At 34.4% G+C, this 64,542-nt stretch overlaps 3 pseudogenes; all 3 read right to left on the minus strand.

The window, feature by feature from the left end:
- Positions 1 to 20,816: 20,816 nt before the first annotated feature.
- On the minus strand, positions 20,817 to 21,634 carry LOC149177828 (cytochrome P450 78A4 pseudogene; annotated as a pseudogene).
- Positions 21,635 to 39,526: 17,892 nt separating this feature from the next.
- LOC149177829 (cytochrome P450 78A4 pseudogene) lies at positions 39,527 to 41,368 on the minus strand (annotated as a pseudogene).
- Positions 41,369 to 63,096: 21,728 nt separating this feature from the next.
- LOC149177830 (cytochrome P450 78A4 pseudogene) lies at positions 63,097 to 63,976 on the minus strand (annotated as a pseudogene).
- Between the last annotated feature and the right edge of the window lie 566 nt (positions 63,977 to 64,542).

The raw sequence follows: 64,542 nt of genomic DNA on the forward strand, positions 1-64,542 counted from the left end.
AATCCAGCAAAGTTTTTTTTGACTTGCAAGTTTAAGTTATGCACTCTATATAGTATTCAAAAATAAAATGTAAATAATGTTGAGATTACACATTGTGTGTGGAAATTACACATTGTGTATCTTTGTGTACACATTGTGTATCTTTGTGTGGAAATTATTCAGAAGTCGATACCATTCATCCGTTGGAATTCGAAGTGGACGCACATGCGCTTGGTTGAAACATTTATTAAGTCGATACCATTCATCCATTGGAATTCGAAGTGGACGCACATGCACTTGGTTAATGCAATTGGTTCAATTTTGGGAAGATTTTGGTGATTTGAGTTGTTAGGATGGATTTTGAAGGTCTCAGCCGTTTTCTTCTTTTTTCTATGGCCTTGACCCTATTGCTAACATTAAAAAAAACAATTCAAAAACTCACTTGCAAAATTTTGGAAAACAAAAAACATTAGATTTAGACACAAAATAATTGCCGGTATTTCTGGGGTATTAAATTTCTGGGGTATTTGAATTGCGTAGATTACAAAGTTCAAATTTATTCTTTCCGCAAATGCCAACTAGATTTCTCACAGAATGAAAAAAAAAAAACCACTGAGTGTCTACCAAGGCGGAGTTCCTCCCCGGAAGGCCAAAAGTGGTAATCTAGACAAAAAAAATTTCAAAAAATCTTGTAGAGACAATATTTGAATTTGATGGTGGAAATGAATTCAGCACCATCAAAAACTCATGGGGCACCTAAAATTTTGATCTTTAACCACTGTAAAAAAACTTGCATTTACAAAAACATTTGCCGGATTTTCTAAAAAGATGGCCTGAATTTCCATGAATTTCAGGGGCAAAAGAGCCCCCTAAAAGCAAATGTTGAAAATTAATAATTAAACAAAATTATGATTAAATAAATTTTATCATCTATATAATCTTCTTTTCATTAATAAATTATAATTACTTTGATTAATCATATATTTTCTTTTCTAATATTTAAATATTTTTATCTTTTCTACTTTTAATATGTATACATGGGTAATATATAAAAAGTTCAAAAAAAAGCAAATTTTATTGAAGTGTTAAGAAATGGGGAGTAAATTTTATTATATACAAAAGTACATTAGTGAATCAATATAGTACACTATGTACTATGTTTAGCTAATCAATATAGTACACTATATACTATGTTGCCAACTAAATTTCTGACACAATGAAAAAAACTAAACGTTGAAAAATAATAAGTAAACAAAATTATGATTAAATAAATTTTATCATGTATATATTTTTCTTTTCATTAATAAATTATAATTAATTTGATTAATCATATATTTTCTTTTCTAATCTTTAAGTATTTTTTATCTTTTCTATTTTTAGTATGTATACATGAGTAATATTAAAAATTGGAAAAAAAGAAATAGCAAATTTTATTACAACGTTAAGAAAAAAGAGTAAATTTTATTATATACACAAATACATCAGATTAAATTTTATTATACACAAAAATACATTACTGAATCAATTTAGTACACTCTATATTAAAGAATCAACATATTACACTATGTACTATGTGCAGATATTTGAGTGCACTCTTTATTTTTACGAACAAGGGGAAATGGCAGAGTAAATTTTATTAAATAAAATAATATATTATCAAATCAATGTAATAATATTTATAAATATATTAAATTGATAAATATTTCAATAAAATATTTTAATTATATAAACATTAAGTGTAAACAATATTTTAGTATTATTAAGAGAATGTTTTACTTTTAATTGTTTTCTAAATATCAATATGGATTTTATTTAGTAATAATTAATAATATTTATAAGGTGAGATATTTTTGTTTCAGAATTAAAAAAATTGAAATTTTTAATTTAATTGTTAATAATTATCTATAAAATATACTTATTAATAATTAGAGATAAAAACTAAGGCGCCATCTACCGAGGCGGAGTTTCTCCCCGAATCTAGGTAAAAAAAATTCAAAAAATTTTGTAGAGACACTATTTGAATCATGTTTTTTCAAAAAATCTTGTAGAGACAGTATTTGAATCATGTTTTTTTATCGTGGAAACTTTTGGGGCACCTAAAATTTCGAAGTTCAACCACTGTAACTTGCATTTACAAAAAAAACCTTATTTTCCCAAGATATGGCCGGAATTTCCATGACTTTCAAGGGAAAAAAAGCACTGCTAAAATAAACGCTGAAAATTAATAGTTAAACAAAATTATGATTAAATAAATTTTATCATCTATATGATTTTCTTTTCATTAATAAATTATAATTACTTTGATTAATCATATATTTTCTTTTCTAATCTTTAAATAGTTTTATCTTTCCTATTTTTAATATGTATACATGGGTAATATAGAAAATTGAAAGAAAAAAAAGAAAAGAGCAAATTTTATTAGGGTGTTAAGAAATGGGAGTAAATTTTATTATATACAGAACCGCATTAGTGAATCAATATAGTACGATATGTACTATGTTTAGTGAATCAACATAGTACACTATGTATTACGTGGTCAACTAGATTTCTGAGAGAATGAAAAAAACTAAACGTTAATAAATAATAAGTAAACAAAATTATGATTAAATAAATTTTGTCGTCTATATAATTTTCTTTTCATTAATAAAGTATAATTAATTTGATTAATCATATATTTTTCTCTCTAATTTTTAAATATTTTTATCTTTTCTATTTTTAATATGTATACATAGATAATATTAAAAATTGAAAAAAAGAAATAGCAAATTTTATTACAATGTTAAGAAAAAAAAAGAGTAAATTTTATTCTATACAAAAATACATTAGTGAATCATTTTAGTACACTATGTACTAAACAATCAACATAGTACACTATGTACTATGTTTCCTTTTAGAATACGCAGATTTGAGTGCACTCTTTATTTTTACTAAGCACGAGAAATTGTAGAGTAAATTTTATTCTATAAAATAATATATTATCAAATCAATGTAATAATATTTATAAATATATTAAATTGATAAATATTTTAATAAATTATTTTAATTATATAAATATTAAGAGCAAACAATATTTTAACATTATTACGAGAATTATTTACTTTTAATTATTTCTTAAATATTAAGATGGATTTTATTCCGTAAAAATTAATAATATTTATATGGAGAGATATTTTTGTTCAAAAAAAATATTTGAAATTTGAAAAATTAATGGTTAATAATTATCTACAAAATATTCTTATTTAATAATTAAAGATGAAAACTAAAATTTATATCAAATACTTATTTTGAGGATTATATTTTTTACTTTTCCAACATATTATTAATAAATAAAATTTTTATGATATAAATTTATATATTACATTAAATTAAAATATAGTAAAAAAATACAACTATAAAAGATTAATGTTATTGTTATTTCCGTTCCAAGTTAATTGTCTCTGAAAATAACAAATTCATATAAAGTTTTTATAATTTCATTTTCAACGTGAAGAGATCGATCTCCTGTATAATAAATAGGTTAGTTTTCCATAAGCTTCATCTAAATGTAATTTTTTTACACGTTAATTATAATTTTGAACATGTCCACCACGACCATGATGGAATAATGTTGTCTAGATTTCCTTGGAAAACATGTGAAGAAATCCATGGAAATGACCTCCCATTTCCACTCTGGAATCGCAATCCACTGTAGTAATCCGCTTGTGTGCTTACATTTTGCTTTTACCTGTTGACGATCCAAGCATCTAGCCACAAACTCTGCCACTTCCTTCTTTAGATTCAACCAATAATAAAACGTTTTCACTGTTTTCAATGTCTTTTGGTATCTTGGGTGCCCTGAGTACGGTTTTGAATGGAATTCTCGCAAGATAGTCTTCTTGAGCTCACTTTCATTCAAAACATAGATCTTGTCCCTAAATCTGACCAAACCATCCATTGTGAAATGATAGTCAACATCCTGATTACTTGTGCCATGTTGTAACCTCTGCCTAAGATCCTTGTACCTGTCATCCTGTTGTCCTTCCTGTGAGATCTGATCCTGTAAATATGTCCCATAATATCTCATAGTTGTTATATGATTCACCTACACTCTCCTACTAAGAACATCTACAACCCTGTTTTCCTATCCCTTAACGTATCGGATCTTAAAATCAGACTCACTAATGATGGCCAACCATCTAGCTTGCCTGAAATTCATATTCAGTTGGTGAAACAGATACCTCAATCCACCATGATCGCTCATTAATACAAACCTCCTGCCAAGAAGATAGTGCCTCCACATCTTCAATGCATGACTAATCGTTGCCAACTCAAGATCATGAGTCAAATATTTATGCTCGTGCTCATTCAACTTCTGTGACTAATAACACACTACATGTCCTTCCTATATTAAGACTCCACCAATTCCTCTCTTGTAGGCATTTGTACACATCGCAAACTCCTTGTTTGGATTTTCAATCTTTAGAACTGGAGTGTTTGTCAACAATTGCTTTAATTGCTCAAATCTTTCTGCACATTCCTCGGTCCATTCAAATATCTTACCTTGCCTTTGCAGTGACGTAATAGGATATGTAATCCAAGAGAAGTTCCAGATGAACATCCTATAATAACCTACTAGATCCATAAATGATCTTACCTCGTCCATGTTTCGAGGAACGGGTCACTCCATGATCGCTCTTGTCTTTTCTGAATCCATTGTCATGCCTTCCTTGGAAACAACATGTCCCAAGTAATGTACTTTTGTGTTAAATAAATTGCATTTACTAAGCTTTGCATGCAACTAATTCTTTCTTAGCAATTTCATCATTGTTGCTAACTGTTCGACATGCTCTTCCTCATTCTTAGAATATATCAATATATCATCAATGAGCACAATGAAAAACCTGGCCTGATAAGGATGAAACACACTATTCATCAAGCACATGAGTGTAGTTGGAGAATTAGTCAAACCAAATGGAACTACAATAAACTCACAATGCCCATACCTAGTGTTATAGGCCATTTTGTCGTATCTCGTCAATAGGCCTTCAAACAGGATCAATTCATATCCTTCAACATATTATCATAGTTCTTGCATAAAGCCCTAAGCATGAATCTCCCTAATCCCTGAGTTTTCCCCCTTGAATCCTTCATTTCAGTGATTTTAAGGACCAGGGAACCCTGCATGACCGAGAAATTGTGTTGCAGTGCAGTCTCTCTTTCTCTCAAGGTGTTGTGGAATGCACCCTCCAAAACTATGGGGGTGCAATGATTATAGAAATTAGGGAAAAAATAGTAAAAAATCTGGAGCTTCGTCTTCTAGAAGCTTCCAGAGGTTGTTTCAACCACTTACCTTGGATAAAAATTTGAATCCTGTCTTATTCCACCTTGGAGAAATCACCATCTTATCCCTTGCGCTATCCTCCCATCACATTTTGATCTCAAGCCTAGATTGGTAAGTGGATAAGAATTCATGAGCTACCTCTCCTTCCTATATATTTACCTCATTCCACAAGGATTTGGTTGGTTGTTGTTCGATTTTGGGGAGTGATTCTACCCTTATGTTGATGATGTGGGAGATATCTCTACATTCATTAGGGTGATTAGAGGTTCAATTTGTGACAATGAAATTACAAGTGAACTTGGAGGGGTGCTTTTACAGGATCAAAACCTTCTTCTTTTTTGTAACTCACTCCATTTCTATTAATGCAAAGAGTTCTTCTTTTTTTTCCTATATATGATGTTATGGTGTCATATATTTCAGTACCATGTTGATCTATTGAATAAAGTGATTATATGATGCTACATACATTTTTTGGATCGTTTGATTGTGTTATCTCACTGTGCATGTTATAATAATAATAATCGAAGCTAGGATTGGAGCATTCAAGATAAGGAAGGAGCGAAGCATACGACAAATTCCAGGTAGGCTTCATCTCGTTATCTATTTGCTTTAAGGAAAACATTAGTCCCTTTGTCTTTTTGTTGTTTTAGGTGACTCCACTAGGCATAGGGAAGATACTTTTATCCGCAGTCGTAGATTTTTCATAACAAATTGGCAAACACTCCATCACCGCTCTTATATTTTCTGAATCCACTAATATGCCTTCCTAGGAAATAACAAGTCCCAAGTAATGAACCTCTGTCTGAAAAAAATTGCATTTTCTAATCTTGGCATACGTTTGATTCTCCCTTAGCAATCCCGACACTCTTGCTAAGTGTTCGACATGCTCTTCCTCATTCTTATAATATATCAATATATCATCAATGAACACAATGGAAAACTTGTCTAGATAAGGATGAAACACATTATTCATCAAGCACATGAAAGTAGCTGGAGCTTTAGTCAAACCAAATAGAAATATAACAAACTGATAAATCCCATACCTTGTCCGTAAATCAGTCTTGTAGATGTCCTCTTCTTTAATGCGTACCTGATGATATCCGTCTCTCAAGTGAATCTTCGAGAACACTGTTGCTTGTTTCAACTATTCGAACAAGTCATCAATCCTCAACAACGGATACCTGTTCTTGATGGTCACCTTGTTTAACTTCATGTAATCAATGCATAGCCTAAGAGTACCATCCTTCTTATTCACAAACAACACTGATGCACCCCAAGGCGATACACTTGGCCTGATGTATCCCTTGTCAAGCATTTCCTTCAACTACAACTTGAACTCTAATAACTCTGGTGTGCTCGTCCCTTATGGTGCCTTTGATGTTGGTGTTTCCCCTTGTACCAAATCAATATAGAAGTTCACTTCTCTACGAGGTGACAGCTCTGAAATCTCTGCTGAAAACACATCTTGAAACAGATGCAAGATCAGGTACCTCTTCATAACTTTTGCATTCTCTACATCCTTACCTTTATCACTAAAAATATGCATTGCAATTAACACACACCGTTTTCTGCGCTTGCATTTTCCTACATAACTGTCACCATTCTAACTGATGTAGCTTTTTTCCTACCCTGCAAGATTCTTTGTTCTCCATTGTCATTCAAGAATTCAATAGCTTTGTCATAACAATCCAACTTAGTCATGTGAAGATACAACCAGTCCATACCCAAAAGCATACTATATGATCCCAACAATAGTACATTAAAATGTGCTAAGGTAGGCCTACCATTCAACTTGAATGTACAAGCTCTTACCAAATGACGAACTCTCTTCTTTGTACTTGTAGTCGAATGCACTAACCAAGATTCGACATGCACTTCTTTATTCAAACCTCACTTATCCACCAGGTCAGGACTTACATAACTATAATTAGATCCAAGGTCAATCAAAATAGAAACAACTTGATCCCAAATCTCACCATCCATCTTGACAATAGATTAATGGTGATTCGCCTGCCTATTATCCAGCGCTGCATAAATCCGTGGAATGCTCTGCCCAACATCCCCAACTCTCTACGCATCCTATGCACTATAAATCTAAGGCATACCACCCTGATTTTGCGGACAATCTCTCTTGAGATGATCCTTACCACATGTCAAACACTATAAACTTCTCTTACCATGACCTTTATTTTGTTGTTCTCTAGGTTGAGGTCCATTAAACTTCTTGTAAGGTGATAAATGTTCTTTCTCTCCTACATCCGGAGGTCTTGGTTGTTTTGGCTGCCACTTGCCTTTAGCTTTCTCTTTCCCTTTCCAACCTTGCTGAGACTCTGTCTTGCGCATTTATATCTCACAACAGTGCTTCAGTTTCGCAATGACTTCTTCAAGTGACTGAGGCTCATCATACTCAATCCGATCTTTAAACGCTAATGGTAATCCATTGAAAAAAATCTAAACTTTGGCTTTTTCATCCTTAAGATATGATACATACCTCAATAAATCCAGGAACTTAGTCATATACTCCTCATTTATCATCGATCCCATCTTTAGCTCACATAATTCCTTGGATTTTTTATCGTAGTACCTCCCGTGACAAGTAATTCTTCCTAAATATCTCTTTAACTCATGCCAACTCAACTCTTTTGTCTTGATGTCTCTAACCCGCTTCACATCTTCCCACCACATTTCTGCTTTCCCTTTAGGCTAAAGATACTTGTTCTGCCCTTCATGTTCTCCATGTAATCATGCAACTCAAAGAACTTCTTCATATTTAGTAGCCATGCCTCTGCATCCTCCAACTTCTTTAAATACCCATTAAAGGTAGGTGGCTTTTCTTTCTTGAACTCATCCCATAAATATCCCTGGTCACTCCTCCTGTAAGGATGCTAGCAATGATGGCCATGATACCTGTCTGAACTAGAACTAGAGTAAAGCTTGTGTCCACTGCCTTACCTATCAGGTGTATCCAAGAACCTGCCATCTCTAATCATGTCATCTCTGTGTGACATGTTCCCACCATGAGACCTGCTACCATAGGCTCAATTAGTCATGTTGCCCTATCGATGAGTGATCCTAAGTGGTCCGTCTCTCTACAAGTCTGACAAGATCTGATGGATGACTACATTAACCTCTGCCTGCTTCTCCTGTGCTTGAATGATTATGTCATTATCTGCTTTGATACTTCTTATTTCTTCTTTCAAACTTCTCAATGTGTCTCTTAAGTCAGAAGAGTGCCCACCACCATGCTGATCATATGATAGATAGGGAGAGTCTTGTGAATTTTAGTCTACCATCATTCTAGTCCTCTTCGATTTTCTTCCTTCAAGTATACCATGTCAACTTAAACCAAAACATAACATAGTCAATATACCTTAGTATAGTTCAGGGTAGGATATCTCATCTACAAGATCAACTAGATTAGCTCAATACATGTATAAACATAATCATAGCATTATATGCAAATCGTCTCAACCATCATCCAATTAGCATGCATGACTATACCAACCACATACCATGACCTCATGCACGACAACTATAACCATGTCAATGTATGTATAATGACGTATAGACACTGACATGCATAACAAGTGCATAACTGACAAGAACTCACAACATATACATCCAACAACAACACCATCTACTTTCACATGGCGAAACAACTGCAACCATGCCTACACAACAAGCACATAAAACACAAGAATAAAGAACACATATGAAACTGACATGTATGCATGACCAACAAATTCTGCCCATCCAGTCCACGGGGTGAACCTAGCTCTGATATGACTCTGTAACAGCCTCCTCCCACATTTACCCAAGCTAACCGGTCCACTAGGGTAAACATGTGACAAAGAATTACATGATGTGATTCAACTCTGCATGTACAATTAAGGAAGTGGAACCGACAAAACAAAACAATCTATCCTTTCTCGTAAGCTATATAATCTTTAGGAGACAACCAACCCTTCCAAGTTCCCAACCCCTAAGACAACAACTCATTTTTTTGAGCTAGACCCCTAGTCGCTCCCGTGACAATCCATGCATGCGACTGAGAGCCTCTAGTCACTCCCAGAATAAGGCATGCATGTGACTGTGACCTTCTTTAGGCAATTCTGAGCCAGCGACCCCAGATTTTGTGCCACGTTTTTAGGGCCAGGTCTCAGGCCTCTACTTAGAACTTCATGAAACTTCCAGAAATGATAAATAACAATTAATTAAAGCTACTAATGCGAACATTGGTACAAGGCCTTGACCTGACCCCTACTATCCATTATAAACATTTCGTCAAACATATCACAAACATGTCATCTACGGGTCATAACCACAGATTTGAGTATAGGGGTCTCATACTTATCTGAGAATCGTCAAGAAGAATTTATGCCTTATCACAATAACTGCTTTATCATTTATTAGGTCATACATTCATTATTCATTCATTTCCTAATCAAAACATAATGAAAGCCATGACTAAGATCTGTCATAAAACCATGCCTATAACCAGAAAAATAGCAATGATAGAACAACTATTAAAACCACATATTAACAAGTACATTTACACATGAAATACCAAAGGAAAATGATTTCTTATTAATGTATGTATAAGCCAACCAAGGCAGGAACTTCCAAGAACCACCCCACCATAGATTAGGCTGAACCAAATCTTTCTTTCAACTAATCACCCCCATGCCATATTCCAAGCATGAATGTGGGACTCACAACAGAACCAATCAAGGCTTCCTCGAGCTTTATCGTATAACCACCGAGGGATTCCTAGGCCGAAAACCATCATCAATACAATTAGGCTTTAACGCAATCCCATTGGATCACTGGGCCCTAAAAAAGCATGGATGCCTCTGAATCTTTAAACCTAAACTGCGAGGAATTTGTCTATCTCCACCTCTAGGATTTAACATATTTCCCGCCATTCACGAGTCAAGGATTCCTAGGCCCAATGAGGTTCCACCATCTAGGATTTATCCTATATCTTGCCATTAACCGGTTGAGGATTCCTAGGCCTAACGAGGTCATACACAATCAGACTTCACCATAATCCACCTTCACCAGCCTAGGGATTCCTAGGCTTTTGTTTCTCCCCTTGCACTACCCCACTCAGTTTCGAAAACCATCGGGCAATCCAGCTCAACCAAAACAAGAGAACCCCATCACACCATGGCTATCCGGAAATGGAAAAGCAAGGTTAGAAACCACTGTCACACCTGGAAAAACCCATGCCAAAGATAAGAAGAGAACCAAAACACACATGCATGTACCATGCATGCGAAAACTAGCAAGGAAACCATACATGCAACTCGATACCTGCAAGTAATCTCGCTCTTCCTTTCTTGATCTTTACTTCCCTTTTCTTTCTTGTCTTTCCTTTGCCTTCCTTCCTCCAATGCTAGAGTGCTCTAAGAATTCTCTAAGTGCCCAAGAGTATGAGAAAGTAAAGAGAATAGAGAGAGATCTCCAAAACTGAACTGACTAAAGGTTGTGAATTGATCCTCCGAAGAATTTTTATCAATGAGACCTCTATTTTCTTCATTTTCCATTATTTTCCTTCATTTTACTCCTCACATGCAACCTGTGACCTTTCACCTTCATTTTCTCCTCATTTCCCTTATATTCATAAATAAAATGTCAGTTAATGCCACTTTTCCTTTGCAAACACTTTGTCATTGCCTTTGCCAATTTCCCTAGCTATAATAAACCAAATGAACACCCACACTAGGATGTTTTGCTCAACATTAAGCTTGGGTTATGTGCCCCATGACCTATGTTATTATTTTGCCTTTATTTACTTTATTTCATGGATTTTTGACAAGGGATGTTACATATTGTTAAAGGCTCGACTATAGTAGTTCTAGCTTGACCTTGGGACATTAAAGGGGCATTTTTGCCCTAGCCCGCCATATATAAAAATTTTGAAAGTATAGACCTGTACCAAATAAATAAAATATTTTATTGTCCACATGACATAATATAATATCATATGAACTTTTAAAAGAGATAAAGTAATTAAAAGTATAAAAAAAATATGAGTAAGATTTTTAAACCTTATAGTAACTTTTCAAAAACATTTCAACATAGGATATATATATAGAGAGAGAGAGTAAAATATTCAATGTTCAAAAAAATAAAAATAAAAATAAAACAAGTGAAAGTTAAAAGTAAAATAAAAAATATCAAGTTATCCTAATTAGAGGGAGATGTGTAATTCATTCCCTTCTTAATATAAAATTAATATGTTACATCTAAAAGTGTTCATAATAATAATAAATTTCATATAGTGTATCAAAAAATACTTTAATATGCAAGATTAGGCAATATTAAGTATACCTAAAAATATATTAATAACAAAAAACCATTTTAATATCAACAATGTAGAGATAAAATGTCTCAATGCACATGTTACATTATTTTACATTTTGGTTCTTTTTTAAGTGTAAATTTTTCTGGTCAATTTTCGCTAAAATCCAGCAAAGTTTTTTTGACTTGCAAGTTTAAGTTATGCACTCTATATAGTATTCAAAGATAAAATGTAAATAATGTTGAGATTACACATTGTGTGTAGAAATTACACATTGTGTATCTCTGTGTACAGATTCATTGAGATCTATAAAGAGATGACAGGGATGTAATTTTTTTTCAAATTTTGCATTCTAAAAGAAATTTTAACCCAAAATGTTTGGATCTATAGTGTTGGTAACCTAGTGATCTTTTAACAATTCCTATTTCTAATATATAATATAATTAATAGACTACCATAATATTAACCTTCTACTTACATACCAATAGCTTTTTTATATATAACAGATCTATTAGAATATATTATATTATTAATATACTATAATATAACCTAGAAAATAATATCTATATATATATAATCATTGTATTATATAATAATATTAAGTTATATAAATCTAATTTTATATAATTTATATTTTATTAATTTATTCACATACTAATTCATTTATAAATACTATTATGTATCTAATATAATATTTTTTATAAAAAAAAATTTAGGGTGTAATATAATTTTTTTTATATAATTTTTTTTTTTTAATTTCAGGTGGACATTTAGGTTTTGAATGATGCTTCTTATTCTCTACGCACACTATTTAATTATTTATATGCTCTCCACCATTTCTCGATCTTCAAGATAGACTTAGCTGATGGCTCTAAAACATCCACTAAAATCTTTAAAAATTACCCAATGTTGAAAGAATCTTACCTGTATTTACTATATTTTCCATGGTCTCTAACTATTATACATTATGGTCATTTTCAACTCCATATTTCTTCATGGGATACTGAAGTCAACCATTTTGAATAAAATCTACCATTTTGGAAAATTATTCAAGGAACTAGAACATGAAAATATTAGAGATATGGCCTCGATTCTAGCCATGTTATGAAAGCTACTCGATTATGACGAGAATAATGATCTATTTCAATCCATGACAACAAACGAACTTCGTGGTGTTATCCATTCTGGAAGGAATGAAAATCCTAGACGGGACGATTATACCACAAAAGTTTTTACTAATTTTTTTGTGGTCAGGGAGGATCAACATCAAGTCATGGAGCATATCCGCGAGATTGGGCATATGCCTATAATTTTTAACTCCTCATTCATCACCCTCATCTCCCTCATCTCAAAGGTAAACTATCCCAACAACTTTAATGATTTTTGGCTAATCTCCTTTTGTAATAGTTTATACAAAATTATTACCAAGGTGAAGGTGATCATTACAAGACTAAAACCATTACTCTCAAGGGTGATTTTATTGCAACAATTTGGTTTTCTAAGGTAGGTTAATTCATAAAGCAATTGGATATGCTCAACAAGGTATCCACATGATCAAAACAAATGGAAATCCTCAAAATTGATCTTTCTGAGGCATATGATTGGTTCTCTTGGACTTATTTAAGGTTGTTGCTTCTACATATGAGCTAGTGTACCATTTTAAAACTAAATTATGGTCTGATGATGTCCTCTTTTGGTGTCTCAATTTTTGTAATCGCAATATTGGAAAATGAATTCAACTGTATTAAGAATTATGTAAATTTTACGTATGAATACAACAATGTCACTGTTGGATTCAGTTTCTAGGTTTCTTCGACATGCATTAACTTTCCACCAGAACCATGACGGATTAGGTGGCTAACATTCCCCCCCTTAATATGAAGGGGTGTATATGAGGATCAAATAAGAGAGCTAAAATGCAAAAGAGCATGACAACCAATGGTTGAATAAGCTCTCTAAGATGATGGATTTTAAGAGAAAACCACAAACAAACCCAAAGGTAGGAGAACTCGAGGTCTCAACCAGTGGTGGTTTAAAGATGAGAACGAGCTCTAGAACTATCAAAGCAATTCCTTAAACAATTCCTAGTCTAGCTAGAAGATGAAGTCTTCTACTAGTGGAAGTGCTCCCTAACAAAACCTGTAGCAGAAACCAAAATCTTCTACAGGTAATGGTTTAACGAATGCCACCAATAAAAAAATTACGTTCATGGGAATTGTTTTGTCTCTGGATACAACTCTAAATATGGCTATGGTTATCTCTAGTTGTACGCTAAGATAGTAGGTTTCAAGTTGTGGCTCAGGCTCACTTGTAATCTTTGAATGGTTAATCTTCGAAGATGGTAACTTACCATAAATTCCCCCTTGTCAGATACCTTTGAGAAGATGATGAAATCTTTGTTGCAAAACTAGTCAATAATCGAGAATAAATTCTATGGTATGACTAGTATAACTTCCTGACTGTTGAACACCATTACCAAGAACTGATTCATCCAAGGTGAATCTTCGTTCTTGCAAGAGTTCTTTTTCCTGGAACATTTGTTTGAATTATGATCGTGCTTACCTCAATGCTCACAAGGATGAAGATCAAAACATTGATCTTTCACATGGCCAACTCGATCACATTGTTGGCATTTGACAATCTGTGGTTGTTGTGCAACAGGAGCATGTAAAGATGGATCATCCTGAAGAAATCCAGCACTGAAAAACTGGATGAGCTTGGAATATTTTGGAATATCAAAATACCATCCCTTTTATATGCGAGACCAGTTCTATTCTTGTTGTTCATAACTTCTTCCCAAGGTCTTGGGAAGTACAAGTTAAAACTTTACATCTACTTGCAAATCTGCTCGTGAAATGACTCCATTATTTTAATCAATCTTCGATTGTTGATGGGATTCAAGCTCAAACAATGATTTGTCCTGAACAAGAACCAGTTCATAATTACAACTCTTCTTTTGTGGTTCATCTCGTTGTAGTTGTGACTCAAGCTCCAAAAACAAAATCTTGTCCTGAAAATTTTGTAAACAAGTTTGTATGTTAGAGAGAGTGTATTATGAATGTGTTATGAACAATGGAGATTTGTGTATTCAGTAACTCTAATACTCGCTCAAGTTTGGCCAATTTACAATAAAAATATCAAGAATGTCGAGTTCAACCGAAAATGCACCCACTTACAATACAATTTACAAAATAAAATATAGATGATATAGATGGCACCTAAATGTTAAAAATTTGTAGTCAAATATGATAAACAAAATATAGAAATTCAGAAACCTCCAACAAGCATGACCAAAATTCAAGCCTTCAAAATAGGGCACCATTTCCTTTGACACATACATAACTTTTCTCCATCAAATGCCATTACCCCAAAAAAAAAAAAAAACTCATGGACACCTTTGTAACACCTTCATCCTTTCAATAAACTATCCTCCTGAAGTTCTACATAAAAATGTTGTTCATAGAAGTAATATCAAATTAACTCTCTCAAACATTAAATTTGTACGGCTAAATTTTCCAACCAAAACAACGTCTTTTATATATCTTAATAGAAAACCACTTTAATCATATTTTACGAACATTGGGGCATTCTTTAGAAATCGTCTTCTTCATGTAAATATGAAATCAAAATTAACATTCTCTGCATAACTAACAACAAATTTTCATTTTCATCGTACTATCCACATTGACGACGTTTAGTATTCAACTTTATTATTGAAGAAACAAATATCTCTTACCACTCCAAGGGAAAACCTACAAGCCTTGCGTCCATGATATGATTTTTGACCATTATAATGGAATCCAACCAACCTTCATACTTTGCTCGTTTATGCACATAATCACCATTCTACAATGCCAATAGTCACACGGTCTTTATCTCATCCATTTGAAAGCTATGCACTCTTGCTTCTCCTCTCAGATGGACTCTGTACCCAACTCCTCCTCTAAAAAAAACAACACAATGCAACTAAATATACAAAAACAACAACTAACTACACTAGAGTGCCAACATTGATGTGCTCTGCTGAAAACAAGCATCTTCGCATCATTTTATTTAGAGTTCTATATGGTTCCCGTGCATAGCTAGAAACAACAAGATGCTTAAATTCACCATAATAAAATCTATATTGACATTTGAAGCCTTAAAGTTATTTGAATAAAAATCTTTGAAATGAAAATTTGTGTTCTCCACGCAACTCTGAAGAATGAACCGAGTGTCCCAGATACCACTGAATCAAATGGGCCAAAGTGGAAGAGGGGTTTAGAATCTAGGTCCAGTAGGAGCACCAAAGGCGCACTGGTTTTTCATGCTACTGATGGCGATGGATCTGTTTTATTAGAAAAAAAACTAGTGAATAAGACCCTTTCGATTTATAATGCTTTACATCAAAAGCTTGTACCGGAAGATGAAGCTAGCCGCAGTAACTTCAAACAACTTGATCTCAAATCCTGGTCAATGATGATGGAAGGAGGGTTTTGTGTCAATCGAGACATGAGGGTAATTAGAGCTATTCTTGGTGTAAACGTAGGTGCTCTTTTCTATTTTAGGATGGAGCTTATGTGATGCCACACAATGGAATGAGTTTGAAACAACTTACCAGGAAAGAGACAGATTTGTTATTCTCCTTACATCCGTTGGGTAGAGCATAGGCCTTGACAACGCAAAACAACTTTGCATCCAAATAGAAACGGCTCTGCTCTACATAAAAAAAAATGTCTCCTCAAGCATGTCCAACAATTTGGCATCTTGTGCAGGTCTACTTCAACGTAGCACAACGTTTCCCCTTCACGGTGAATACAAAACTAGGAAATTGCAACACAGATTCTTCGCATAAAATGGCTCTTCAATAAGGAATGTTTTTCAAACGATCCGACCCTTGAGAGAAAACGAGCAAAGTTTCTCACAGTAAGTCTCCACAATCAAACTTTGCGTAGTGGAGGCAAAACTATATGAGGGAAAAAGTATGAGCAGGGGGAAAGCAAAGCGCCCATGAAGGCCATGAAACCAATGGCTGAAGAGATTTAACAGGGCAGGTAAACCACTGCTCTGATACCGATGTAGGAATCAAAATATTAGAAAATGAATTCAACCGTATTAAGAATTATGTAAATTGTACATATAAATACAACAATGAAACCATTGGATTGAGTTTCCAGGTTTCTTGGACATGCATTAACTATCCACCAGAACCTCGATATATTAGATCGCTAACATCAATGCATGGTTCAGGTTCAAATTTCCTCATGCCTACTGCACCAAGGTTTCCCACTATTTTCTTACTTATTTTCACTTATTGTTGAAGGGCTCAATCCTGCTATCTCTAATGCAAAGTGATCAAACGATTTCCATGGAGACTTGATTAGTAAGAATATTTACCTCACTCATTTAGGTTTTGTTGATGATATTCTCAGATTTTTCTTTTGTAATCACGTCGACAGTATGGCTCTTAATTAAGAAGATCGTTGACACCTTTCGTGGTGCAACCAATATGAAATCAATCTCCAAAAGTCACGAGGTACAAGAATACTATCCTTTTTCTTTTTCTATCCATTTTCCATTGGTTTGCGAGGTTCAAAATGTTCGTGGTTAAGAGAAGGTGTTCTTCTCTATCCAAAAACATGAAGATATGGAATAGAGCCACCAATGTTAAAAACCATTAGTAAAGGAAATTGGTAGTAAAATCATTATTCTTCTTCCTCACTAAACATGAAAATGATGTTTCCATTTTTTATTATTAAATTATATTATCTTATAATATTTGTATATAAACTTCGAAATAAAAGGTATGCTTATGAAATTCTTGTTGTTGGGTGTGTGCACGGCTATTCTCTGCACTTAATATGATATTTGGTCTATGTAAATTTATGCATAGAGAAGATTACTTCTTAAATACTTTAACCAACCTATCTTAAGCCACGAGCTAGAGAACTACGTAACACAAATGCATTCCCAACATTTAGTGTTCCAAGGCCTTAAAGTTCATTTATTTTAAACAAATTGCAAAGCCTTTAGAGCTCTTGTTTTTGTCAAACTACACAACATAAAGTATCATACACAAGATAATGGTGTGTCAAAAATAAACCTGAGAGATTCAGTTGTGAAAGAATACACACTCTATAAACAAATAAAAATAAAAAGTAGGTGAGCATGTTAATGCCAAAAGAAACGACTCATCTACCCTATTTTACAAAATGGTCTTACTTCAAAAAGAAGATTGTTGCAAGAAGGAAGAAATTAGGGCACAAAGAGACCAATAGTGTTATCATTATGATAATGGAGAAAGCCTTTAAAGCAGAAAGAATATTAGAGAAAGAACTATATATGGGCAGTCAGAGGTAGGTCTCAGAACTATAGAAGAATTTAACATGATCATTTTTATAAATGTGACCCATATAGAAAAGTTACTTCATCACATACTCAATTTGCCTTCTTTCTCAATGAAATTTGGGGTGATTCAATGGAATTAAAAATTGCGTCTTTAAAAAAAACATGCTAAAATATTAAATAGAGAACACATTGATTGCAAAGGTTGCTAATGGTTGCTAAATCACACCTAAGGTTGACCATGTCATTTCCCTTTCTTGAGTTTTGAGGCTTTTTTGGTTCTATATATATAGATATACATATATATACAAATTTCTTATTTTTATTTTCAAATTTCAAATTCGACTAATAATTTGTAGAATGATTGAACCCATATAGCCATTAGTTCATACCAATTCATATAGCCATTAGTTCATACCAATTTCATCTAAATATGACCCAAATTAGTTGGTTCGGTTTAAACCAGGGAGTTACGATAAAAAATTCCGATACCGAGTCATCCAATTGAATCAACCATTACCATGAGTTGACGAGTGCTAACTAATAAGCCAACTGAGCCACTAATCAATTAGAGAAAACAAAAAACAAACTAAACCTGAATCCCGATGTCAAGTCCACACCACCTTCAACCTAGTCGTGTCATCGAGTTGGCGTCCTCCGTTTCAGAAAGTTATATTTAACTTTTAATTTAATATTGACATTTACTTTTATTTATATATTAGATTTATTAGTTTAAGTTTTAATTTTTAAAGTTCAAATAATATTTCCATTAACAAAGGTGGCGTTTATTTTATTACGTTTAGTAATAGATTCAAATTTATAAAAATTCACATAAAGAAAATAGCAATAACAATTTTTTCAATTTTCAACCTACTCAACAACCTTTTTCTTCTTAGCATTTTATATATATATATATATATATATATATATAAAATTTAAAAACCTGTATCGATTCCTCTAGCCCTCCTCAAGCTAGGAATTGTGAACTTCTAAGAATGGAACCTAGAAATAAAATAAACTACCCCATTGTTCCAAATAATTTAAATCCTTAAATCACAACAATGTTTGACAACATTCAAGGAGAGAAAATTCAGACTCTTGGAGTTGAGAGAGCCATTCTAATGAGCAAGACTTCAAAATAATGCATAGTTTCACGAAAAGTTATCTTTGCATCTCAAATTTACTCAGATTAGTGCATAGTTTCACGAAAAGTTATCTCTGCATCTCAAATTTACTCAGATTACAGTTACTGCGCCATTCTAATGAGCCAGACTTCAAAATAGTGCATAGTTTGGCTCAAAATTATCATTAAGAATTTCAGAATTTACTCTTTAGATTATATTCGTTACTTTTTAGACCTGAGGTTACTTAGAACTTCATTGTTGAAAGAATTTTGTTGACCAGAACTTTAATTTCATGTATTTCAAAATTTATGGTTCACATAGTTTTAATTTACATAAATTATTGGTGTATATAAATAAATATATTTTGATTAGATTTTGAATATTTTAATATGTTATGAGTTTTTGATGGCCAATTCCAATCCAGTATATTATGATTTTATTGGTAATATTATCTTTTTAAATGATTTTATTAGTAATATTATATTTTTTTAAATGTTAATCTTGTGATAATTTTTGTTTTGTAAACTTGGGAGGACTACATCTTCACCATGTCCAATATATCACCCATATCGGGGCGGGAAATTGAACCAGTGACTTCATATGAAGGAGTGTCATAACAGAGCACCGGTGACTTCATATGAAGGAGTGTCATAACAAAGCACCGGTGACTTCATATGAAGGAGTGTCGTAGCAGAGCACCCTATCACCGTCTATCCAAGACGTCGTGGACTTGATCTTGTGATATTGATAAATTTATTGGCTATCGATATAAAATGTTGTAAATCCCTTAGTATCTTAATATTAATTATTATGTACAAACTATTGATTAGGAAAAATTTAACATGATGTTATAAATTCGTTTGTTTAAAATATATTTTTGAATGCATAGATGAATTTAGCACCCCTAAGGCAATGCGATAACACTAAAACTTATAAGTCTAACAAAACCCTGGTGGATTTTGGGAAAATTTGAGGGGAGATATACCTAAAAAGGCCTCGAAAACTTACAATACTACTCTACATAATCAATGTTGTCTTCCTCTCAAAGAAAATGAAAAGACAATTGAAATTAGAAATGACTATTTATATCATCATAGATGCCTTGTTATTATGCAAATTCATTGAAGAGAGATTCCTTCATTGTATAACCCAAAAGATTTTCAATCATATTTAAGACCTCTCACTGAGAGACAGTTAAAAACGACTGAAAATGAAATGCGTGCTGCTATAAGAAGTTGCATGATTCTTGGGAAAGCGTAAGCGTATGTATTTTTCCATGGTTTTAAAGCATAATTTTCCTCTGAAACCGGGTAGCTACAATGCTTATATTGTAGTTTTAGATTTTATAGATCTCTTGTCTTAGGTTTTGCAATCTGGATGGACCTCTTCACCCATCGAAACGAAAAGAAAATAATAAGCTAACAGGATTCTGCATGGATCGGACAAAGGCATGAAATTATTTAACATAGTAATAGCGGCAAGACAAGATTGATATGGGTGGTAACTCATCATCTTTATTGTCGAAATATGCTCACACGTCGGATAACCTAACCTTAATGTGCAGCATACACACACACAGCTTACAATAATTCCAAATCAAAATCACCATCGTTGTTCTATCCATCGTTGTTCAAAAACACACAATCTCAATCTCTTCTTCTTGTGACGAAGCATGGGTCAGAGAGTGTACCACTTGCAATCGAAATACAGAGCCTAGTAATACTGACAAACAGAACATGAGGTGAGGTGTAGGTGTAATTGACTAGACAGAGACAGGGACAGAGGATTTAATGAAAGCGAAAGGCACCCGCATGACGGGAACAGAATGAAGAGGATGAGCCATTTCGCATGACAGCTTCAGGACCTCGGACAGATCAACCGGATGTTCAGCATGAGGAAGCCATTCAAAATGATGGAGCAACTTGGCCACCCAGAGGTTAACAGTGGCAAGGCCCAGAGCCTTCCCCGGGCACACACGACGACCAGCACCAAAAGGAGCAAGCCTCAGATCGTTACCCCTCACATCCACGTCTTCCCCGCCTTCCGACACCACAAACCTCTCCGGACGGAACTCATGAGGTGATTCCCATTGGGCGCAAAGCCAATGGCCCGCCCAAACAATAACTGCTGCGCAGATTGCTTGAGGGGTCTGTTGGCGAAATGAGGAGAGTTGAGCAGCTCCCGGGCCACTTCAGGATCCGATGTAATAACGGCGGGCGTGGAGCCTAAGCTAAAGGCCATAAGCTTCTTGGCGCCATGAAGATGAGCCAGATATTCGAGCTTGCGGTGAGCAAGACCGATGCTCATGTCTAGCAGACTTCCGATGATGGGCCATCCTTTGGGACCAGGAATGGGTACGCCGCCCGACCTCCTGCGTCTCCCCGCCCACGCGCAGCCTCCCGGGATCAACCAGGAGGCCAAAACAGCAGATACAGCAGCAATAAGCAGTGCAATATAAAGATGCCACTGACGCCACCCACAAACATCGTCGGAGTCCAACGACAAACGACTGCAACCATTTCTAAAGAGGAGGAAATAGAGCCACCACCCGCCTCCTGCAGAGCTCCCGCGATTCTCCATCTCAGAAATGGATGGCAAATACAAAAACTAAGCAGCAGCAAGAAGCCAGAGAGAGATATGAGCGCATAGAATGTGGAGGGGTTGAAGCGGATTTATAGCTCCAAGGGTTCCATTCCACGGGAAGAGAGGGAAAAGCCGGTAACCGTAAAAGGCAGATCCCGAAACATCTATTAAGTCGATACCATTCATCCGTTGGAATTCGAAGTGGACGCACATGCACTTGGTTGAAACATTTATTAAGTCGATACCATTCATCCATTGGAATTCGAAGTGGACGCACCAATGCAATTGGTTCAATTTTGGGAAGATTTTGGTGATTTGAGTTGTTAGGATGGATTTTGAATGTCTCAGCCGTTTTCTTCTTTTTTCTATGGCCTTGACCCTATTGCTAACATTAAAAAAAAACAATTCAAAAAATCACTTGCAAAATTTTGGAAAACAAAAACATTAGATTCAGACACAAAATAATTGCCGGTGTGGTATGCTTAAATGACTGTGTACTTTTAAATTTCTGGGGTATTTGAATTGCGTAGATTACAGAGTTCAAATTTATTCTTTCCGCAAATGCCAACTAGATTTCTCACAGAATGAAAAAAAAAAAAACCACTGAGTGTCTACCAAGGCGGAGTTCCTCCCCGGAAGGCCAAAAGTGGTCAGAATCTAGACAAAAAAAATTTCAAAAAATCTTGTAGAGACAATATTTGAATTTGATGGTGGAAATGGATTCAGCACCATCAAAAACTCATGGGGCACCTAAAAGTTTGATCTTTAACCACTGTAAAAAATTTGCATTTACAAAAACCTTTGCCGGATTTTCTAAAAAGATGGCCTGAATTTCCATGAATTTCGGGGCAAAAGAGCCCCCTAAAAACAAATGTTGAAAATTAATAATTAAACAAAATTATGATTAAATAAATTTTATCATCTATATAATCTTCTTTTCATTAATAAATTATAATTACTTTGATTAATCATATATTTTCTTTTCTAATATTTAAATATTTTTATCTTTTCTACTTTTAATATGTATACACTGGTAATATATAAAAAGTTCAAAAAAAAGCAAATTTTATTGAAGTGTTAAGAAATGGGGAGTAAATTTTATTATATACAAAAATACATTAGTGAATCAATATAGTACACTATGTACTATGTTTAGCTAATCAATATAGTACACTATATACTATGTTGCCAACTAAATTTCTGACACAATGAAAAAAACTAAACGTTGAAAAATAATAAGTAAACAAAATTATGATTAAATAAATTTTATCATGTATATATTTTTCTTTTCATTAATAAATCATAATTAATTTGATTAATCATATATTTTCTTTTCTAATCTTTAAGTATTTTTTATCTTTTCTATTTTTAGTATGTATACATGAGTAATATTAAAAATTGGAAAAAAAGAAATAGCAAATTTTATTACAACGTTAAGAAAAAAGAGTAAATTTTATTATATACACAAATACATCAGATTAAATTTTATTATACACAAAAATACATTACTGAATCAATTTAGTACACTCTATATTAAAGAATCAACATATTACACTATGTACTATGTGCAGATATTTGAGTGCACTCTTTATTTTTACGAACAAGGGGAAATGGCAGAGTAAATTTTATTATATAAAATAATATATTATCAAATCAATGTAATAATATTTATAAATATATTAAATTGATAAATATTTCAATAAATTATTTTAATTATATAAACATTAAGTGTAAACAATATTTTAGTATTATTAAGAGAATGTTTTACTTTTAATTGTTTTCTAAATATCAATATGGATTTTATTTAGTAATAATTAATAATATTTATAAGGTGAGATATTTTTGTTTCAGAATAAAAAAAATTGAAACTTTTAATTTAATTGTTAATAATTATCTATAAAATATACTTATTAATAATTAGAGATAAAAACTAAGGCGCCATCTACCGAGGCGGAGTTCCTCCCCGAATCTAGGTAAAAAAAATTCAAAAAATCTTGTAGAGACACTGTTTGAATCATGTTTTTTCAAAAAATCTTGTAGAGACAGTATTTGAATCAAGTTTTTTATCGTGGAAACGTTTGGGGCACCTAAAATTTTGAAGTTCAACCACTGTAACTTGCATTTACAAAAAAAAACTTATTTTCCCAAAATATGGCCGGAATTTCCATGACTTTCAAGGGAAAAAAGCACTGCTAAAATAAACGCTGAAAATTAATAGTTAAACAAAATTATGATTAAATAAATTTTATCATCTATATGATTTTCTTTTCATTAATAAATTATAATTACTTTGATTAATCATATATTTTCTTTTCTAATCTTTAAATAGTTTTATCTTTCCTATTTTTAATATGTATACATGGGTAATATAGAAAATTGAAAGAAAAAAAAAAGAAAAGAGCAAATTTTATTAGGGTGTTAAGAAATGGGAGTAAATTTTATTATATACAGAAACACATTAGTGAATCAATATAGTACGACATGTACTATGTTTAGTGAATCAACATAGTACACTATGTATTACGTGGTCAACTAGATTTCTGACAGAATGAAAAGAAACACCTTAGTGAATCAATATAGTACGATATGTACTATGTTTAGTGAATCAACATAGTACACTATGTATTACGTGGTCAACAAGATTTCTCACAGAATGAAAAAAACTAAACGTTAATAAATAATAAGTAAACAAAATTATGATTAAATAAATTTTGTCATCTATATAATTTTCTTTTCATTAATAAAGTATAATTAATTTGATTAATCATATATTTTCCTCTCTAATTTTTAAATATTTTTATCTTTTCTATTTTTAATATGTATACATAGATAATATTAAAAATTGAAAAAAAGAAATAGCAAATTTTATTACAATGTTAAGAAAAAAAAAGAGTAAATTTTATTATATACAAAAATACATGAAAGTAAATTTTATTATATACAAAAATACATTAGTGAATCATTTTAGTACACTATGTACTAAACAATCAACATAGTACACTATGTACTATGTTTCCTTTTAGAATACGCAGATTTGAGTGCACTCTTTATTTTTACTAAGCAGGAGAAATTGTAGAGTAAATTTTGTTCTATAAAATAATATATTATCAAATCAATGTAATAATATTTATAAATATATTAAATTGATAAATATTTTAATAAATTATTTTAATTATATAAATATTAAGAGAAAACAATATTTTAACATTATTACGAGAATGATTTACTTTTAATTGTTTCTTAAATATTAAGATGGATTTTATTCAGTAAAAATTAATAATATTTATATGGAGAGATATTTTTGTTCCAAAAAAAAATTTGAAATTTGAAAAATTAATTGTTAATAATTATCTACAAAATATTCTTATTTAATAATTAAAGATGAAAACTAAAATTTATATCAAATACTTATTTTGAGGATTATATTTTTTACTTTTCCAACATATTATTAATAAATAATTTTTTTATGATATAAATTTATATATTACATTAAATTAAAATATAGTAAAAAAATACAACTATAAAAGATTAATGTTATTGTTATTTCCCTTCCAAGTTAATTGTCTCTGAAAATAACAAATTCATATAAAGTTTTTATAATTTCATTTTCAACGTGAAGAGATCGATCTCCTGTATCATAAATAGGTTAGTTTTCCATAAGCTTCATCTAAATGTAATTTTTTACAAGTTAATTATAATTTTGAACATGTCCACCACGACCATGATGGAATAATGTTGTCTAGATTTCCTTGGAAAACATGTGAAGAAATCCATGGAAATGACCTCCCATTTCCACTCTGGAATCGCAATCCACTGTAGTAATCCGCTTGTGTGCTTACATTTTGCTTTTACCTGTTGACGATCCAAGCATCTAGCCACAAACTCTGCCACTTCCTTCTTTAGATTCAACCAATAATAAAACGTTTTCACTGTTTTCAATGTCTTTTGGTATCTTGGGTGCCCTGAGTACGGTTTTGAATGGAATTCACGCAAGATAGTCTTCTTGAGCTCACTTTCATTCAAAACATAGATCTTGTCCCTAAATCTGACCAAACCATCCATTGTGAAATGATAGTCAACATCCTGATTACTTGTGCCATGTTGTAACCTCTGCCTAAGATCCTTGTACCTGTCATCCTGTTGTCCTTCCTGTGAGATCTGATCCTGTAAATATGTCCCATAATAGCTCATAGTTGTTATATGATTCACCTACACTCTCCTACTAAGAACATCTACAACCCTGTTTTCCTATCCCTTAATGTATCGGATCTTAAAATCAGACTCACTAATCATGGCCAACCATCTAGCTTGCCTGAAATTCATATTCAGTTGGTGAAACAGATACCTCAATCCACCATGATCGCTCATTAATACAAACCTCCTGCCAAGAAGATAGTGCCTCCACATCTTCAATGCATGACTAATCGTTGCCAACTCAAGATCATGAGTCAAATATTTATGCTCGTGCTCATTCAACTTCTGTGACTCATAACACACTACATGTCCTTCCTATATTAACACTCCACCAATTCCTCTCTTGTAGGCATTTGTACACACCGCAAACTCCTTGTTTGGATTTTCAATCTTTAGAACTGGAGTGTTTGTCAACAATTGCTTTAATTGCTCAAATCTTTCTGCACATTCCTCGGTCCATTCAAATATCTTACCTTGCCTTTTCTGTGACGTAATAGGATATGTAATCCAAGAGAAGTTCCAGATGAACATCCTATAATAACCTACTAGATCCATAAATGATCTTACCTCGTCCATGTTTCTAGGAACGGGTCACTCCATGATCGCTCTTATCTTTTCTGAATCCATTGTCATGCCTTCCTTGGAAACAACATGTCCCAAGTAATGTACTTTTGTGTTAAATAAATTGCATTTACTAAGCTTTGCATGCAACTAATTCTCTCTTAGCAATTTCAACATTGTTGCTAACTGTTCGACATGCTCTTCCTCATTCTTAGAATATATCAATATATCATCAATGAGCACAATGAAAAACCTGGCCTGATAAGGATGAAACACACTATTCATCAAGCACATGAGTGTAGTTGGAGAATTAGTCAAACCAAATGGAACTACAATAAACTCACAATGCCCATACCTAGTGTTATAGGCCATTTTGTCGCATCTCGTCAATAGGCCTTCAAACAGGATCAATTCACATCCTTCAACATATTATCATAGTTCTTGCATAAAGCCCTAAGCATGAATCTCCCTAATCCTTGAGTTCTCCCCCTTGAATCCTTCATTTCAGTGATTTTAAGGACCAGGGAACCCTGCATGACCGAGAAATTGTGTTGCAGTGCGGTCTCTCTTTCTCTCAAGGTGTTGTGGAATGCACCCTCCAAAACTATGGGGGTGCAATGATTATAGAAATTAGGGAAAAAATAGTAAAAAATCTGGAGCTTCGTCTTCTAGAAGCTTCCGGAGGTTGTTTCAACCACTTACCTTGGATAAAAATTTGAATCCTATCTTATTCCACCTTGGAGAAATCACCATCTTATCCCTTGCGCTATCCTCCCATCACATTTTGATCTCAAGCCTAGATTGGTAAGTGGATAAGAATTCATGAGCTACCTCTCCTTCCTATATATTTACCTCATTCCACAAGGATTTGGTTGGTTGTTGTTCGATTTTGGGGAGTGATTCTACCCTTATGTTGATGATGTGGGAGATATCTCTACATTCATTAGGGTGATTAGAGGTGCAATTTGTGACAATGAAATTACAAGTGAACTTGGAGGGGTGCTTTTACAGGATCAAAACCTTCTTCTTTTTTGTAACTCACTCCATTTCTATTAATGCAAAGAGTTCTTCTTTGTTTTCCTATATATGATGTTATGGTGTCATATATTTCACTACCATGTTGATCTATTGAATAAAGTGATTATATGATGCTACATACATTTTTTGGATCGTTTGATTGTGTTATCTCACTGTGCAGGTTCTAATAATAATAATCGAAGCTAGGATTGGAGCATTCAAGATAAGGAAGGAGCGAAGCATACGACAAATTCCAGGTAGGCTTCATCTCATTATCTATTTGCTTTAAGGAAAACATTAGTCCCTTTGTCTTTTTGTTGTTTTAGGTGACTCCACTAGGCATAGGGAAGATACTTTTATCCGCAGTCGTAGATTTTTCATAACAAATTGGCAAACACTCCATCACCGCTCTTATATTTTCTGAACCCACTAATATGCCTTCCTAGGAAATAACAAGTCCCAAGTAATGAACCTCTGTCTGAAAAAAAATTGCATTTTCTAATCTTGGCATACGTTTGATTCTCCCTTAGCAATCCCGACACTCTTGCTAAGTGTTCGACATGCTCTTCCTCATTCTTATAATATATCAATATATCATCAATGAACACAATGGAAAACTTGTCTAGATAAGGATGAAACACATTATTCATCAAGCACATGAAAGTAGCTGGAGCTTTAGTCAAACCAAATAGAACTATAACAAACTGATAAATCCCATACCTTGTCCGTAAATCAGTCTTGTAGATGTCCTCTTCTTTAATGTGTACCTGATGATATCCGTCTCTCAAGTGAATCTTCGAGAACACTATTGCTTGTTTCAACTATTCGAACAAGTCATCAATCCTCAACAACGAATACCTGTTCTTGATGGTCACCTTGTTTAACTTCATGTAATCAATGCATAGCCTAAGAGTACCATCCTTCTTATTCACAAACAACACTGATGCACCCCAAGGCGATACACTTGGCCTGATGTATCCCTTGTCAAGCATTTCCTTCAACTACAACTTGAACTCTAATAACTCTGGTGTGCTCGTCCCTTATGGTGCCTTTGATGTTGGTGTTTCCCCTTGTACCAAATCAATATAGAAGTTCACTTCTCTACGAGGTGACAGCTCTAAAATCTCTGCTGAAAACACATCTTGAAACGGATGCAAGATCAGGTACCTCTTCATAACTTCTGCATTCTCTACATCCTTACCTTTATCACTAAAAATATGCATTGCAATTAACACACACCGTTTTCTGCGATTGCATTTTCCTACATAACTGTCACCATTCTAACTGATGTAGCTTTCTTCCTACCCTGCAATATTCTTTGTTCTCCATTGTCATTCAAGAATTCAATAGCTTTGTCATAACAATCCAACTTAGTCATGTGAAGATACAACCAGTCCATACCCAAAAGCATACTATATGATCCCAACAATAGTACATTAAAATGTGCTAAGGTAGGCATACCATTCAACTTGAATGTACAAGCTCTTACCAAATGACGAACTCTCTTCTTTGTACTTGTAGTCGAATGCACTAACCAAGATTCGGCATGCACTTCTTTATTCAAACCTCACTTATCCACCAGGTCAGGACTTACATAACTATAATTAGATCCAAGGTCAATCAAAATAGAAACAACTTGATCCCAAATCTCACCATCCATCTTGATAATAGATTAATGGTGATTCGCCTGCCTATTATCCAGCGCTGCATAAATCCGTGGAATGCTCTGCCCAACATCCCCAACTCTCTACGCATCCTATGCACTATAAATCTAAGGCATACCACCCTGATTTTGCGGACAATCTCTCTTGAGATGATCCTTACCACATGTCAAACACTATAAACTTCTCTTACCATGACCTTTATTTTGTTGTTCTCTAGGTTGAGGTCCATTAAACTTCTTGTCAGGTGATAAATTTTCTTTCTCTCCTACATCCGGAAGTCTTGGTTGTTTTGGCTGCCACTTGCCTTTAGCTTTCTCTTTCCCTTTCCAACCTTGCTGAGACTCTGTCTTGCGCATTTATATCTCACAACAGTGCTTCAGTTCCGCAATGACTTCTTCAAGTGACTGAGGCTCATCATACTCAATCCGATCTTTAAACGCTAATGGTAATCCATTGAAAAAAATCTGAACTTTGGCTTTTTCATCCTTAAGATATGATACATACCTCAATAAATCCAGGAACTTAGTCGTATACTCCTCATCTATCATCGATCCCATCTTTAGCTCACATAATTCCTTGGATTTTTTATCGTAGTACTTCCCGTGACAAGTACTTCTTCCTAAATATCTCTTTAACTCATGCCAACTCAACTCTTTTGTCTTGATGTCTCTAACCCGCTTCACATCTTCCCACCACATTTCTGCTTTCCCTTTAGGCTAAAGATACATGTTCTGGCCTTCATGTTCTCCATGTAATCATGCAACTCAAAGAACTTCTTCATATTGAGTAGCCATGCCTCTGCATCCTCCAACTTCTTCAAATACCCATTAAAGGTAGGTGGATTTTCTTTCTTGAACTCATCCCATAAATATCCCTGGTCACTCCTCCTATAAGGATGCTAGCAATGATGGCCATGATACCTGTCTGAACTAGAACTAGAGTAAAGCTTGTGTCCACTGCCTTACCTATCAGGTGTATCCAAGAACCTGCCATCTCTAATCATGTCATCTCTGTGTGACATGTTCCCACCATGAGACCTGCTACCATAGGCTCAATTAGTCATGTTGCCCTATCGATGAGTGATACTAAGTGGTCTGTCTCTCTACAAGTCTGACAAGATTTGATGGATGACTACATTAACCTCTGCCTGTTTCTCCTGTGCCTGAATGATTATGTCATTATCTGCTTTGATACATCTTATTTCTTCTTTCAAACTTCTCAATGTGTCTCTTAAGTCAGAAGAGTGCCCACCACCATGCTGATCATATGATAGATAGGGAGGGTCTTGTGAATTTTAGTCTACCATATTTCTAGTCCTCTTCGATTTTCTTCCTTCAAGTATACCATGTCAACTTAAACCAAAACATAACATAGTCAATATACCTTAGTATAGTTCAGGGTAGGATATCTCATCTACAAGATCAACTAGATTAGCTCAATACATGCATAAACATAATCATAGCATTATATAAAAATCGTCTCAACCATCATCCAATTAGCATGCATGACTATACCAACCACATACCATGACCTCATGCACGACAACTATAACCATGTCAATGTATGTATAATGACGTATAGACACTGACATGCATAACAAGTGCATAACTGACAAGAACTCACAACATATACATCCAACAACAACACCATCTACTTTCACATGGCGAAACAACTGCAACCATGCCTACACAACAAGCACATAAACCACAAGAATAAAGAACACATAGGAAACTCACATGTATGCATGACCAACAAATTCTGCCCATCCAGTCCACGGGGTGAACCTAGCTCTGATATGACTCTGTAATAGCCTCCTCCCACATTTACCCAAGCTAACCGGTCCACTAGGGTAAACATGTGACAAAGAATTACATGATGTGATTCAACTCTGCATGTACAATTAAGGAAGTGGAACCGAAAAAATAAAACAATATATTCTTTCTCGTAAGCTATATAATCTTTAGGAGACAACCAACACTTCCAAGTTCCCAACCCCTAAGACAACAACTCATTTTTTTGAGCTAGACCCCTAGTCGCTCCCGTGACAATCCATGCATGCGACTGAGAGCCTCTAGTCACTCCCAGAATAAGGCATGCATGTGACTGTGACCTTCTTTAGGCAATTCTGAGCCAGCGACCCCAGATTTTGTGCCACTTTTTTAGGGTCAGGTCTCAGGCCTCTACTTAGAACTTCATGAAACTTCCAGAAATGATAAATAACAATTAATTAAAGCTACTAATGCGAACATTGGTACAAGGCCTTGACCTGACCCCTACTATCCATTATAAACATTTCGTCAAACATATAACAAACATGTCATCTACGGGTCATAACCACAGATTTGAGTATAGGGGTCTCATACTTATCTGAGAATCGTCAAGAAGAATTTATGCCTTATCACAATAACTGCATTATCATTTATTAGGTCATACATTCATTATTCATTCATTTCCTAATCAAAACATAATGAAAGCCATGACTAAGATCTGTCCTAAAACCAAGCCTATAACCAGAAAAATAGCAATGATAGAACAACTATTAAAACCACTTATTAACAAGTACATTTACAAATGAAATACCAAAGGAAAATAATTTCTTATTAATGTATGTATAAGCCAACCAAGGCAGGAACTTCCAAGAACCAACCCACCATAGATTAGGCTGAACCAAATCTTTCTTTCAACTAACCACTCCCATGTCATATTCCAAGCATGAATGTGGGACTCACAACAGAACTAATCAAGGCTTCCTCGAGCTTTATCGTATCACCACCGAGGGATTCCTAGGCCGAAAACCATCATCAATACAATTAGGCTTTAATGCAATCCCATAATTTGGATCACTGGGCCCTAAAAAAGCATGGATGCCTCTGAATCTTTAAACCTAAACTACGAGGAATTTGTGTATCTCCACCTCTAGGATTTAACATCTTTCCCGCCATTGACGAGTCAAGGATTCCTAGGCCCAATGAGGTTCCACCGTCTAGGATTTATCGTATATCTTGCCATTCACTGGTTGAGGATTCCTGGGCCTAACGAGGTCATACACAATCAGACTTCACCATAATCCACCTTCACCAACCTAGGGATTCCTAGGCTTTTGTTTCTCCCCTTGCACTACCCCACTCAGTTTCGAAAACCATTGCGCAATCCAGCTCAACCAAAACAAGAGAACCCCATCACACCATGGCTATCCGAAAATGGAAAAGCAAGGTTAAAAACCACTGTCACACCTGGAAAAACCCATGCCAAAGATAAGAAGAGAACCAAAACACACATGCATGTACCATGCATGTGAAAACTAGCAAGGAAACCATACATGCAACTCGATACCTACAAGTAATCTCGCTCTTCCTTTCTTGATCTTTACTTCCGTTTTCTTTCTTGTCTTTCCTTTGCCTTCCTTCCTCCAATGCTAGAGTGCTCTAAGAATTCTCTAAGTGCCCAAGAGTATGAGAAAGTAAAGAGAATAGAGAGAGATCTCCAAAACTGAACTGACTAAAGGTTGTGAATTGATCCTCCGAAGAATTTTTATTAATGAGACCTCTATTTTCTTCATTTTCCATTATTTTCCTTCATTTTACTCCTCACATGTAACCTGTGACCTTTCACCTTCATTTTCTCCTCATTTCCCTTATATTCATAAATAAAATGTCATTTAATGCCACTTTTCCTTTGCAAACACTTTGTCATTGCCTTTGCCAATTTCCCTAGCTATAATAAACCAAACGAACACCCACACTAGGATGTTTTGCTCAACATTAAGCTTGGGTTATGTGCCCCATGACCTATGTTATTATTTTGCCTTTATTTACTTTATTTCATGGATTTTTGACAAGGGATGTTACATATTGTTAAAGGCTCGACTATAGTAGTTCTAGCTTGGCCTTGGGACATTAAAGGGGCATTTTTGGCCTAGCCCGCCATATATAAAAATTTTGAAAGTATAGACCTGTACCAAATAAATAAAATATTTTATTGTCCACATGACATAATATAATATCATATGAACTTTTAAAAGAGATAAAGTAATTAAAAGTATAAAAAAAATATGAGTAAGATTTTTAAACCTTATAGTAACTTTTCAAAAACATTTCATCATAGGATATATATATATATAGGGAGAGAGTAAAATATTCAATGTTCAAAAAAATAAAAATAAAAATAAAACAAGTGAAAGTTAAAAGTAAAATAAAAAATATCAAGCTATCCTAATTAGAGGGAGATGTGTAATTCATTCCCTTCTTAATATAAAATTAATATGTTACATCTAAAAGTGTTCATAATAATAATAAATTTCATATAGTGTATCAAAAAATACTTTAATATGCAAGATTAAGAAATATTAAGTATACCTAAAAATATATTAATAACAAAAAACCATTTTAATATCAACAATGTAGAGATAAAATGTCTCAATGCACATGTTACATTATTTTACATTTTGGTTCTTTTTTAAGTGTAAATTTTTTTGGTCAATTTTCGCTAAAATCCAGCAAAGTTTTTTTTGACTTGCAAGTTTAAGTTATGCACTCTATATAGTATTCAAAAATAAAATGTAAATAATGTTGAGATTACACATTGTGTATCTTTGTGTAGAGAGAGAAAACCATTACAGATTCATTGAGATCTATAAAGAGATGACAAGGATGTAATTATTTTTCAAATTTTGCATTCTAAAAGAAATTTTAACCTAAAATGTTTGGATCTATAGTGTTGGTAACCTAGTGATCTTTTAACAATTCCTATTTCTAATATATAATATATAATATAATTAATAGACTACCATAATATTAACCTTCTACTTACATACCATAGCTTTTTTATATATAACAGATCTATTATAATATATTATATTATTAATATACTATAATATAACCTAGAAAATAATATATATATATATATATATATAATCATTGTATTATATAATAATATTAAGTTATATAAATCTAATAATATATAATCTATATTTTATTAATTTATTCACATACTAATTCATTTATAAATACTATTATGTATCTAATATAATATTTTTTATAAAAAAAAAATTTAGGGTGTAATATAATATTTTTTATATAATTTTTTTTTTTTTTAATTTCAGGTGGACATTTAGGTTTTGAATGATGCTTCTTATTCTCTACGCACACTATTTAATTATTTATATGCTCTCCACCATTTCTCGGTCTTCAAGATAGACTTAGCTGATGGCTCTAAAACGTCCACTAAAATCTTTAAAAATTACCCAATGTTGAAAGAATCTTACCTGTATTTACTATATTTTCCATGGTCTCTAACTATTATACATTATGGTCATTTTCAACTCCATATTTCTTCATGGGATACTGAAGTCAACCATTTTGAATAAAATCTACCATTTTGGAAAATTATTCAAGGAACTAGAACATGAAAATATTAGAGATATGGCCTCGATTCTAGCCATGTTATGAAAGCTACTCGATTATGAGGAGAATAATGATCTATTTCAATCCATGACAACAAACGAACTTCTTGGTGTTATCCATTCTGGAAAGAATGAAAATCCTAGATGGGACGATTATACCACAAAAGTTTTTACTAATTTTTTTGTGGTCAGGGAGGATCAACATCAAGTCATGGAGCATATCCGCGAGATTGGGCATATGCCTAGAATTTTTAACTCCTCATTCATCACCCTCATCTCCCTCGTCTCAAAGGTAAACTATCCCAACCACTTTAATGATTTTTGGCTAATCTCCTTTTGTAATAGTTTATACAAAATTATTACCAAGGTGAAGGTGATCATTACAAGACTAAAACCATTACTCTCAAGGGTGATTTTATTGCAACAATTTGGTTTTCTAAGGTAGGTTAATTCATAAAGCAATTGGATATGCTCAACAAGGTATCCACATGATCAAAACAAATGGAAATCCTCAAAATCGATCTTTCTGAGGCATATGATTGGTTCTCTTGGACTTATTTAAGGTTGTTGCTTCTACATATGAGCTAGTGTACCATTTTAAAACTAAATTATGGTCTGATGATGTCCTCCTCTTTTGGTGTCTCAATTTTTGTAATCGCAATATTGGAAAATGAATTCAACTTTATTAAGAATTATGTAAATTTTACGTATGAATACAACAATGTCACTGTTGGATTCAGTTTCTAGGTTTCTTGGACATGCATTAACTTTCCACCAGAACCATGACGGATTGGGTGGCTAACATTCCCCCCCTTAATATGAAGGGGTGTATATGAGGATCAAATAAGAGAGCTAAAATGCAAAAGAGCATGACAACCAATGGTTGAATAAGCTCTCTAAGATGATGGTTTTTAAGAGAAAACCACAAACAAACCCAAAGGTAGGAGAACTCGAGGTCTCAACCAGTGGTGGTTTAAAGATGAGCACCAACTCTAGAACTATCAAAGCAATTCCTTAAACAATTCCTAGTCTAGCTAGAAGATGAAGTCTTCTACTAGTGGAAGTGCTCCCTAACAAAACCTGTAGCGGAAACCAAAATCTTCTGCAGGTAATGGTTTAACGAATGCCACCAGTAAAAAAATTATTTTCATGGGAATTGTTGTGTCTCTGGATACAACTCTAAATATGGCTATGGTTATCTCTAGTTGTACGCTAAGATAGTAGGTTCAAGTTGTGGCTCAGGCTCACTTGTAATATTTGAATGGTCAATCTTCGAAGATGGTAACTTACCATAAATTCCCCCTTGTCAGATACCTTTGAGAAGATGATGAAATCTTTGTTGCAAAACTAGTCAATAATCGAGAATAAATTCTATGGTATGACTAGTATAACTTCCTGACTGTTCAACACCATTACCAAGAAGTGATTCATCCAAGGTGAATCTTCGTTCTTGCAGGAGTTCTTTTTCTTGGAACATTTGTTTGAATTATGATCGTGCTTACCTCAATGCTCACAAGGATGAAGATCAAAACATTGATCTTTCACATGGCAAACTCGATCACAATGTTGGCATTTGACAATCTGTGGTTGTTGTGCAATAGGAGCATGTAAAGATGGATCATCCTAAAGAAATCCAGCACTGAAAAATCGGATGAGCTTGGAATATTTTGCAATAACAAAATACCATCCCTTTTATATGCGAGACCAGTTCTATTCTTGTTGTTCACAACTTCTTCCCAAGGTCTTGGGAAGTACAAGTTAAAACTTTACATCTACATGCAAATCTGCTCCTGAAATGACTCCATTATTTTAATCAATCTTCGATTGTTGATGGGATTCATGCTCAAACAAGGATTTGTACTGAACAAGAACCAGTTCATAATTACAACTCTTCTTTTGTGGTTCATCTCGTTGTAGTTGTGACTCAAGCTCCAAAAACACAATCTTGTCCTGAAAATTTTGAAAACAAGTTTGTATGTTAGAGAGAGTGTATTATGAATGTGTTATGAACAATGGAGATTTGAGTATTCAGTAACTCTAATACTCGCTCAAGTTTGGCCAGTTTACAATAAAAATATCAAGGGTGTCGAGTTCAACCGAAAATGCACCCACTTACAATACAATTTACAAAATAAAATATAGATGATATAGATGGCACCTAAACGTTAAAAATTTGTAGTCAAATATGATAAACAAAATATAGAAATTCAGAAACCTCCAACAAGCATGACCAAAATTCAAGCCTTCAAAATAGGGCACCATTTCCTTTGACACATACATAACTTTTCTCCATCAAATGCCATTACCCCCCAAAAAAAAAAAACTCATGGACACCTTTGTAACACCTTCATCCTTTCAATAAACTATCCTCCTGAAGTTATACATAAAAATGTTGTTCATAGAAGTAATATCAAATTAACTCTCTCAAACATTAAATTTGTACGGCTAAATTTACTCAGATTAGTGCATAGTTTCACGAAAAGTTATCTCTGCATCTCAAATTTACTCAGATTACAGTTACTGCGTCATTCTAATGAGCCATACTTCAAAATAGTGCATAGTTTGGCTCAAAGTTATCATTAAGAATTTCAGAATTTACTCTTTAGATTATAGTCGTTACTTATTAGACCTGAGGTTACTTAGAACTTCATTGTTGAAAGAATTTTGTTGACCAGAACTTTAATTTCATGTATTTCAAAATTTATGGTTTGCATAGTTTTAATTTACATAAATTATTGGTGTATATAAATAAATATATTTTCATTAGATTTTGAATATTTTAATATGTTATGAGTTTTTGATGGCCAATTCCAATCCAGTATATTATGATTTTATTGGTAATATTATCTTTTTAAATGATTTTATTAGTAATATTATATTTTTTTAAATGTTAATCTTGTGATAATTTTTGTTTTGGAAACTTGGGAGGACTACATCTTCACCATGTCCAATATATCACCCATATCGGGGCGGGAAATTGAACCGGTGACTTCATATGAAGGAGTGTCATAACAGAGCACCGGTGACTTCATATGAAGGAGTGTCATAACAAAGCACCGGTGACTTCATATGAAGGAGTGTCGTAACAGAGCACCCTATCACCGTCTATCCAAGACGTCGTGGACTTGATCTTGTGATATTGATAAATTTATTGGCTATTGATATAAAATGTTGTAAATCCTTTAGTATCTTAATATTAATTATTATGTACAAACTATTGATTAGGAAAAATTTAACATGATGTTATAAATTCGTTTGTTTAAAATATATTTTTGAATGCATAGATGAATTTAGCACCCCTAAGGCAATGCGATAACACTAAAACTTATAAGTCTAACAAAACCCTGGTGGATTTTGGGAAAATTTGAGGGGAGATATACCTAAAAAGGCCTCGAAAACTTACAATACTACTCTACATAATCAATGTTGTCTTCCTCTCAAAGAAAATGAAAAGACAATTGAAATTAGAAATGACTATTTATATCATCATAGATGCCTTGTTATTATGCAAATTCATTGAAGAGAGATTCCTTCATTGTATAACCCAAAAGATTTTCAATCATATTTAAGACCTCTCACTGAGAGACAGTTAACCAAAATATCCATATAAGAGGGTGTTTCAACAATAAAAACCAACCCTAACAAATTATGAAAACTAGTTCCTACTTGTCTAAATTATGTTTTGAGATTGTTGTAACCTATAATGCTAGGTTGGAAAAAAAGATTTAAACAATGTCATTAAATCATTTTATCATATTATGTTATTGTGTTTTGCTAGAGGGAGATTTTGACTTCATCAATCCAATTAATCTACCATCTTTGACTAATCACACTTTATGTTGATAGTAATTATTTGTTTTAATCTACCATCTTTGACTAATCACACTTTATGCGGATAATGATAAATTGTTTTAATAAATGAGTAGAACTTATTTTATTAATTCAATGTCTTTTTAAAATTCAAACTACTCCTAAACTTATTTTTTTAACCATTTCTTTATTTAAAGCTATTTGAACTTTGTAATATGCCTAACCTCCTGCATAGGATGTCTTTCACTTAACAGGGGATACAAAATCATTAAAAAAATTATTGATCCAAAAAAGCATTCACAGTAAATAATTAAAAAATCCACATTTCTATTTTCCCGCACTCGTCTCTATTTTAAAGGAGAAACAACAAACCGTGGTGCGCCGCTTTGGTTTTAGCTGCTTCGGGATTCAACAGGCTGAAGCAATATTTTAGCAGCGGGCCGAGGTCCCATGCCCGTACCGGTGTGTTCGTACGGATGAGAATGTGGGTCAAAGAAGAAGCCGTGGACGCCGCCATATCGATCTTGGCAGACGTGTTGAAGGTCCCGAGAAACGCTTCGCCACCTGTTCGTTCGTTTATTGCTTATTGTTTCATTGACGAAGAACTGCAACAGATCCTCCGACGACGAGACCATACAGATTACAAAGGCAATCACCGAAACAAAATACGGCAGAGAAAAACGACTGAAAATGAAATGCGTGCTGCTATAAGAAGTTGCATGATTCTTGGGAAAGCGTAAGCGTATGTATTTTTCCATGGTTTTAAAGCATAATTTTCCTCTGAAACCGGGTAGCTACAATGCTTATATTGTAGTTTTAGATTTTATAGATCTCTTGTCTTAGATTTTGCAATCTGGATGGACCTCTTCACCCATCGAAACGAAAAGAAAATAATAAGCTAACAGAATTCTGCATGGATCGGACAAAGGTATGAAATTATTTAACATAGTAATAGCGGCAAGACAAGATTGAAATAGGTGGTAACTCATCATCTTTATTCAATTGTCGAAATATGCTCACACGTCGGATAACCTAACCTTAATGTGCAGCATACACACACACAGCTTACAATAATTCCAAATCAAAATCACCATCGTTGTTCTATCCATCACAAAAACACACAATCTCAATCTCTTCTTCTTGTGACGAAGCATGGGTCAGAGAGTGTACCACTTGCAATCGAAATACAGAGCCTAGTAATACTGACAAACAGAACATGAGGTGAGGTGTAGGTGTAATTGACTAGACAGAGACAGGGACAGAGGATTTAATGAAAGCGAAAGGCACCCGCATGACGGGAACAGAATGAAGAGGATGAGCCATTTCGCATGACAGCTTCAGGACCTCGGACAGATCAACCGGATGTTCAGCATGAGGAAGCCATTCAAAATGATGGAGCAACTTGGCCACCCAGAGGTTAACAGTGGCAAGGCCCAGAGCCTTCCCCGGGCACACACGACGACCAGCACCAAAAGGAGCAAGCCTCAGATCGTTACCCCTCACATCCACGTCTTCCCCGCCTTCCGACACCACAAACCTCTCCGGACGGAACTCATGAGGTGATTCCCAAATGTTGGGGTCGTGAGTAATCGCCCACATATTCACCATGGCCGTCGTGCCCGCCGGAACACACATTCCGTTGATGTTGACATCTTCAGTTGAGAGCCGCGCCCATGATAGCAGCGGTCCAGGCGGATGCATTCGCAGCGCTTCCTTTACCACAGCTTGGAGGTACGGCAGCTTAGGGATATCCGCATCATTCACGCTGCGGTCTCGCCCCACTACAGCGTCCAACTCTGCCTGAGCTTTCTTCTGGGCATCTGGATTCAGCACCAGTTCTGCCATGGCCCACTCCGTCAGCAGAGCCGTCGTGTCTGTGCCACGAAAAATCATCTCCTGCATACATAACATTACATAAATTAGAACCAAACTTAGTTAATGCCCCTCCCCAAAGGCAAGGGCATACGGAGAGATAGATCAGATGAGAGTGTGGTGAAAAAACTAAACTAAAACACAGAGATACATAGAAGATGAGAGTGTGAAAAAACTAATAGTACGGACCCAGAGAACAGCGATCATATCCTCCTCATCTAGCTTATCTTCTCCATGCAACGACAGCAGAACGTCAACAAAATCGGATTGATCACCCGTTTCGCTGTTCCGCTCTGCACGTCGGTGCTCTTCGATGATATTTCTAACGAAAGCTCTCACACGCGGCACAAGGCGGGCGCAACGAGCATGGATTCGAAGAGGGTCCAGCGGTCGCAGCCATGGTAGATGATCCGCCCAGTTGAACGCTCCCAACAGCTCGAAACCCTCATCCACCATCTCCCGCACCTCCTTCACTTCTTCACAAGTAGAAGTACATGACATATCGAACCTCCTTCCAAACACGCTGCCCATGATATTGTTCAGCGCAGCTCCTTGCAGGTGTCGTCGAACCCTAACAACACCGCTGGACTGACATTCCTTCTGAATATCAAGAAGCATTCCGAGAGCATCGGCCTGGCGACCAGGCTCGTGAGCAGCGATTCTGCGCGGAGCGAAAAGATGCGCGGAAGAAATTCTCCTGAGCAGCCTCCAGTAGTCCCCATTGGGCGCAAAGCCAATGGCCCGCCCAAACAATAACTGCTGCGCAGATTGCTTGAGGGGTCTGTTGGCGAAATGAGGAGAGTTGAGCAGCTCCCGGGCCACTTCAGGATCCGATGTAATAACGGCGGGCGTGGAGCCTAAGCTAAAGGCCATAAGCTTCTTGGCGCCATGAAGATGAGCCAGATATTCGAGCTTGCGGTGAGCAAGACCGATGCTCATGTCTAGCAGACTTCCGATGATGGGCCATCCTTTGGGACCAGGAATGGGTACGCCGCCCGACCTCCTGCGTCTCCCCGCCCACGCACAGCCTCCCGGGATCAACCAGGAGGCCAAAACAGCAGATACAGCAGCAATAAGCAGTGCAATATAAAGATGCCACTGACGCCACCCACAAACATCGTCGGAGTCCAACGACAAACGACTGCAACCATTTCTAAAGAGGAGGAAATAGAGCCACCACCCGCCTCCTGCAGAGCTCCCGCGATTCTCCATCTCAGAAATGGATGGCAAATACAAAAACTAAGCAGCAGCAAGAAGCCAGAGAGAGATATGAGCGCATAGAATGTGGAGGGGTTGAAGCGGATTTATAGCTCCAAGGGTTCCATTCCACGGGAAGAGAGGGAAAAGCCGGTAACCGTAAAAGGCAGATCCCGAAAGATTTATTAAGTCGATACCATTCATCCGTTGGAATTCGAAGTGGACGCACATGCACTTGGTTAATGCAATTGGTTCAATTTTGGGAAGATTTTGGTGATTTGAGTTGTTAGGATGGATTTTGAATGTCTCAGCCGTTTTCTTCTTTTTTCTATGGCCTTGACCCTATTGCTAACATTAAAAAAAACAATTCAAAAACTCACTTGCAAAATTTTGGAAAACAAAAACATTAGATTCAGACACAAAATAATTGCCGGTGTGGTATGCTTAAATGACTGTGTACTTTTAAATTTCTGGGTATTTGAATTGCGTAGATTACAGAGTTCAAATTTATTCTTTCCGCAAATGCCAACTAGATTTCTCACAGAATGAAAAAAAAAAAAACCACTGAGTGTCTACCAAGGCGGAGTTCCTCCCCGGAAGGCCAAAAGTGGTCAGAATCTAGACAAAAAAAATTTCAAAAAATCTTGTAGAGACAATATTTGAATTTGATGGTGGAAATGGATTCAGCACCATCAAAAACTCATGGGGCACCTAAAATTTTGATCTTTAACCACTGTAAAAAACTTGCATTTACAAAAACCTTTGCCGGATTTTCTAAAAAGATGGCCTGAATTTCCATGAATTTCAGGGGCAAAAGAGCCCCCTAAAAGCAAATGTTGAAAATTAATAATTAAACAAAATTATGATTAAATAAATTTTATCATCTATATAATCTTCTTTTCATTAATAAATTATAATTACTTTGATTAATCATATATTTTCTTTTCTAATATTTAAATATTTTTATCTTTTCTACTTTTAATATGTATACATGGTAATATATAAAAAGTTCAAAAAAAAGCAAATTTTATTGAAGTGTTAAGAAATGGGGAGTAAATTTTATTATATACAAAAATACATTAGTGAATCAATATAGTACACTATGTACTATGTTTAGCTAATCAATATAGTACACTATATACTATGTTGCCAACTAAATTTCTGACACAATGAAAAAAACTAAACGTTGAAAAATAATAAGTAAACAAAATTATGATTAAATAAATTTTATCATGTATATATTTTTCTTTTCATTAATAAATTATAATTAATTTGATTAATCATATATTTTCTTTTCTAATCTTTAAGTATTTTTTATCTTTTCTATTTTTAGTATGTATACATGAGTAATATTAAAAATTGGAAAAAAAGAAATAGCAAATTTTATTACAACGTTAAGAAAAAAGAGTAAATTTTATTATATACACAAATACATCAGATTAAATTTTATTATACACAAAAATACATTACTGAATCAATTTAGTACACTCTATATTAAAGAATCAACATATTACACTATGTACTATGTGCAGATATTTGAGTGCACTCTTTATTTTTACGAACAAGGGGAAATGGCAGAGTAAATTTTATTATATAAAATAATATATTATCAAATCAATGTAATAATATTTATAAATATATTAAATTGATAAATATTTCAATAAATTATTTTAATTATATAAACATTAAGTGTAAACAATATTTTAGTATTATTAAGAGAATGTTTTACTTTTAATTGTTTTCTAAATATCAATATGGATTTTATTTAGTAATAATTAATAATATTTATAAGGTGAGATATTTTTGTTTCAGAATAAAAAAAATTGAAATTTTTAATTTAATTGTTAATAATTATCTATAAAATATACTTATTAATAATTAGAGATAAAAACTAAGGCGCCATCTACCGAGGCGGAGTTCCTCCCCGAATCTAGGTAAAAAAAATTCAAAAAATCTTGTAGAGACACTGTTTGAATCATGTTTTTTCAAAAAATCTTGTAGAGACAGTATTTGAATCAAGTTTTTTATCGTGGAAACGTTTGGGGCACCTAAAATTTTGAAGTTCAACCACTGTAACTTGCATTTACAAAAAAAAACTTATTTTCCCAAAATATGGCCGGAATTTCCATGACTTTCAAGGGAAAAAAGCACTGCTAAAATAAACGCTGAAAATTAATAGTTAAACAAAATTATGATTAAATAAATTTTATCATCTATATGATTTTCTTTTCATTAATAAATTATAATTACTTTGATTAATCATATATTTTCTTTTCTAATCTTTAAATAGTTTTATCTTTCCTATTTTTAATATGTATACATGGGTAATATAGAAAATTGAAAGAAAAAAAAAAAAAAAGAGCAAATTTTATTAGGGTGTTAAGAAATGGGAGTAAATTTTATTATATACAGAAACACATTAGTGAATCAATATAGTACGACATGTACTATGTTTAGTGAATCAACATAGTACACTATGTATTACGTGGTCAACTAGATTTCTGACAGAATGAAAAAAACTAAACGTTAATAAATAATAAGTAAACAAAATTATGATTAAATAAATTTTGTCATCTATATAATTTTCTTTTCATTAATAAAGTATAATTAATTTGATTAATCATATATTTTCCTCTCTAATTTTTAAATATTTTTATCTTTTCTATTTTTAATATGTATACATAGATAATATTAAAAATTGAAAAAAAGAAATAGCAAATTTTATTACAATGTTAAGAAAAAAAAAGAGTAAATTTTATTATATACAAAAATACATGAAAGTAAATTTTATTATATACAAAAATACATTAGTGAATCATTTTAGTACACTATGTACTAAACAATCAACATAGTACACTATGTACTATGTTTCCTTTTAGAAATTGTAGAGTAAATTTTGTTCTATAAAATAATATATTATCAAATCAATGTAATAATATTTATAAATATATTAAATTGATAAATATTTTAATAAATTATTTTAATTATATAAATATTAAGAGAAAACAATATTTTAACATTATTACGAGAATGATTTACTTTTAATTGTTTCTTAAATATTAAGATGGATTTTATTCAGTAAAAATTAATAATATTTATATGGAGAGATATTTTTGTTCCAAAAAAAAATTTGAAATTTGAAAAATTAATTGTTAATAATTATCTACAAAATATTCTTATTTAATAATTAAAGATGAAAACTAAAATTTATATCAAATACTTATTTTGAGGATTATATTTTTTACTTTTCCAACATATTATTAATAAATAAATTTTTTATGATATAAATTTATATATTACATTAAATTAAAATATAGTAAAAAAATACAACTATAAAAGATTAATGTTATTGTTATTTCCGTTCCAAGTTAATTGTCTCTGAAAATAACAAATTCATATAAAGTTTTTATAATTTCATTTTCAACGTGAAGAGATCGATCTCCTGTATCATAAATAGGTTAGTTTTCCATAAGCTTCATCTAAATGTAATTTTTTTACACGTTAATTATAATTTTGAACATGTCCACCACGACCATGATGGAATAATGTTGTCTAGATTTCCTTGGAAAACATGTGAAGAAATCCATGGAAATGACCTCCCATTTCCACTCTGGAATCGCAATCCACTGTAGTAATCCGCTTGTGTGCTTACATTTTGCTTTTACCTGTTGACGATCCAAGCATCTAGCCACAAACTCTGCCACTTCCTTCTTTAGATTCAACCAATAATAAAACGTTTTCACTGTTTTCAATGTCTTTTGGTATCTTGGGTGCCCTGAGTACGGTTTTGAATGGAATTCTCGCAAGATAGTCTTCTTGAGCTCACTTTCATTCAAAACATAGATCTTGTCCCTAAATCTGACCAAACCATCCATTGTGAAATGATAGTCAACATCCTGATTACTTGTGCCATGTTGTAACCTCTGCCTAAGATCCTTGTACCTGTCATCCTGTTGTCCTTCCTGTGAGATCTGATCCTGTAAATATGTCCCATAATATCTCATAGTTGTTATATGATTCACCTACACTCTCCTACTAAGAACATCTACAACCCTGTTTTCCTATCCCTTAATGTATCGGATCTTAAAATCAGACTCACTAATCATGGCCAACCATCTAGCTTGCCTGAAATTCATATTCAGTTGGTGAAACAGATACCTCAATCCACCATGATCGCTCATTAATACAAACCTCCTGCCAAGAAGATAGTGCCTCCACATCTTCAATGCATGACTAATCGTTGCCAACTCAAGATCATGAGTCAAATATTTATGCTCGTGCTCATTCAACTTCTGTGACTAATAACACACTACATGTCCTTCCTATATTAAGACTCCACCAATTCCTCTCTTGTAGGCATTTGTACACACCGCAAACTCCTTGTTTGGATTTTCAATCTTTAGAACTGGAGTGTTTGTCAACAATTGCTTTAATTGCTCAAATCTTTCTGCACATTCCTCGGTCCATTCAAATATCTTACCTTGCCTTTGCAGTGACGTAATAGGATATGTAATCCAAGAGAAGTTCCAGATGAACATCCTATAATAACCTACTAGATCCATAAATGATCTTACCTCGTCCATGTTTCGAGGAACGGGTCACTCCATGATCGCTCTTGTCTTTTCTGAATCCATTGTCATGCCTTCCTTGGAAACAACATGTCCCAAGTAATGTACTTTTGTGTTAAATAAATTGCATTTACTAAGCTTTGCATGCAACTAATTCTCTCTTAGCAATTTCATCATTGTTGCTAACTGTTCGACATGCTCTTCCTCATTCTTAGAATATATCAATATATCATCAATGAGCACAATGAAAAACCTGGCCTGATAAGGATGAAACACACTATTCATCAAGCACATGAGTGTAGTTGGAGAATTAGTCAAACCAAATGGAACTACAATAAACTCACAATGCCCATACCTAGTGTTATAGGCCATTTTGTCGCATCTCGTCAATAGGCCTTCAAACAGGATCAATTCACATCCTTCAACATATTATCATAGTTCTTGCATAAAGCCCTAAGCATGAATCTCCCTAATCCCTGAGTTTTCCCCCTTGAATCCTTCATTTCAGTGATTTTAAGGACCAGGGAACCCTGCATGACCGAGAAATTGTGTTGCAGTGCAGTCTCTCTTTCTCTCAAGGTGTTGTGGAATGCACCCTCCAAAACTATGGGGGTGCAATGATTATAGAAATTAGGGAAAAAATAGTAAAAAATCTGGAGCTTCGTCTTCTAGAAGCTTCCAGAGGTTGTTTCAACCACTTACCTTGGATAAAAATTTGAATCCTGTCTTATTCCACCTTGGAGAAATCACCATCTTATCCCTTGCGCTATCCTCCCATCACATTTTGATCTCAAGCCTAGATTGGTAAGTGGATAAGAATTCATGAGCTACCTCTCCTTCCTATATATTTACCTCATTCCACAAGGATTTGGTTGGTTGTTGTTCGATTTTGGGGAGTGATTCTACCCTTACGTTGATGATGTGGGAGATATCTCTACATTCATTAGGGTGATTAGAGGTGCAATTTGTGACAATGAAATTACAAGTGAACTTGGAGGGGTGCTTTTACAGGATCAAAACCTTCTTCTTTTTTGTAACTCACTCCATTTCTATTAATGCAAAGAGTTATTCTTTTTTTTCCTATATATGATGTTATGGTGTCATATATTTCACTACCATGTTGATCTATTGAATAAAGTGATTATATGATGCTACATACATTTTTTGGATCGTTTGATTGTGTTATCTCACTGTGCATGTTATAATAATAATAATCGAAGCTAGGATTGGAGCATTCAAGATAAGGAAGGAGCGAAGCATACGACAAATTCTAGGTAGGCTTCATCTCCTTATCTATTTGCTTTAAGGAAAACATTAGTCCCTTTGTCTTTTTGTTGTTTTAGGTGACTCCACTAGGCATAGGGAAGATACTTTTATCCGCAGTCGTAGATTTTTCATAACAAATTGGCAAACACTCCATCACCGCTCTTATATTTTCTGAATCCACTAATATGCCTTCCTAGGAAATAACAAGTCCCAAGTAATGAACCTCTGTCTGAAAAAAATTGCATTTTCTAATCTTGGCATACGTTTGATTCTCCCTTAGCAATCCCGACACTCTTGCTAAGTGTTCGACATGCTCTTCCTCATTCTTATAATATATCAATATATCATCAATGAACACAATGGAAAACTTGTCTAGATAAGGATGAAACACATTATTCATCAAGCACATGAAAGTAGCTGGAGCTTTAGTCAAACCAAATAGAAATATAACAAACTGATAAATCCCATACCTTGTCCGTAAATCAGTCTTGTAGATGTCCTCTTCTTTAATGCGTACCTGATGATATCCGTCTCTCAAGTGAATCTTCGAGAACACTGTTGCTTGTTTCAACTATTCGAACAAGTCATCAATCCTCAACAACGGATACCTGTTCTTGATGGTCACCTTGTTTAACTTCATGTAATCAATGCATAGCCTAAGAGTACCATCCTTCTTATTCACAAACAACACTGATGCACCCCAAGGCGATACACTTGGCCTGATGTATCCCTTGTCAAGCATTTCCTTCAACTACAACTTGAACTCTAATAACTCTGGTGTGCTCGTCCCTTATGGTGCCTTTGATGTTGGTGTTTCCCCTTGTACCAAATCAATATAGAAGTTCACTTCTCTACGAGGTGACAGCTCTGAAATCTCTGCTGAAAACACATCTTGAAACAGATGCAAGATCAGGTACCTCTTCATAACTTTTGCATTCTCTACATCCTTACCTTTATCACTAAAAATATGCATTGCAATTAACACACACCGTTTTCTGCGATTGCATTTTCCTACATAACTGTCACCATTCTAACTGATGTAGCTTTCTTCCTACCCTGCAAGATTCTTTGTTCTCCATTGTCATTCAAGAATTCAATAGCTTTGTCATAACAATCCAACTTAGTCATGTGAAGATACAACCAGTCCATACCCAAAAGCATACTATATGATCCCAACAATAGTACATTAAAATGTGCTAAGGTAGGCCTACCATTCAACTTGAATGTACAAGCTCTTACCAAATGACGAACTCTCTTCTTTGTACTTGTAGTCGAATGCACTAACCAAGATTCGGCATGCACTTCTTTATTCAAACCTCACTTATCCACCAGGTCAGGACTTACATAACTATAATTAGATCCAAGGTCAATCAAAATAGAAACAACTTGATCCCAAATCTCACCATCCATCTTGACAATAGATTAATGGTGATTCGCCTGCCTATTATCCAGCGCTGCATAAATCCGTGGAATGCTCTGCCCAACATCCCCAACTCTCTACGCATCCTATGCACTATAAATCTAAGGCATACCACCCTGATTTTGCGGACAATCTCTCTTGAGATGATCCTTACCACATGTCAAACACTATAAACTTCTCTTACCATGACCTTTATTTTGTTGTTCTCTAGGTTGAGGTCCATTAAACTTCTTGTAAGGTGATAAATGTTCTTTCTCTCCTACATCCGGAGGTCTTGGTTGTTTTGGCTGCCACTTGCCTTTAGCTTTCTCTTTCCCTTTCCAACCTTGCTGAGACTCTGTCTTGCGCATTTATATCTCACAACAGTGCTTCAGTTTCGCAATGACTTCTTCAAGTGACTGAGGCTCATCATACTCAATCCGATCTTTAAACGCTAATGGTAATCCATTGAAAAAAATCTAAACTTTGGCTTTTTCATCCTTAAGATATGATACATACCTCAATAAATCCAGGAACTTAGTCATATACTCCTCATTTATCATCGATCCCATCTTTAGCTCACATAATTCCTTGGATTTTTTATCGTAGTACCTCCCGTGACAAGTACTTCTTCCTAAATATCTCTTTAACTCATGCCAACTCAACTCTTTTGTCTTGATGTCTCTAACCCGCTTCACATCTTCCCACCACATTTCTGCTTTCCCTTTAGGCTAAAGATACTTGTTCTGGCCTTCATGTTCTCCATGTAATCATGCAACTCAAAGAACTTCTTCATATTTAGTAGCCATGCCTCTGCATCCTCCAACTTCTTTAAATACCCATTAAAGGTAGGTGGCTTTTCTTTCTTGAACTCATCCCATAAATATCCCTGGTCACTCCTCCTGTAAGGATGCTAGCAATGATGGCCATGATACCTGTCTGAACTAGAACTAGAGTAAAGCTTGTGTCCACTGCCTTACCTATCAGGTGTATCCAAGAACCTGCCATCTCTAATCATGTCATCTCTGTGTGACATGTTCCCACCATGAGACCTGCTACCATAGGCTCAATTAGTCATGTTGCCCTATCGATGAGTGATCCTAAGTGGTCCGTCTCTCTACAAGTCTGACAAGATCTGATGGATGACTACATTAACCTCTGCCTGTTTCTCCTGTGCTTGAATGATTATGTCATTATCTGCTTTGATACTTCTTATTTCTTCTTTCAAACTTCTCAATGTGTCTCTTAAGTCAGAAGAGTGCCCACCACCATGCTGATCATATGATAGATAGGGAGAGTCTTGTGAATTTTAGTCTACCATCATTCTAGTCCTCTTCGATTTTCTTCCTTCAAGTATACCATGTCAACTTAAACCAAAACATAACATAGTCAATATACCTTAGTATAGTTCAGGGTAGGATATCTCATCTACAAGATCAACTAGATTAGCTCAATACATGTATAAACATAATCATAGCATTATATGCAAATCGTCTCAACCATCATCCAATTAGCATGCATGACTATACCAACCACATACCATGACCTCATGCACGACAACTATAACCATGTCAATGTATGTATAATGACGTATAGACACTGACATGCATAACAAGTGCATAACTGACAAGAACTCACAACATATACATCCAACAACAACACCATCTACTTTCACATGGCGAAACAACTGCAACCATGCCTACACAACAAGCACATAAAACACAAGAATAAAGAACACATATGAAACTGACATGTATGCATGACCAACAAATTCTGCCCATCCAGTCCACGGGGTGAACCTAGCTCTGATATGACTCTGTAACAGCCTCCTCCCACATTTACCCAAGCTAACCGGTCCACTAGGGTAAACATGTGACAAAGAATTACATGATGTGATTCAACTCTGCATGTACAATTAAGGAAGTGGAACCGACAAAACAAAACAATCTATCCTTTCTCGTAAGCTATATAATCTTTAGGAGACAACCAACCCTTCCAAGTTCCCAACCCCTAAGACAACAACTCATTTTTTTGAGCTAGACCCCTAGTCGCTCCCGTGACAATCCATGCATGCGACTGAGAGCCTCTAGTCACTCCCAGAATAAGGCATGCATGTGACTGTGACCTTCTTTAGGCAATTCTGAGCCAGCGACCCCAGATTTTGTGCCACGTTTTTAGGGCCAGGTCTCAGGCCTCTACTTAGAACTTCATGAAACTTCCAGAAATGATAAATAACAATTAATTAAAGCTACTAATGCGAACATTGGTACAAGGCCTTGACCTGACCCCTACTATCCATTATAAACATTTCGTCAAACATATCACAAACATGTCATCTACGGGTCATAACCACAGATTTGAGTATAGGGGTCTCATACTTATCTGAGAATCGTCAAGAAGAATTTATGCCTTATCACAATAACTGCTTTATCATTTATTAGGTCATACATTCATTATTCATTCATTTCCTAATCAAAACATAATGAAAGCCATGACTAAGATCTGTCATAAAACCATGCCTATAACCAGAAAAATAGCAATGATAGAACAACTATTAAAACCACATATTAACAAGTACATTTACACATGAAATACCAAAGGAAAATGATTTCTTATTAATGTATGTATAAGCCAACCAAGGCAGGAACTTCCAAGAACCACCCCACCATAGATTAGGCTGAACCAAATCTTTCTTTCAACTAATCACCCCCATGCCATATTCCAAGCATGAATGTGGGACTCACAACAGAACCAATCAAGGCTTCCTCGAGCTTTATCGTATAACCACCGAGGGATTCCTAGGCCGAAAACCATCATCAATACAATTAGGCTTTAACGCAATCCCATTGGATCACTGGGCCCTAAAAAAGCATGGATGCCTCTGAATCTTTAAACCTAAACTGCGAGGAATTTGTCTATCTCCACCTCTAGGATTTAACATATTTCCCGCCATTCACGAGTCAAGGATTCCTAGGCCCAATGAGGTTCCACCATCTAGGATTTATCCTATATCTTGCCATTCACCGGTTGAGGATTCCTAGGCCTAACGAGGTCATACACAATCAGACTTCACCATAATCCACCTTCACCGGCCTAGGGATTCCTAGGCTTTTGTTTCTCCCCTTGCACTACCCCAGTCAGTTTCGAAAACCATCGGGCAATCCAGCTCAACCAAAGCAAGAGAACCCCATCACACCATGGCTATCCGGAAATGGAAAAGCAAGGTTAAAAAACACTGTCACACCTGGAAAAACCCATGCCAAAGATAAGAAGAGAACCAAAACACACATGCATGTACCATGCATGCGAAAACTAGCAAGGAAACCATACATGCAACTTGATACCTGCAAGTAATCTCGCTCTTCCTTTCTTGATCTTTACTTCCCTTTTCTTTCTTGTCTTTCCTTTGCCTTCCTTCCTCCAATGCTAGAGTGCTCTAAGAATTCTCTAAGTGCCCAAGAGTATGAGAAAGTAAAGAGAATAGAGAGAGATCTCCAAAACTGAACTGACTAAAGGTTGTGAATTGATCCTCTGAAGAATTTTTATCAATGAGACCTCTATTTTCTTCATTTTCCATTATTTTCCTTCATTTTACTCCTCACATGCAACCTGTGACCTTTCACCTTCATTTTCTCCTCATTTCCCTTATATTCATAAATAAAATGTCAGTTAATGCCACTTTTCCTTTGCAAACACTTTGTCATTGCCTTTGCCAATTTCCCTAGCTATAATAAACCAAATGAACACCCACACTAGGATGTTTTGCTCAACATTAAGCTTGGGTTATGTGCCCCATGACCTATGTTATTATTTTGCCTTTATTTACTTTATTTCATGGATTTTTGACAAGGGATGTTACATATTGTTAAAGGCTCGACTATAGTAGTTCTAGCTTGGCCTTGGGACATTAAAGGGGCATTTTTGCCCTAGCCCGCCATATATAAAAATTTTGAAAGTATAGACCTGTACCAAATAAATAAAATATTTTATTGTCCACATGACATAATATAATATCATATGAACTTTTAAAAGAGATAAAGTAATTAAAAGTATAAAAAAAATATGAGTAAGATTTTTAAACCTTATAGTAACTTTTCAAAAACATTTCAACATAGGATATATATATAGAGAGAGAGAGTAAAATATTCAATGTTCAAAAAAATAAAAATAAAAATAAAACAAGTGAAAGTTAAAAGTAAAATAAAAAATATCAAGTTATCCTAATTAGAGGGAGATGTGTAATTCATTCCCTTCTTAATATAAAATTAATATGTTACATCTAAAAGTGTTCATAATAATAATAAATTTCATATAGTGTATCAAAAAATACTTTAATATGCAAGATTAGGCAATATTAAGTATACCTAAAAATATATTAATAACAAAAAACCATTTTAATATCAACAATGTAGAGATAAAATGTCTCAATGCACATGTTACATTATTTTACATTTTGGTTCTTTTTTAAGTGTAAATTTTTCTGGTCAATTTTCGCTAAAATCCAGCAAAGTTTTTTTGACTTGCAAGTTTAAGTTATGCACTCTATATAGTATTCAAAGATAAAATGTAAATAATGTTGAGATTACACATTGTGTGTAGAAATTACACATTGTGTATCTCTGTGTAGAGAGAGAAAACCATTACAGATTCATTGAGATCTATAAAGAGATGACAGGGATGTAATTTTTTTTCAAATTTTGCATTCTAAAAGAAATTTTAACCCAAAATGTTTGGATCTATAGTGTTGGTAACCTAGTGATCTTTTAACAATTCCTATTTCTAATATATAATATAATTAATAGACTACCATAATATTAACCTTCTACTTACATACCAATAGCTTTTTTATATATAACAGATCTATTAGAATATATTATATTATTAATATACTATAATATAACCTAGAAAATAATATCTATATATATATATATATATATATATATATATATATATATATATATATATATATATATAATCATTGTATTATATAATAATATTAATATATAAAATTATAATATTTTATTAATTTATTCACATACTAATTCATTTATAAATACTATTATGTATCTAATATAATATTTTTTATAAAAAAAAATTTAGGGTGTAATATAATATTTTTTATATAATTTTTTTTTTTAATTTCAGGTGGACATTTAGGTTTTGAATGATGCTTCTTATTCTCTACGCACACTATTTAATTATTTATATGCTCTCCACCATTTCTCGTCTTCAAGATAGACTTAGCTGATGGCTCTAAAACATCCACTAAAATCTTTAAAAATTACCCAATGTTGAAAGAATCTTACCTGTATTTACTATATTTTCCATGGTCTCTAACTATTATACATTATGGTCATTTTCAACTCCATATTTCTTCATGGGATACTGAAGTCAACCATTTTGAATAAAATCTACCATTTTGGAAAATTATTCAAGGAACTAGAACATGAAAATATTAGAGATATGGCCTCGATTCTAGCCATGTTATGAAAGCTACTCGATTATGACGAGAATAATGATCTATTTCAATCCATGACAACAAACGAACTTCGTGGTGTTATCCATTCTGGAAGGAATGAAAATCCTAGACGGGACGATTATACCACAAAAGTTTTTACTAATTTTTTTGTGGTCAGGGAGGATCAACATCAAGTCATGGAGCATATCCGCGAGATTGGGCATATGCCTATAATTTTTAACTCCTCATTCATCACCCTCATCTCCCTCATCTCAAAGGTAAACTATCCCAACAACTTTAATGATTTTTGGCTAATCTCCTTTTGTAATAGTTTATACAAAATTATTACCAAGGTGAAGGTGATCATTACAAGACTAAAACCATTACTCTCAAGGGTGATTTTATTGCAACAATTTGGTTTTCTAAGGTAGGTTAATTCATAAAGCAATTGGATATGCTCAACAAGGTATCCACATGATCAAAACAAATGGAAATCCTCAAAATTGATCTTTCTGAGGCATATGATTGGTTCTCTTGGACTTATTTAAGGTTGTTGCTTCTACATATGAGCTAGTGTACCATTTTAAAACTAAATTATGGTCTGATGATGTCCTCCTCTTTTGGTGTCTCAATTTTTGTAATCGCAATATTGGAAAATGAATTCAACTGTATTAAGAATTATGTAAATTTTACGTATGAATACAACAATGTCACTGTTGGATTCAGTTTCTAGGTTTCTTGGACATGCATTAACTTTCCACCAGAACCATGACGGATTAGGTGGCTAACATTCCCCCCCTTAATATGAAGGGGTGTATATGAGGATCAAATAAGAGAGCTAAAATGCAAAAGAGCATGACAACCAATGGTTGAATAAGCTCTCTAAGATGATGGTTTTTAAGAGAAAACCACAAACAAACCCAAAGGTAGGAGAACTCGAGGTCTCAACCAGTGGTGGTTTAAAGATGAGCACGAACTCTAGAACTATCAAAGCAATTCCTTAAACAATTCCTAGTCTAGCTAGAAGATGAAGTCTTCTACTAGTGGAAGTGCTCCCTAACAAAACCTGTAGCGGAAACCAAAATCTTCTACAGGTAATGGTTTAACGAATGCCACCAATAAAAAAATTATGTTCATGGGAATTGTTCTGTCTCTGGATACAACTCTAAATATGGCTATGGTTATCTCTAGTTGTACGCTAAGATAGTAGGTTTCAAGTTGTGGCTCAGGCTCACTTGTAATCTTTGAATGGTCAATCTTCGAAGATGGTAACTTACCATAAATTCCCCCTTGTCAGATACCTTTGAGAAGATGATGAAATCTTTGTTGCAAAACTAGTCAATAATCGAGAATAAATTTTATGGTATGACTAGTATAACTTCCTGACTGTTGAACACCATTACCAAGAACTGATTCATCCAAGGTGAATCTTCGTTCTTGCAAGAGTTCTTTTTCCTGGAACATTTGTTTGAATTATGATCGTGCTTACCTCAATGCTCACAAGGATGAAGATCAAAACATTGATCTTTCACATGGCCAACTCGATCACAATGTTGGCATTTGACAATCTGTGGTTGTTGTGCAACAGGAGCATGTAAAGATGGATCATCCTGAAGAAATCCAGCACTGATAAACTGGATGAGCTTGGAATATTTTGGAATATCAAAATACCATCCCTTTTATATGCGAGACCAGTTCTATTCTTGCTGTTCATAACTTCTTCCCAAGGTCTTGGGAAGTACAAGTTAAAACTTTACATCTACTTGCAAATCTGCTCGTGAAATGACTCCATTATTTTAATCAATCTTCGATTGTTGATGGGATTCAAGCTCAAACAATGATTTGTCCTGAACAAGAACCAGTTCATAATTACAACTCTTCTTTTGTGGTTCATCTCGTTGTAGTTGTGACTCAAGCTCCAAAAACAAAATCTTGTCCTGAAAATTTTGTAAACAAGTTTGTATGTTAGAGAGAGTGTATTATGAATGTGTTATGAACAATGGAGATTTGAGTATTCAGTAACTCTAATACTCGCTCAAGTTTGGCCAGTTTACAATAAAAATATCAAGAATGTCGAGTTCAACCGAAAATGCACCCACTTACAATACAATTTACAAAATAAAATATAGATGATATAGATGGCACCTAAACGTTAAAAATTTGTAGTCAAATATGATAAACAAAATATAGAAATTCAGAAACCTCCAACAAGCATGACCAAAATTCAAGCCTTCAAAATAGGGCACCATTTCCTTTGACACATACATAACTTTTCTCCATCAAATGCCATTACCCCAAAAAAAAAAAAAAAACTCATGGACACCTTTGTAACACCTTCATCCTTTCAATAAACTATCCTCCTGAAGTTCTACATAAAAATGTTGTTCATAGAAGTAATATCAAATTAACTCTCTCAAACATTAAATTTGTATGGCTAAATTTTCCAACCAAAACAACGTCTTTTATATATCTTAATAGAAAACCACTTTAATCATATTTTACGAACATTGGGGCATTCTTTAGAAATCGTCTTCTTCATGTAAATATGAAATCAAAATTAACATTCTCTGCATAACTAACAACAAATTTTCATTTTCATCGTACTATCCACATTGACGACGTTCAGTATTCAACTTTATTATTGAAGAAACAAATATCTCTTACCACTCCAAGGGAAAACCTACAAGCCTTGCATCCATGATATGATTTTTGACCATCATAATGGAATCCAACCAACCTTCATACTCTGCTCGTTTATGCACATAATCACCATTCTACAATGCCAATAGTCACACGGTCTTTATCTCATCCATTTGAAAGCTATGCACTCTTGCTTCTCCTCTCAGATGGACTCTGTACCCAACTCCTCCTCTAAAAAAAACAACACAATGCAACTAAATATACAAAAACAACAACTAACTACACTAGAGTGCCAACATTGATGTGCTCTGCTGAAAACAAGCATCTTCGCATCATTTTATTACTTTAGAGTTCTATATGGTTCCCGTGCATAGCTAGAAACAACAAGATGCTTAAATTCACCATAATAAAATCTATATTGACATTTGAAGCCTTAAATTTATTTGAATAAAAATCTTTGAAATGAAAATTTGTGTTCTCCACGCAACTCTGAAGAATGAACCAAGTGTCCCAGATACCACTGAATCAAATGGGCCAAAGTGGAAGAGGGGTTTAGAATCTAGGTCCAGTAGGAGCACCAAAGGCGCACTGGTTTTTCATGCTACTGATGGTGATGCATCTGTTTTATTAGAAAAAAAACTAGTGAATAAGACCCTTTCGATTTATAATGCTTTACATCAAAAGCTTGTACCGGAAGATGAAGCTAGCCGCAGTAACTTCAAACAACCTGATCTCAAATCCTGGTCAATGATGATGGAAGGACGGTTTTGTGTCAATCGAGACACGAGGGTAATTAGAGCTATTCTTGGTGTAAACGTAGGTGCTCTTTTCTATTTTAGGATGGAGCTTATGTGATGCCACACAATGGAATGAGTTTGAAACAACTTACCAGGAAAGAGACAGATTTGTTATTCTCCTTACATCCGTTGGGCAGAGAATAGGCCTTGACAACGCAAAAAAACTTTGCATCCAAATAGAAACGGCTCTGCTCTACATAAAAAAAAATGTCTCCTCAAGCATGTCCAACAATTTGGCATCTTGTGCAGGTCCACTTCAACGTAGCACAACGTTTCCCCTTCACGGTGAATACAAAACTAGGAAATGTGCAAAACCTCCTCCTTGTCAAACAAAAAATTGCAACACAGATTCTTCGCATAAAATGGCTCTTCAACAAGGAATGTTTTGCAAACGCTCTGACCCTTGAGAGAAAACGAGCAAAGTTTCTCACAGTAAGTCTCCACAATCAAACTTTGCGTAGTGGAGGAAAAACTATATGAGGGAAAAAGTATGAGTAGGGGGAAAGCAAAGCGCCCATGAAGGCCATGAAACTAATGGCTGAAGAGATTTAACAGGGCAGATAAACCACTGCTCTGATACCGATGTAGGAATCAAAATATTAGAAAATGAATTCAACCGTATTAAGAATTATGTAAATTGTACATATAAATACAACAATGAAACCATTGGATTGAGTTTCCAGGTTTCTTGGACATGCATTAACTATCCACCAGAACCTCGATATATTAGATCGCTAACATCAATGCATGGTTCAGGCTCAAATTTCCTCAAGCCTACTGCACCAAGGTTTCCCACTATTTTATTACTTATTTTCACTTATTGTTGAAGGGCTCAATCCTGCTATCTCTAATGCAAAGTGATCAAACGATTTCCATGGAGACTTGATTAGTAAGAATAGTTACCTCACTCATTTAGGTTTTGTTGATGATATTCTCAGATTTTTCTTTTGTAATCACGTCGACAGTATGGCTCTTAATTAAGAAGATCGTTGACACCTTTCGTGGTGCAACCAATATGAAATCGATCTCCAAAAGTCACGAGGTACAAGAATACTATCGTTTTTCTTTTTCTATCCATTTTCCATTGTTTTGCGAGGTTCAAAATATCCGTGGTTAAGAGAAGGTGTTCTTCTCTATCCAAAAACATGAAGATATGGAATAGAGCCACCAATGTTAAAAACCATTAGTAAAGGAAATTGGTAGTAAAATCATTATGCTTCTTCCTCACTAAACATGAAAATGATGTTTCCATTTTTTATTATTAAATTATATTATCTTATAATATTTGTATATAAACTTCGAAATAAAAGGTATGCTTATGAAATTCTTGTTGTTGGGTGTGTGCACGGCTATTCTCTGCACTTAATATGATATTTGGTCTATGTAAATTTATGCATAGAGAAGATTACTTCTTAAATACTTTAACCAACCTTTCTTAAGCCACGAGCTAGAGAACTACGTAACACAAATGCATTCTCAGCATTTAGTGTTCCAAGGCCTTAAAGTTCATTTATTTTAAACAAATTGCAAAGCCTTTAGAGCTCTTGTTTTTGTCAAACTACACAACATAAAGTATCATACACAAGATAATGGTGTGTCAAAAATAAACCAGTTGTGAAAGAATACACTCTCTATAAACAAATAAAAATAAAAAGTAGGTGACCATGTTAATGCCAAAAGAAACGACTCATCTACCCTATTTTACAAAATGGTCTTACTTCAAAAAGAAGATTGTTGCAAGAAGGAAGAAATTAGGGCACAAAGAGACCAATAGTGTTATCATTATGATAATGGAGAAAGCCTTTAAAGCAGAAAGAATATTAGAGAAAGAACTATATATGGGCAGTCAGAGGTAGGTCTCAGAACTATAGAAGAATTTAACATGATCATTTTTATAAATGTGACCCATATAGAAAAGTTACTTCATCACATACTCAATTTTCCTTCTTTCTCAATGAAATTTGGGGTGATTCAATGGAATTAAAAATCGCGTCTTTAAAAAAAACATGCTAAAATATTAAATAGAGAACACATAGATTGCAAAGGTTGCTAATGGTTGCTAAATCACACCTAAGGTTGACCATGTCATTTCCCTTTCTTGAGTTTTGAGGCTTTCTTGGTCCTATATATATATATATATATTGATATATACAAATTTCTTATTTTAATTTTCAAATTTCAAATTTGACTAATAATTTGTAGAATGATTGAGCCCATATAGCTATTAGTTCATACCAATTTCATCTAAATATGACCCAAATTAGTTGGTTCGGTTTAAACCAGGGAGTTACGATAAAAAATTCCGATACCCAGTCATCCAATTGAATCAACCATTCAACCATGAGTTGACGAGTGCTAACTAATAAGCCAACTGAGCCACTAATCAATTAGAGAAAACAAAAAACAAACTAAACCTGAATCCCGATGTCAAGTCCACACCACCTTCAACCTAGTCATGTCATCGAGTTGGCCTCCTCCATTTCAGAAAGTTATATTTAACTTTTAATTTAATATTAACCTTTACTTTTATTTATATATTAGATTTATTAGTTTAAGTTTTAATTTTTAAAGTTCAAATAATATTTCCATTGGCAAAGGTGGCGTTTATTTTATTACGTTTAGTAATAGATTCAAATTTATAAAAAATCATATAAAGAAAATAGCAATAACAATGTTTTCAATTTTCAACCTACTCAACAACCTTTTTCTTCTCAGCATTTTAATATATATATAAAATAAAATTTAAAAACCTGTATCGATTCCTCCAACCCTCCTCAAGCTAGGAATTGTGAACTTCTAAGAATGGAACCTAGAAATAGAATAAACTACCCCATTGTTCCAAATAATTTAAATCCTTAAATCACAACAATGTTTGACAACATTCAACGAGAGAAAATTCAGACTCTTGGAGTTGAGAGAGCCATTCTAATGAGCAAGACTTCAAAATAGTGCATAGTTTCACGAAAAGTTATCTTTGCATCTCAAATTTACTCAGATTAGTGCATAGTTTCACGAAAAGTTATCTCTGCATCTCAAATTTACTCAGATTACAGTTACTGCGCCATTCTAATGAGCCAGACTTCAAAATAGTGCATAGTTTGGCTCAAAGTTATCATTAAGAATTTCAGAATTTACTCTTTAGATTATAGTCGTTACTTTTTAGACCTGAGGTTACTTAGAACTTCATTATTGAAAGAATTTTGTTGACCAGAACTTTAATTTCATGTATTTCAAAATTTATGGTTCGCATAGTTTTAATTTACATAAATTATTGGTGTATATAAATAAATATATTTTCATTAGATTTTGAATATTTTAATATGTTATGAGTTTTTGATGGCCAATTCCAATCCAGTATATTATGATTTTATTGGTAATATTATCTTTTTAAATGATTTTATTAGTAATATTATATTTTTTTAAATGTTAATCTTGTGATAATTTTTGTTTTGTAAACTTGTGAGGACTACATCTTCACCATGTCCAATATATCACCCATATCGGGGCGGGAAATTGAACCGGTGACTTCATATGAAGGAGTGTCATAACAGAGCACCGATGACTTCATATGAAGGAGTGTCATAACAGAGCACCGGTGACTTCATATGAAGGAGTGTCGTAACAGAGCACCCTATCACCATCTAGCCAAGACGTCGTGGACTTGATCTTGTGATATTGATAAATTTATTGGCTATTGATATAAAATGTTGTAAATCCTTTAGTATCTTAATATTAAATATTATGTACAAACTATTGATTAGGAAAAAATTAACATGATGTTATAAATTCGTTTGTTTAAAATATATTTTTGAATGCATAGATGAATTTAGCACCCCTAAGGCAATGCGATAACACTAAAACTTATAAGTCTAACAAAACCCTGGTGGATTTTGGAAAAATTTGAGGGGAGATATACCTAAAAAGGCCTCGAAAACTTACAATAGCTAGAATACTACTCTACATAATCAATGTTGTCTTCCTCGCAAAGCAAATGAAAAGATGATTGAAATTAGAAATGACTATTTATATCATCATAGATGCCTTGTTATTATGCAAATTCATTGAAGAGAGATTCCTTCATTGTATAACCCAAAAGATTTTCAATCATATTTAAGACCTCTCACTGAGAGACAGTTAACCAAAATATCCATATAAGAGGGTGTTTCAACAATAAAAACCAACCCTAACAAATTATGAAAACTAGTTCCTACTTGTCTAAATTATGTTTTGAGATTGTTGTAACCTATAATGCTAGGTTGGAAAAAAAGATTTAAACAATGTCATTAAATCATTTTATCATATTATGTTATTGTGTTTTGCTAGATGGAGATTTTGACTTCATCAATCCAATTAATCTACCATCTTTGACTAATCACACTTTATGTTGATAGTAATTATTTGTTTTAATCTACCATCTTTGACTAATCACACTTTATGCGGATAATGATAAATTGTTTTAATAAATGAGTAGAACTTATTTTATTAATTCAATGTCTTTTTAAAATTCAAACTACTCCTAAACTTATTTTTTAACCATTTCTTTATTTAAAGCTATTTGAACTTTGTAATATGCCTAACCTCCTGCATAGGATGTCTTTCACTTAACAGGGGATACAAAATCATTAAAAAATTATTGATCCAAAAAAGCATTCACAGTAAATAATTAAAAAATCCACATTTCTATTTTCCCGCACTCGTCTCTATTTTAAAGGAGAAACAACAAACCGTGGTGCGCCGCTTTGGTTTTAGCTGCTTCGGGATTCAACAGGCTGAAGCAATATTTTAGCAGCGGGCCGAGGTCCCATGCCCGTACCGGTGTGTTCGTACGGATGAGAATGTGGGTCAAAGAAGAAGCCGTGGACGCCGCCATATCGATCTTGGCAGACGTGTTGATAGTAGATACCCCTCATATTTAAGGTCCCGAGAAACGCTTCGCCACCTGTTCGTTCGTTTATTGCTTATTGTTTCATTGACGAAGAACTGCAACAGATCCTCCGACGACGAGACCATACAGATTACAAAGGCAATCACCGAAACAAAATACGGCAGAGAAAAACGACTGAAAATGAAATGCGTGCTGCTATAAGAAGTTGCATGATTCTTGGGAAAGCGTAAGCGTATGTATTTTTCCATGGTTTTAAAGCATAATTTTCCTCTGAAACCGGGTAGCTACAATGCTTATATTGTAGTTTTAGATTTTATAGATCTCGTCTTAGATTTTGCAATCTGGATGGACCTCTTCACCCATCGAAACGAAAAGAAAATAATAAGCTAACAGAATTCTGCATGGATCGGACAAAGGTATGAAATTATTTAACATAGTAATAGCGGCAAGACAAGATTGAAATAGGTGGTAACTCATCATCTTTATTCAATTGTCGAAATATGCTCACACGTCGGATAACCTAACCTTAATGTGCAGCATACACACACACAGCTTACAATAATTCCAAATCAAAATCACCATCGTTGTTCTATCCATCACAAAAACACACAATCTCAATCTCTTCTTCTTGTGACGAAGCATGGGTCAGAGAGTGTACCACTTGCAATCGAAATACAGAGCCTAGTAATACTGACAAACAGAACATGAGGTGAGGTGTAGGTGTAATTGACTAGACAGAGACAGGGACAGAGGATTTAATGAAAGCGAAAGGCACCCGCATGACGGGAACAGAATGAAGAGGATGAGCCATTTCGCATGACAGCTTCAGGACCTCGGACAGATCAACCGGATGTTCAGCATGAGGAAGCCATTCAAAATGATGGAGCAACTTGGCCACCCAGAGGTTAACAGTGGCAAGGCCCAGAGCCTTCCCCGGGCACACACGACGACCAGCACCAAAAGGAGCAAGCCTCAGATCGTTACCCCTCACATCCACGTCTTCCCCGCCTTCCGACACCACAAACCTCTCCGGACGGAACTCATGAGGTGATTCCCAAATGTTGGGGTCGTGAGTAATCGACCACATATTCACCATGGCCGTCGTGCCCGCGGGAACACACATTCCGTTGATGTTGACATCTTCAGTTGAGAGCCACGCCCATGATAGCAGCGGTCCAGGCGGATGCATTCGCAGCGCTTCCTTTACCACAGCTTGGAGGTACGGCAGCTTAGGGATATCCGTATCATTCACGCTGCGGTCTCGCCCCACTACAGCGTCCAACTCTGCCTGAGCTTTCTTCTGGGCATCTGGATTCAGCACCAGTTCTGCCATGGCCCACTCCGTCAGCAGAGCCGTCGTGTCTGTGCCACGAAAAATCATCTCCTGCATACATAACATTACATAGATTAGAACCAAACTTAGTTAATGCCCCTCCCCAAAGGCAAGGGCCTCATTCATAAGTTTCGGTGTGAAAAAACTAAACTAAACTAAAATACGGAGAGATAGATCAGATGAGAGTGTGGTGAAAAAACTAAACTAAAACACAGAGATACATAGAAGATGAGAGTGTGAAAAAACTAATAGTACGGACCCAGAGAACAGCGATCATATCCTCCTCATCTATCTTATCTTCTCCATGCAACGACAGCAGAACGTCAACAAAATCGGATTGATCACCCGTTTCGCTGTTCCGCTCTGCACGTCGGTGCTCTTCGATGATATTTCTAACGAAAGCTCTCACACGCGGCACAAGGCGGGCGCAACGAGCATGGATTCGAAGAGGGTCCAGCGGTCGCAGCCATGGTAGATGATCCGCCCAGTTGAACGCTCCCAACAGCTCGAAACCCTCATCCACCATCTCCCGCACCTCCTTCACTTCTTCACAAGTAGAAGTAAATGACACATCGAACCTCCTTCCATACACGCTGCCCATGATATTGTTCAGCGCAGCTCCTTGCAGGTGTCGTCGAACCCTAACAAAACCGCTGGACTGACATTCCTTCTGAATATCAAGAAGCATTCACAGAGCATCGGCCTGGCGACCAGGCTCGTGAACAGCGATTCTGCGTGGAGCGAAAAGATGCGCGGAAGAAATTCTCCTGAGCAGCCTCCAGTAGTCCCCATTGGGCGCAAAGCCAATGGCCCATGTTGGAAAATTTAAACAGCGATTCTGCA

Source organism: Pinus tabuliformis, chromosome 4_1 (genome assembly GCF_031772625.1).
Source record: "Pinus tabuliformis cultivar Carrire ecotype Pingquan chromosome 4_1, CPIR1, whole genome shotgun sequence".
NCBI classification, from domain to species: domain Eukaryota; kingdom Viridiplantae; phylum Streptophyta; class Pinopsida; order Pinales; family Pinaceae; genus Pinus; species Pinus tabuliformis.